This window comes from Akebia trifoliata, chromosome 11 (assembly GCF_017979445.1).
Source record: "Akebia trifoliata isolate Shusen 1 chromosome 11, ASM1797944v1, whole genome shotgun sequence".
NCBI lineage: Eukaryota > Viridiplantae > Streptophyta > Magnoliopsida > Ranunculales > Lardizabalaceae > Akebia > Akebia trifoliata.
The window spans coordinates 14,219,115-14,291,203 of NC_141385.1; the positions used below are offsets into that span (position 1 = coordinate 14,219,115).

At 32.8% G+C, this 72,089-nt stretch overlaps 4 protein-coding genes across 9 annotated transcripts; 3 read left to right on the forward strand and 1 right to left on the reverse strand.

Annotated features, from left to right (window-relative positions):
• The first annotated feature begins 4,178 nt into the window (after positions 1-4,178).
• Positions 4,179-13,896, forward strand: LOC147391013 (protein SPA1-RELATED 2-like). Of its 5 annotated transcripts, none has more exons than XM_086417254.1 (8): positions 4,179-4,359; positions 5,503-7,002; positions 8,224-8,381; positions 9,028-9,865; positions 11,288-11,434; positions 11,670-11,984; positions 12,073-12,132; positions 12,577-13,896. In XM_086417254.1, exons 2-8 carry the CDS (start codon positions 5,572-5,574, stop codon positions 12,766-12,768), a joined length of 3,141 nt encoding a protein of 1,046 aa, XP_086273380.1. In that variant the 5' UTR covers positions 4,179-4,359; positions 5,503-5,571; the 3' UTR covers positions 12,769-13,896. The 5 variants fall into 5 exon arrangements, with proteins under 5 accessions (XP_086273380.1, XP_086273382.1, XP_086273383.1 ...); XM_086417256.1 differs by having other exon boundaries at positions 5,531-7,002; XM_086417257.1 differs by lacking the exon at positions 4,179-4,359 and adding an exon at positions 4,400-4,534 and having other exon boundaries at positions 5,531-7,002.
• A 1,162-nt stretch (positions 13,897-15,058) lies between these two features.
• On the reverse strand, positions 15,059-21,891 carry LOC147391014 (CMP-sialic acid transporter 1-like). 2 transcript variants are annotated; one of them, XM_086417258.1, is made up of 8 exons: positions 21,797-21,891; positions 19,002-19,085; positions 18,576-18,790; positions 18,314-18,392; positions 17,367-17,536; positions 16,679-16,865; positions 15,938-16,015; positions 15,059-15,687 (listed from the first exon to the last, which is right to left on the reverse strand). In XM_086417258.1, exons 1-8 carry the CDS (start codon positions 21,845-21,847, stop codon positions 15,544-15,546), a joined length of 1,008 nt encoding a protein of 335 aa, XP_086273384.1. In that variant the 5' UTR covers positions 21,848-21,891; the 3' UTR covers positions 15,059-15,543. The 2 variants fall into 2 exon arrangements, with proteins under 2 accessions (XP_086273384.1, XP_086273385.1); XM_086417259.1 differs by lacking the exon at positions 15,938-16,015.
• A 4,019-nt stretch (positions 21,892-25,910) lies between these two features.
• LOC147391015 (tubulin gamma-2 chain) lies at positions 25,911-43,195 on the forward strand. Its single transcript, XM_086458456.1, has 13 exons — positions 25,911-26,287; positions 28,428-28,757; positions 30,212-30,412; positions 33,646-33,757; positions 35,664-36,064; positions 39,382-39,435; positions 39,523-39,627; positions 41,188-41,262; positions 41,372-41,416; positions 41,638-41,766; positions 42,088-42,192; positions 42,272-42,349; positions 43,013-43,195. Exons 2-12 carry the CDS (start codon positions 28,629-28,631, stop codon positions 42,338-42,340), a joined length of 1,425 nt encoding a protein of 474 aa, XP_086314582.1. The 5' UTR covers positions 25,911-26,287; positions 28,428-28,628; the 3' UTR covers positions 42,341-42,349; positions 43,013-43,195.
• A 26,009-nt stretch (positions 43,196-69,204) lies between these two features.
• Positions 69,205-71,132, forward strand: LOC147391016 (arabinogalactan protein 16-like). Its single transcript, XM_086457334.1, has 2 exons — positions 69,205-69,470; positions 70,828-71,132. Exons 1-2 carry the CDS (start codon positions 69,359-69,361, stop codon positions 70,926-70,928), a joined length of 213 nt encoding a protein of 70 aa, XP_086313460.1. The 5' UTR covers positions 69,205-69,358; the 3' UTR covers positions 70,929-71,132.
• Positions 71,133-72,089: the final 957 nt, after the last annotated feature.

A 72,089-nucleotide genomic window follows, 5' to 3' on the forward strand; every position in this document is an offset into this window, starting at 1 on the left:
AATCCGACTAACTGACATGGTAAATTTAATCGATTATCTTGACGTAACAAGTTTGGGAGTCGTAGATCTGCACTCCTGGGATACATAACTGCATTTTCCTATATAAAAAAAAAAATGTATTTCAAGAGAACCATGTATCTCAAGGAGCGCAATCTACGTTCCCAAACTTGTCACGTCAGGTAATCGATTGAGTATGTCACATGGGGTAATCAAATTATCACGATTCATTGAAATATTGTATAATGTATTTTGTTCGAGTTGCTACACACGAGACATATTGAATTTTGAATGAGTCAATGTGATGGGTCACTCACATTGATTATCTCGTGTGATTGCCTCTGATACGAGAACGACTCACATGAGTCATCTCTGTCTATGAAACCCTGATTCATTTGCTGCCATTAAAGGGATTGAAAAGCAATAAAGTTGAAAGGATATTCTTGAAAATGAAAAAATAAAAATGCATATTTGAAATTTGTCCTCAAGATGCAAGTGAAATTTAATCTAAACCCCTCTTTGAGACGGTTGTTTTAAAGATTGGGGGTCAGGAGAGGGACAAGTATCCTACTTTATCATATAAATTTAGAGAGCCATCATGCCAACTTATGGTATGAATATTTTGGGATCCAGTAAGGCCCCATCCAACAAACAATGGTCTGATCCAATAAGGATCATACTTCGAGAATATGAGAAAAAAAATACATAATAATATATCATGTGTGGGTGTCGTAAAATTTTGTGTAATTATTAATTAGATGTGTAGAATTGCGATATATAAGATAAACATATATCAAAATGATTCAAACCAATTCAATTATCCTTGAGATTCATATACAAGATGGCAAAGAAAAATTCTAAAATTAATTACGTAGTTTTAATACATTGTCGAATGATTACTTCGATCATAAATTCAAAGATTCTTCATCATGTGGTATCAGATATACATGATATCATGACGTTTTTTTAATACAAAATAGATAAATATTATGATTTTTTAAAAAGATATGATGTGACCAGACAAAACAAGACTAATAGAATAATACGGCCATAGAACAAAATAATACAATGAAAAGGAATAAAGTATATAAATAAAGGAATTCCCTCCAATATAAATGAGAAGAATTTATAATCCGAAGAGAGTATTATAGTGAATCAGATCAATCATTCTAGTAATATAGTCAAAGTTTTGAACGACAAATCTTATTAAAATTTGGTGTGTTCTTTTTGTCTTGTTCTTCGTATTCATTTAATTGTGTGTGATTAAATTACGATTATTATAATAGGGCTTCCAAATTTTTATACATTATAAGTACTTTATGCATATCTATAATATTAGATTTGGAACCTTTTTCCATCAAATGTGTATAGATTTTGAAAATTATTTTCATAAAGGTTTCATGGATGTGGAGTATTAATATCCGATCCATTCAATAGTATTGGATCGGTTCTGGATCCACTAATCCGAACCCTATCCATTAATATTATTAAGAAAAAAGTGAATGATTCTAACCGTTGGATCAATTACTCTTTGAAGATTTATGGAACTCTCTTAATAAAAATTTTAAAAAATAAAAAATTGTGCTCCACAATTTTGTCATCTCGAAAATGGTAGAGCAGAGAATCAGTAAATTTCACACTTCATCACCGACTCAATGTTATATAAAATGATGATAGGTCCCACTCCACTGATCCTCTCTTCTAACCCATAAAAAAATAAATGCAACCAATGGGATGACCTTAGCTTCATCTAAAGGTTGCGACAGGGTTTCGACTTTCGAGTAATTCAAATTCAAGTTAATTCATTTCCCTTTTAACTAACCCCAAATAAATAAAGAGTTGTGCTGGGATGATGCAGGATTTACTGGGATTCTCACAATTCTGACGTGGACATGCATACATAACCATAGATGATTTTTACTTGTCTCACGAGGCAACACATCTATGGTTATGTGCACATCCCACGTCAGATTTGTGAGAATCGCAATAAATTCTCTTTGTCATTTCAGCATTTTTCATAAATAAATGGATTAATGTCTATTTTTTTTTTTGAACTTCTATTGACGCCCAACTTTTTTTTTTAACACCCCAACTAAACTTAAAATGTCAAAAATTAATAAGTGAGAATATCATTTCTCACTTAAGGAAAACTTGTTTCTCTTTGATTAAGAGATATTGTAGAGTGAAGAGCATGGGTTCAACATCTAGACATTGGTAATTACGACCATTATTAATGTCAATTTGTTCTTATTAGGTTATTGTCGATAGTGACAATTCATGGACCTTTTTTTTTTTTTTTTTTTAAATCTTGTGCAAAGATTATGAAGAAAATTTTGATATGAAAATGTTAATTCCTATTTAAAATGGTGTATGTTAATTTTAGTTGGGAAGTGATAAATAATTTAAACAGTTGGGATGTAATAAGTAAAAGTTGGGGTGCTAATATAATTTCACTTAAAAAAAGAAAAAAAAATTGGTAAATTTATTTTTAATGAGACCAATAATTCTATGCTAACAACACTTGAATCGAGCACTATGGTATCATTACCTGTAGACTTTACCTACTAAATTTTATAAGTATTGTTCAAACTTTTAAATTTAATTTCTTCGACAAATCTCCCTTGAGCACACACTTAGAAGAGATGAATAGTAATAAAATTACCGAGTTTCTTTTGCTATCATCCAATGGTTATTTTGTTAAAATAGGTATATCAATAAATAAATCATTAAGATTTATCAATAAATTAATTAAGGTCTTGTTTGGAAACATAATATGTCTTTAATCAATTTTTTCATAATTGTGCTTGATGAATTTGTTGTTTGTTAATAATGTTCAGGAGATATTTTGATAATTATTTGGGGAAATGATCATAAAAGCTAATTTTGAAAATATGGATCAAGATATTTCCTAAGAGGAAAATATTAATTGTTTGAGATCATTTTTAGAATAATTTCTTTATAGGAATAAATATCATTTCTTGAAATATCTAAACCATCATTCATTTTTTTACAAGAAAGTGTTTATATCACCATCTTTCCTTAGTCACCATTCACACTCATAGGAGTTTTGACCATGGTAAGGAGGTTGGATTCAATGATCATTCGTCGAGGCTTCAATTTGGGTAAATTTGATGGAGAAACTTTTTTAGAATATACAAACAATGTTAATGGGTTTCTTACCAAAACCCATCAGTTTCAAGTTCCTTCAAAATCTTATCATGTTCTAGAGATTTTGAATGTTAAAGAAAATAAAATATTGATGATAAAAGGTAAAAGTATTTGTTATAGTTTGTGGAGCCTAGGAGCAGAGCTAGTAAGGAGTTGGTGGGGGCAATTGCCCCCACAAAACTTTGAGACACCCTTATATTTTCAAATAATTACATGTCCCATTTGTCCCCACTCCCTCACCTCTTTCCCCATTTGGCCCCACACTCTCACCTCCCTCCAATATTTGTCCTTTTCCCCCTTTCAATTTTTTGTTAATTACATTGATTCTTTGTTGGGCCTTATCATATACTAATTGAAATGACTTAAATATCTTTTTCTTCAACTTCTAACCAAAAACCTCTGAATTTCTCCCTAAAATCATTCCTCTTTAAGTTCTTCAACTATACAACGAACTATAATTTGCCCCCACTTTAAAAAATCCTAGCTCTGCCCCTGATGGAGCCTAATGATACTGGTGAGTAACAAGTACTATCAACCATTCCATAATTTTCCACCGATTGAGAGGCTAACTGCCCCTTTGCCATGGAGGCGGGACCTTCAAACTAATTTTTTCGAAGGGTATTTTCATATTTTCACTAGTATTATATAAAATCTTTCTAATCTTTATTCAATGAAATTTTATAATAAAGAGTTTTCTCTTTATAATAGAGTTGTACTTCAATCTTGAAAGAATCACATAAATCATTGTGTGTTTGTATTTTCTTTTATATTGTTGTTGCAACAATATTATCATATTTCAAGATTAATTAGCCATTAGTGGATTAAGATGGAGTTGCAAAATAGGCATGGTGGTATTTTTGAAAATAATAACGATTCAGTGGCATTTTACAGAGTAAAAAAATGATTTTAATTTAGACGCGTTTCTATTATCTATTAAAAGTAATAATAATAATTAATAAAAATATCCAGTTGGTCTTATTTCCACGTTCGGAAATGTGGTGTGGTGTGCAGCTGCCGAGATAGTTTGCCGCAGATTTGAAATACCACCAAACCGACTTTTTCCCAAAAACAACTAATAAAGAAGCAAATTATCTGGAAAAAAAAAAAGAGCAAAAAAATCTTCGCTGGTCTTGCTTTAAGTTCTAATGGAAAATAGATTTTGAGAGAGATGGGGAGAGGTTTTTTCCATTTCAGGCAAGTTTTTTGAGTCTTGTTATAACGCTTTGATACTTTTTTTTTTCCCCAGATTCTATTTTTTGGTTTATTTCTCTGTATTTTGGACTACTTTTAAGCTTGATTTCGGTTTCCAATTTGGTGGGATTACTGGATTTTTTAATTGTTTTTGCTGCATTTGTTTTGGTGTCAAAAGGTTAGTCGTCTGATAAGGATTTTTTTTTTTTTTTCTCTTTTGAAATTTGGTTTATTTTGCTATTTGTTTTGGTTTTTTTTTTGTTTTCTATTAGGTTTGCTAAGATTGAGCTGTTTTATTTTTCATTTGATTTCGGTTTTGCATTTGTTAGATTGTTTTTTCTATGTTTGTTTTTGGTTTCAAAGGTTGAGTTTAGTGATTATTATTTGTTTTTCTTTTGAATTTGGTGTTTCTTTTGATACTCCTTTAGAATTTTTCTTGTTTACTTTTAGGCTTTCTAAGATTAATGAAATGTGTTTTCTTTCATTTGATTGTTTTCTTTCGAATTTGGTGAAATTAGTAGATATCTGATTGTTTGAGTTTTGGATTGTGATTTATTTTTTTCTTTTAAATTTTGGGTTTATTTTGCTGGTTCTGTAGGTTTTTTAATTACTTTTTAAAAATTTTAATTTTAATTTTGGGTTTATTTTGCTGGTTCTATAGATTTTTAAAGGCTTATTAAGATTGAAATGCATTATTTTTCATTTGATTTCGGTTTCAAATTTTTGCAATATTATTGGTTTTTTATTTTATATTGTTTTATTGCATTTTTTTTGGTGTCAAACTTTGAGTTTAGGATTGGTTTTGTTTTTTCTTTTGAAATTTGGGTTTATTTTAAATTTTCTTGTTTTTTTTTTTTTTCTTTTAGATTTTTAAGATTGAATGTTCTATTTTTCAATTTGATTTCGGTTTCGATGTTTGATTGTTTTTCTGCATTTCTTTTAGCATAAAAGGTTGAGTTTGCTGATTAGGATTACTATTCCTTTTGAAATTTGGATTTATTTTGATATTTCTATTGTCTTCTTTTATGTTTTTGGCTTGGATCAAAATTGAACTACTACTGATTTCAAAGATTAATTTCTTTAACCATAAAATGGCATTCGGATGATAAGCGTTCCCTCTCTTACTGTAATTTATACTTATTGCAGTTATTTAACTGAAATAATCGGTTTGCAGAGGACGTCGGCCATCTGATTGAATGAGCCTACTTGGATAGTATGGAAGGAATGGGAGACGAACCGACAGGTACTGCTGAGGGTGCACACCTCAAAAGAAAAGACTGTGATCCTTCCACGAATCCCGACTGCTTTAAACTAATCGAGTCACAGCCGATGGTTTTGCCAATGAGCAGATGGCCAGATACTTCTTTAGTTGGATCTGAAATACCATTTACTAGACCGTTCTCTACAAATGATGCCAATGTCATGGTAGAAGAGTTGATGCTGAAAACGGGCAAGAATTCTAACTTAGCAACAAAAGTTGATAATTCAAATAGAATGGAAAGGCCGCCGATTAGGGCAGGTAGGTGGCAACATCTTTATCAGCTGTCAGGTGAGTCCGTTAATGGGAGTTCTCATGGAGATTCTATTTCCAAAGACAAGGAACCCGTTGCCTCATATGGTGTTGAACATAAAAGTAATATATTTCTCCCCGAATTTCGGGTTGAAAACCCTCTACCTGTACCCGGTAAGCAATCCAGTCAAGATCATGTCGGGATCTCCGAACATTCAATCAAAAGTGACATGAATATGATGTTATCTTCAAGAAGGACCCCAGCTAACATTCCCAGCAAATCTGGGTTTTCTCAGTTTTTTGGAAAGAATAAGTTGAAAGCGAGAAGGTTTGAGCAAAGGCATCCAAAAACTAATGATGGGTTTGGTGCCGCAAGCATGGGCCAGGTTCATGAAACTAGGGGAGCTTTCAATGTATCACCGAATTCAAGTGCAAAACCCGTAGATGAATCTTTACTTAGTGTTGCCGGGACTGGTCCCGTCTTGTTTCATGATGGGATCAGCTTAAGAGAGTGGCTGAAACCTGGGTGTCGGAAAGTAAACAAAGCCGAAAGCTTGTATATATTTAGGCAAATTGTGGAGTTGGTGGATCTGGCACACTCCCGAAGAGTTGCCCTACAAGATATGATGCCATCTTGTTTCAAGTTGTTTCCATCTAATAGAATTAGATATATTGGTTCGTTGGTCCAGAAAGAGTTGTTAGGGAATGTAGTGGATCAGATTCCCCCCTCGGAGCATCATTTGAGTAGGAAAATGTACTTGGAACAGAGTGCATGTGCCTATGGTAGTTTATGTCCAAAGCGTCAAAAACTCAGCGACAACATGATATTTGTTCAACGTAATCCTGGATTTTCAGCTAACTCTGGCTTCAAGTGTGAATCAGTTAACGAGGTTGATAGTCACAGTATTGGAACACAAGATTCTGGGTATGATACTAGTGAAAAACATGATGTGACTCCAGAACATGGGATTCGAAATAGATCTGGTAGACCAAGTGTATCTAATACAGCACGACAGCAATTTCTCTCTGTAGACCCTCAATTGGAAAAGAAATGGTATACCAGTCCAGAGGAGTTCAATGAATGGGGGTTCACATTTTCATCAAACATCTACAGTCTTGGTATTCTTCTATTTGAGGTGCGAAGGTAGTCTTACTAGGCTGTTAATATATTTAGTAGTTGCATGAGATTTTTATTTTTTGATAAGTATAACTTTAATTTGCTATTTAACGTAATATGAGATTGGTTTATGATCTTGCTTTCTGCCAATTAATTGGTGACACAGTCGTTTTATGCTAGGGTGACCTTATTCCTGATAAACGAACACAATCATATGGGTTTATTCAGAATAATGTATTCTTTGCAAATGTTAAAAAATTAAAGTATATATTAGGAAAAAAAAAATGCAAATTGGTTTATTACAGTGCATGGAAATGCACATGTGGTTCATGCTATGTTTCATGTATGTGAGGATGAGTGGCAAAGTTCGACAAAGGGTACAAGGATTCGGACATGAACCCAGAAAATAGGATTTGTGGACTTGGCATTACATCTTAAATAATTTAAACAAAGTAAGTGGTTTTATATAATGTTAGGGATAACAATGGATAATATGAGAAGATATCAATTATATGTATCATATACCTATATGCAAGAGATTGCAGATGTTCAATGATAAGTTTGCTTCTAAGAAAATTACAACTGGAAAGAGAACTCATAACCTATTATGAATACTAATCGATATCATACCCAAAGAAAAGAAAATGAAGAAAAATCATAAGTGTTGCGCTGGAATCTGTGGAGTGTCTAAATCTGATATGGGTACTTCACCCTTTTAGAAGATTTCATGCAATGTAGAGTTTGTGTTATATATCTCATTAGACGACAAAGATACATTGAAATGCCTTCTTCAATGGCAGCTTTGAGATGTGTGTGACTTGTGTCTTGGACTTCCCATTTCAGGAAATGGAATGTGTTTTTTTTTTTTCAATAAGAAATTGGAATGTATTTTGTTGTTTCATCAGTTAATTAACATCTTATAGTTGTGAAAGCAAAATATTCGACCAAATTTTTTATAATAAACTATCCTTGTCCCAGGAGAGGCAAGGAGGACTGCTTGGCACCTCTTTTTTTTTCTTCCGACTCGAGTGTCCCTCTTAATAGAAAAGTCTCCAAAATGTAACTGAAAAGATTCAACATCATAAACACTACGTAACTGATACTAACTTTTGTATTAGTTCTTTCTTGTTGTTGCTTTACTACGTTAGTTAGCTTTCTTATTTTTTATTTATATTTTATCGTCCAAGCATTGGGGGTTTAAAGAACAATTGTTTGGACTAACCTGACCTGTTTCTATCAGCTTTTTTCCCATTTTGAATCTTGGGAAGTGCATGCTGCAGCAATGTCCGGTCTACATCATCGGATTCTTTCTCCAAAATTTTTATCAGAAAATCCCAAGGAGGCTGGATTCTGTCTCTGGCTTCTTCATCCAGAACCTTCCTCACGTCCGACAACAAGGTATTGCCCATGGTTCTTCATCCAAATACCATCCGGTTCTGATTTAGACATTTAGTGCACCATAAAATGAACCCTTGTGTGCTTTGTTGGTGGGCATTTAGTTTGCTTGTATGGTTCATTGATAAACAAAAAGTATAACCTGATATGCATTCTCAAACACGGGGAATTGTGACGTTAGACACACAATTTGATAAGTCTCTCCTTGAAGATCATTTAGGTAAAAAATTAACCTATTGAATGACCATGACCATCTATCTAGTCTAACATTCTTCCCTATGTCAATAGATTGGATGGTTGTGATCATAGAAAGGAGTTCATCTTTGATATGTTGACTTTCTAGTAGGATTATTTAATGTTGGGTTCTGATTCTTTCCCTGATGTCATTTGTCAATATATTTGAGGAGTCATCTGAATAGAAATATAAAATTATGAAGCTTCAAATATTTTTATTCGGTTTGATCTGTTAAGTAAATTGTATTTTTAATAGGTAGATTATCAAGACTAAATCAAAGTATTAAATAAGTAATCAGCCAAGTTTATCACGAATCTAAAGTGAGACCCACATGTCATAGATCATGAGATGAGATCAACTTCCTATGTTCTATGAGAAATGTACTGAAATTTTATTATATTCTGTGTACAACAGAGAAATCCTTCAATCTGACCTAGTATGCAAATCTCAAGAGTTGTCATCCATGGATCAATTATCATTATCTGTTGATGAAGATGATGAAGCTGAATCAGAGCTACTATTGCATTTTCTCGTATCTTTGAAAGAACAAAAACAAAAGCGTGCATCCAAGTTAATGGAAGAGATTGAATGGTTAAAAGCAGACGGTGAGGAGGTTGAGAAGAGACACTTAGTAAAAGCAGGTGTGATCCTCCCTTCTACACATGGAGACTCCAATGCGAAAGAACTGGGGTATGTTTATAACGATCCTTTAAGCTCCGAGGCACTCTTGTCAAATATGAATGGGGCAAGGTTGACAAACAACATTAATCAGCTTGAAAATGCTTACTTCTCCATGAGATCCGAAATCCAGTTTCCGGAAACCAATTCTGCAGGCCACGTGAATAGAGATTTACTAAATAACCGAGAGAGATGGTCTTTGTTACAAAACGAGGATGAGGAGTTGGTCCTGAACCACAAACCTATTGATCGTCTTGGAGCTTTTTTTGATGGATTATGCAAGTATGCTCGGTATAGTAAGTTTGAAGTACGTTCAACAGTAAGAACTGGTGATCTAATCAACTCTGCAAATGTTATCTGTTCTTTGAATTTCGACCGGGATGAAGACTACTTTGCAGCTGCTGGGGTAGCAAAGAAAATAAAGATCTTTGAGTTTCATGCACTTTTGGATGGTTCTGTTGATATACATTATCCAGTGATTGAGATGTCGAGCAATTCTAAATTCAGCTGTGTTTGCTGGAATAACTACATCAAGAACTATTTAGCTTCAACTGATTATGATGGTCTGGTTCAGGTGTGTGTTTCTTGAGCATTAGAGTGTGCAGTGTGCTTACTGTAGAATTAACTCGGGTCAGGATTCCATCGTGTCCTATTCCACCCATTTTCGTGATAAAGATACACCTTGGAGGTATATCTCCCTGGCTGGCCAAAATTAAGAGAGCTTCTATTGTACTAATGCCACCCTAAGATGTGTGTTAATTCTTTGGTGATTTACATATGAATTGGGGTGGCATTAGCAAAAGTTGGTGTGGCAATAGAATCTCTCAAAATTAATCTTGTCGCTTTTTTTTTTCCTGTTTTTGCTTTTTCATTTTTTCTAAAAATAACAAATAAAGTATGAAGTATATCTCCTAGTAAAATATCTGATCTGATGATCCCCAACCATGGTACAAATCTCTGCTTTAAAACTCACCAAGTCAACTTGCTTGGTTGAATTTTGAGTTGATTCGGTACTAGAACTCATTTGAACCAACTTGCACAGTTGACTTGGTAACTTGGTTGAGTCAACTTGGGAAATGATTCAAAATTTCATGCTGTTTTGGAATGTTTGGGCAGAACATTTCAGCTTCATCTGGAATCGGAATCAAACATTGATGCCGAAATATTGTTTCAGAATATTTCAGTCGATACCATTTCTGTTTTACCCCTAACTGAAACATCAATTCGAACCAAGACCTTGAACCTGGAAACTCGTCCATTCAGCTTTGAAACTTGACCGGTTATATGTTATATTTAGCTGCCCTTTTTTAAAAATAAAAACTAATATAATTATATTTTAAATTTAAAAAAATGTTTTCATGATATTTAATTAATTTAATACACATTTATTTGACTCGACCAGGTCAAATCACGAATTACTGAGTTGACTTCACTCAGTGAACATCTGTGTTAAGTTGAGTTTTAAAACGTAGGTTCAAAGTACCATTCCGTTTTGGAATATATATTTAATTAATCGGTAATTCAAGAGATTGGAAAGAAACAACCAAGTTTACTCCAGTAAGCATGTTTCAATGACCTTGAAACAAATGATACAAATTACCTATTGAACTTCATCACCATTGTCATCATCATTATTATTATTGACAAAACACATTGTTGTAACCAGTAATTACAAATTTGTTAATATAAAAAGAGGTTATTGAGAAAAAAAATATAGAAAGGGCTTTAGTGAAAAAATTTCCTATTATATGATGCTTCATCTTCTCCATTATTCCCAAAGTTATGCATTCTTTGAGAATAACATATGGATTCTTTTCTGTATTTTTCCTTTGTGCCTCAAGTCAACTTGTTTGTTTGGATGAAGGCTAGTTTAGATCCGATGCAGTTACAAACTTGTTCTTGTTTATTGTTATTATTATTATTATTAACATTGTTCTTATTATTTTACTAAATTTCATGCATGATTTGCAATTCGATATGTATGGTTTGATTGCAGTTATGGGATGCAAGCACTGGTCAAGTGTTTTCTCAATACATAGAGCATGAAAAGAGGGCTTGGTCTGTTGACTTTTCTCAACTTGACCCTACAAAATTTGCCAGTGGAAGTGATGATTGTTCTGTGAAACTATGGAGCATTAACGAGGCAAGTTGTCCCTCATCATGTATTTATAGTTTTTAACATGAAAGAAAGTTGTTAGTCCACAAAACTCAAATTACAACACCGGGAAATTTGTTTTCCCAAGGATTTATTTGGAAAATTCAGGAAAACACTAGGATAAAAAAAGAAAGAAAAGGAAACTTTTTTTTTTGGGATATTTAGAAACATTTAGTGTTTTCAGTACTCATCTTTTTTTTGCTTCATTCAAACTTCTGTACAGAAAAAATGTATCAGCACAATCAGGAGTATTGCCAATGTATGTTGTGTTCAGTTCTCTCGCTCTTCACATTTGATGGCCTTTGGGTCTGCCGATTACAAGACCTACTGCTATGATCTTCGGTATACAAGAAACCCTTGGTGTACATTGGCCGGGCATGGAAAAGCTGTTAGTTACTTGAAGTTCTTAGATTCTGAGACCCTTGTTTCTGCATCCACTGACAACACGCTAAAGCTTTGGGATCTGAACAAAACCAGTTCTAGTGGGTTGTCCAATGGTGCATGCAGCTTAACCTTTAGTGGTCATACTAATGAAAAGGTTTACTTCCGTATCCTAAATGTTTATAGCTTTGAGTCTAAGTATAATTTCTGGTCTATCTTTAACTGTTTGCCTTTCGCTTCCTCAGAACTTCGTGGGCTTATCTGTGTCTGATGGATATATAGCATGCGGTTCAGAAACAAATGAGGTACATTAGTTTGTCTCGAAGTTGAATTCGGTATAGTCTAAACTTATATAGTGATGCTCACACGTTTGTGACAATGGTTTTTGTCCTATTACATGGGTTAGAAGTTTCGGAATGGGCTGAATTTTTGTGAGGATGATCTCTATGGTGAGGAGATCATCCTCACAAAAAATCAACCCATTCCAAAACTTCTGACCCTATCAAAAGTGGTTTACAAATAATTGTAAACTGGGGCTAGAAGTTTCAGAATGTGCTGGTTTTTTGTGAGGATGATCTCTATGGCGAGGAGATCATCCACACAAAAAATCAGCCCAGTCACTTCTAACCCATATAGGACAAAAACTGTTGTCACAATGTTTGTCCCTTGAACCGTCCCGTTATATAAATAACAGAGCCAATTGGATGATTCTAACAACCTGCAATTTCCAACTCCTTTTGGTTTCTCAGGTGTATGCTTATTATAGATCTCTTCCTATGCCAATCACTTCACACAAATTCGGTTCCATTGATCCAATTTCTGGGATAGAGACTGAGAACGACAATGGACTGTTTGTCTCAAGTGTCTGTTGGAGAGAGAAGTCAAACATGGTTGTTGCTGCCAACTCCAGTGGGAGTATAAAACTGTTGCAGATGGAATAATAAAAGAGGAAACCTTGTCAATGTTCAATCAAATAGAAACAGAAACCTACTCAAGGGTTCCCAACTCTTCTTGTCACTCTCAAAGATCTCCAGCGTTTGAGCCTTTTGAGACGAGACTGTTAATGCCCACCACAAACTCTTTGAGGTACCAGGGTACCTTCGCTTCAACTGGACGTGTGCCATTAGCATCTCGGCTTCATCCTAGCTTACCCACCCCAAAAGTGAAGTATTGAGCTACAATGGCCATGGCCCAGTAGTTCTCTTACTATGCATTCTGAGGTTTGATTCTAAGCTTGCTCACTCAAGTAGAAAAGGTTAATTCAGCAGAGTACCTCATGTTTTCCATTTCAATCATGGAAAGTCAAATCTTGATGGCATTTGAATGAATGATGTGGTTGTAAAGAAGTCGAGGGAGAGGGAGGGGAGGCTGCAGATTCTATCTGAAAACAGAGACCCAATCATTAATAGTCTGAGAAGTTGAACTTGAAATTGTGGGACCAGGTGCATGGTGAGTCTTTGTGATCGGTTAGAGCCGTACATCCAGATCAATGGGCCATGCATTCGAGCTCATGTAAGGAGGTGCATTTTTGATATTTTTGTTCATGAGACTGGATACTTGCATTGTTGACAGTTTGATCAATACAAATGCCATCAGATCTTTATGGAATGGAACTAATGTGGAGAAGTAACTTCGATTTAGCAAGTTACATGGTGCTCTACCTCGCTCAAATCGAAACTCCAAATTATTAAATGAAAAAAGGTGAAGATGTGAGGTTCATTATGGGTGGCAAACTACAATGCATCACAATTTCTATGAAATAGCAGCAACTGTGTTGGAGTAACTATGTAACCTATACTAACTTGGAATCCGAAGTATGACTGTATGACTGGTGGTTCTTCACCAGTTTGGGCCGCTTGTCACCATGGCTAGTTGGCTCCTTATGTTCATTCTCGCACTTCGTCGGCATGGGGTTTGATCATGCTGTCCTTGTCATCCTTTTGGTGTTCCAGTGGAACCAATCATGTTATTACTTACCAACATAAAAAAGCTTTGTCTGGTTCATATTCAGGAATAACTACTGTTCAAGATATTAATGGTTTTATTGGTCAAATTTATTTTATTTATAATTTTTTAAATGGTTTATCATGTATGAGTGCTTGCTGCCAGAGCTAAGCTGCAGTACAAACCCGTGACCTTAGTCCTTCTATATCTTGGAGGATTCATAGCTCTTGCTGAACTTAGCTACTTGCCTTGTGTTCTGTGTTCAAATGTGCACACGATGTATTATATATTATGGTACATTGTCTAACCAAATCCAATTCTCTATCCCAATACATTCCTAAAAGATCTGATTCTGATTTCGTGCGAATTCTTCCCACAACTAACAAAAGATGTCTTGGCAGATGAAATAAGGTTAGGTGTATCCAGGTTCTTTGGTGGCCTTAGCTTATGTGGATTTATCTTCCGACTTTCCTTTTTGTTAGAACCCAGAACTCACTTGTTACAAACCCCAAAGAGATGAGAGCCTAACTCTCTGCAATATTAGCACTTAGTTTGTTCATCTAGTTTCATAATATGGTATCAGAGTCAGTCCCAAATCTCATATTCAAACCTCGGAAAGAGGAGCAAACCGTGAGATTTGGGATTGATATCATATTATATGAAATACCACATACGTTGTTGGTGACTTAATGTACTTAAAACTTAAAATAATATTATTATGATTATTTTCAGGTAAAACTATAACCATTTCAGGCTATTAAGCTATCTAACCATAGTACCATACACCATAAACATTTATTCCTTCATATATATATATATATATTTTTTTTTTTTAATTTCCAAAATTTATAGATATTTACATCTTTCTTCACTAGAATTTCAAGGAACAGTTGTTTTCTAAGCAGAAGAGCAATTTTCAAGTAATGTCCGAACAATTACATATTAATCAATATTTGATGGATTGGTCTGAAGTTGTCAACAAACTAGATTTTTCCAAATCACTTCATTTCTTTTTATTTAAGTTCATTTTTATTTTGATTTTTTGCTTTGAGTATTGGAAATATCCCTTTTTCATGGGTCTGAGATCCACATCAATGAACTGAAAGGTCGAAATTATCAAGTCAGATTCTTTTTTAGTATGGAAATAGTCATCAACATCAATGAATTCAACTCTGCACTCTTTCTAGTATGTACTGAGTCAATAATCCACTCCGGTGTCTGACTGAACACAAGTGGGTATATTGTTTCCTGACCAAGAATTTAGATATTTTAAAGATATCATGGTCATCCAATAAAAAGGGTTTCAATTTCTTCAAATGAACGATTTGAATTCCTGTTGATTCTAATACCACACACTTGTCTATGATCGATCCGACTGTTGCAAAGGTCTGCCTGTCTCCATTACATAACTATATATTTGCCCCAGTCCAGTACTCAGCCCAAGTGGTGATCTTAACTCTTAAACAAGGTAACACATCTAATTTGCTACCTTCAACAAAAATCCATTGCAACATTGTGCACAGTCTGGTAATTTTTGAGTGTCGAACTTTAATGATCAATTCCGATCTTGGCCAAGTCCATTGAATTTGACAGTTAGCTAGCCAAAATCATTACTAGTGAGGATGATTTGAACCTCAAGAACACTAGTGAGGTTCTCCACCCATCTCGTGTAACACTCCATTCACAACATTTCATTCAGTAAGAGAAATTGCATTTTCACTTGAAGCTGCTTGCTCATAGAATTATTTGATTTGATACTGGGATACTTTGCATCAGGAGTCCATTGACCGATCCTCGGAAACTTTATTGAGATTTTCAGGGAGTGCTTTTACCATCACAGGCAAATCTACTAGCATGCTTGAAGGGGTAAAATACATGTGCAGTGACATCATGCAGATAATAATACCCAAGAAAAGCTGCACAGTAATAAAAATAAAAAAAATCAGATCACCAATTTCAAAATTATAAAGGAAAAGAAAGCATTTTGTACAATATTCCCTTCTATCATCCATGTTGATTGATTTTATATGTCAGGCCTTGAGTTGCATATTTTCACTTAACAATAAGGCGATAGAAGGCAACAATATCCACTTCTGGCTCACCACAAAAAAACTTAAAAGTGTTGGAGCCTTAGAATTATCTAGTTTCAAGGGCATGCAAAACTACCTGCAACGTAGGCTTGAAATTGAATAGGTATACAGATAAAACCATTGTCATTAGCATTGCCATTGATGTAGAATACACCTGGAAGAAGCAAACATAAATTGAGATGGAGACTCAAATAAAATTGTTTTGTTTAACCTCTACGAGCAAATAATAAAAACATTGGGCAGGATCATTGCCCACATTGCCTTGTAAAGGGAAAGCACAAATTGTGTGGTTGAAGAAAATTGTATTGCCTAGACCAGAATATTAAAATTATGCCATGATATAGAGTTGGGGATACCATGATATGATTTTCACAGGAAATATGTAACTATTGTCCTTGACATGGGAAATGGCACTTCCCAAAATGGAAACATTTTAATATAAAAGCACACTGGGAGTACCCAACACAATCCAAATTAGGTTATATCTAATGGACCGTCATTGTTACATAGTAGTGTAGACCATGTAAAAAAAAACTACCTATCACTTGTCTTCTTTGCCTTTTGAACATCTTCACTTTAGGGTTTGCAGTATCCATACACCACACACGACTAATTTTATATAAATTGAGTATAACCATCATCGGACAAGAAGAGATGTTTTAAAGTTTTTTGTAAAAATACCATGTCACAATTAGTCTTTTAATTTGCCCAAAACACATAAAAAGGAAAAATGACATGTTGCATAGGCTTAGAATGCAAGTATTGAAATGATAACATGAGAAACTATAAATTGATAACAGAGAGGAAAATTAATGACCTTCACAATATTATCCGCATACTTCATTAACCATGACACTAGCAAGCCGGTAGATCCCAGATTTAATACAACCATCCATGTTGTAATATTGTATCCATTAAGAAGGCGCTGCCACCATGGTCCATTCTCAAATCCACCCCTGAAATCATCCAGGAGAAGTCTTGCCATGTTGAATATCGCACCAAACCTGAAAAAATTGTTTCTATCTGAATGAATCAAACACAACCTACATGAGCTTGTGATGGTTGAACACATGTTAGTCATGTAAAAAAAAATTTGAAAATCATGCAATATTATTGGAGGTTTTTGTCAATTTCTTACATTATCGAAGATTTCAGAAGTACAACTAAAGATTTAATTTATGGTCCGAAATTAGATATCTTGAACTCAATAACTTCCTTTATTTACTTGCACAATCTCGTGAAATTAATAAGAAAATGTCAGAAAATTTTGGATGTTTATTATTTAACAGGTTAAATATTGAGTTTTTATATCATATAAGATACATTTTCTCTATCTAATTTCCCCACAAAACCCAAGGAAATTAAAAGGTTTAAAACTTTTGAAGATTTCACTAAATTTTTTCCAAAGTCATTTGTGCTATACTAGTCCCAATACATCAAATTGAACAATCCATGACACCCTGGAAAAATGAGTGTTTTTTTTGTGTGCAGAGAAGGATACCTACGTATATAATTGTACGTTTTGCCAATACAAACTGTCATTGTTCTTCTTCATTAAAAATTCTGTATAAACACCTGCTAATGCTGAAAGACAAGCAGATAATATTCCCAGCATGTACCCCTGAATCGGTGCGGAAAAGAAGGAGTTGCAAGAAGCCTCTCCACAGCCTTTAACCTGCATCAATAAAAAAGAATAGAGGCATTACGATTATAAAATGACTGGGAAGTGAGAAAAATTATGTGCTGTGTAAATATAGTGCGCAATTGGTCGATCATATTCCCATTTGTTGCCCTTCGTGTCCCTAGTCAGAGTCCATCGGATTCTTCCTAGGTCCATTTTAAATCTGTTTCAGAGTTGGAATTTATCGGCTTTCCCTCTGTTGTTTGTTGGGGCATCCAGAGAGGAAGTAAAAGTATACTTTTTTTTGTCTTGGGAAGGAGCATTCTCTCCATGAGGTGATCATTATTATTGTTGGGTTAATGTTTAATTGGTGCAAGGTGACCAAAGATTTTAAGGGGCTTTCTTTTTAGGATTTTTTTCCCCGATGGGATCTTGTTTGTAATCAAATTCTAAAATTTATTCCCAAAGCAATGTTATGGTTAGGGGAAAAACCAAGACGGTCTTGACCAAAACATTCCGGGACAATCCAAAGCATTTAATGATTTTGGGTTACTGTTTCATTCCGATCTAGGCCAAAACTAGAATGTTACACCAAAACATTCTGAAATTGAACAAAACTTTGAACCACGTCTGTAATGACCATTTGCAAGTTTTTCTTAAATGGCTGCTTTATTCTGCTTTCCTTTTCCCTTTGGTCCAGGTAGGTCTTCTCAACATGGGATTTTAAACCTTGACTGAAATCCAAAGTAAACTAAAATACTAATCCATGAATAAAGTGTAGTATGAAATCAATTTCCATATTTAAGTAAAGGAAAGATTTATTATTATCACCTGGCTCGTAGTTGTTCCAACAGCTAATAGAACAATTGCTATCCATTGCAAATTAGACAGCTTCCTCCTCAAGAAAAGCCTAAAGAATCAAACAAAAATATAAAATCAGCTAACTAGTATAAAAGCCATAGAACCACATAGAAAATACAAAAATGAATTGAGCAACTTTATGGTAAAAGATATTTTGATCAAGAATTTGAACGATTGAAAAGCACACAAATATCAGATTCAATGTTAATCCATAAAACAATTGAAGACACACCTGAATAATAACCCAGTTGTAACAATCTTCAGATTACCCATTATTTGATATGTGGATGTATCCACATAAGTAAGGGTGGCGAATTGAACATTGTTGTGGATTAGGTAGATAATTGAAGGAATGGGAAATAAACGCACGCTTTTCCATTCTGTCGTCATCCTTGGAGGGGGAGATGACTGGCATTCTCTCCAAAGAAGGATGCTAGATACAAGAAGCTGTAGTTTAACAATAACAGACCACAAGTTGTCAATGAAAAATCAACCCTCACAAATGTGCTACAATGGTTCAAAGAGGAAAATTTTGCTAGAAAGACAGATGAAATTTTAGAATTTATTATTATTACATGAATAGTTTATACAAAAAGTTAAAAAAACTGACACCAAAGTTTTATCTAACTAATTAACAAGGACTCAGGAGTGAGAAGACCTTAAAAACTTCGGCAAGAAAAGGCACGGTTGCATAATCATACTTATATCCCCCATTACTTTGTGAGAGTGTTGTCAAAATTCCCTGACACATAAACAACAGCACATGTATAGATATCAGTTTTTTTCCAACAGAAAAGAAGAATTTCTTTGTAGAATTTTTTTTCTATAACTACTTCCAGCCTTGCTCAAACTAATATCAGAAGATTAAAAACAAATACTAATGCCTATTCCTTTCAAAGGACCCTCAAAGCCAAGAGGAGAATGACAGACTGTTAAAAACACACAATAAGACAAGCCTTGCCAATCAACACAGTGCTGTCTAGATAGAATATAACTGTCATACATTTCTGCTAATGTCTTGCACAAATGGCAAAGAAAGGCAAATAAAGAAATAAATAAATAAGTAAAATCCAGTAGACTAGTACAATTAATATTTCACCATTTGATTGACATACTGCACCTGCAACTGAGAGGTCATGGATTCATTTCAGCTTGCACTGAATCATTTGAATCCGACCCACATAACATGCAAGCCATATTGCCATGCATGCCACATGTTCATGTCTTATAGGCCATTTCTGGCCCATCATGTATTCTCCATCTTACGCCTTATTCCTGATATTTGGGATCAGTAACATAGATCCTCTATAATTTTATTTTTTTTAATTTTTTTTTAAAGTTAAGAAAGCAACACCAATCTTCGTTCACCATCCAATTCCATCTTCATCCACATCTCCAATAGAGGCATGTCTCCTCATATTTTTTCTTAGTACCTCCATCAGCGTCATTTTGGCCTTCCTCGGGCCCTTGGAGGTCTTCGATTTGTGCCAAAAGCACTACTTCTAATTGTTGTTATTTGGTCCTCTTTGTACATGTCCAAACCATCTCAATTTTTTTTCTTTATTTAGATCTCTTATCAGGGTATTCCTAAACTTGATCATATACGCTCATTTCTGATTTTTTCTTTCCTATTTCACCATCCTCATTTTGTTACACTTATTCTATGAACATCTATTTTAAAATTGAGGTTTCACGGAACTTTGGCTTCAAAAGAAACCTCAACGACTAGAAGATTAATCTATTACAAGCTTGATTGCTTAAAAATTCCCCTTGGTTGACGATAAAAGACTATAGTTGAAGAATTGTAATAGGATGTTCATTGAAAGATCTATCTATGCTGGCATTGGACTGATCATCTACCCATGCTTATCTCGGTATGTTAGTTATGGTTTTAAGATCCCTTCCAAAGTGCTTTTTTTTATTTGATCCACTACTTTGGAAAAAAATTATTAACATTGACCATCTAATTTCTCGCTAAAGGATTATTAGCAATTTTTGCTACACTATATTGCCACCCCAAGTCAGAAAAAGGAGGGTTGTGTCAAGCTGGTGGCCGATGTAAGAATCATACACAGGACATTCATCCTAATCAAACATTTCATTCTATTTGCCACTTGGTTGCAGTGGAAAGTAAGCATGGGTTCACTAGGGAATCCTCTAGAAACAACACGTTGAAACGACGTACAATTAAGGTGAGAAATAGGCAAGGGTTATTTCATCATACTACACAAATGCGAGTTCAGAAGTTAGTCAAGGAGTATAGGATTAGTCTCACCACTTCGAATTTGAGGGCGTTGACAGTGAACAGCTAAAAGTTGGCAAACACAATGAAAAGAAGGAAAAGTAAAAAAACTAAGTGAATTGATGGACACAGGCTCTAATACATGGGAAAAGTTAGAAATAGAAATGGCGTACCTAAAATAGTAGATAGATATGTGAAAGATAAAATTATAGGTGTTAAGACAATAGATGATCTCTATTAGTAATAAACTAGAATAGGAAAAGACATAACGTAATTATGCATATACACCCAAGTTGGATTAGGATATGCATATTACACACGTCTCACGACTCTACTAGTGGACTTGATTGAGATGTTTACTTACCAGATAGTGGAAAGAATGTGTTGGTTGCACTCTAAGTCACTACCTAGTCAAATAAAGATACGGCATCTATCAATTGGGATTATGGACCTACTTCACTCAACATTCTTGGTAGTGTCACCTTTTTTGGGTGCCTCAATAATAAATTGTCTTTCCATTGAAGCATAATTGGTGTCCAATCAATCATGTTATTAATAGTTCATGTAGGATATAATACTCTCGTAGAAACAAATTTTTATGTGGAGATGATATCATAACATCAAGACATCCCATAATTCATAGAGATATATCATCTTCGGTCTTCCCGTTGTTTCCAAAATCAGAAAACCTTGCTCTCTTTTTTTCCCCTCTCAATTTACTTAAGAATTTAGCTGCATTTTCATATTATACATCCTAAAAGGCCATTTCCAACCTCAATCATTTGTACTTTTTATGAAGAAAATAACATCTGTTATAATGGTCCTCTTAGTTTTAGGATTCCAAACTATTAAATTCCAAAAAAGAATTGAATTACTCAAATTACGTGATCTTCATCAAACAGAAACACCCAAGTAATAACTACTCAAATTTATTATCCCCCTAACTCTTAGGAATAATTCAATTAATTATTCCCTAATCAGTCGAATATTTGGATTTAGAACCCTAATTCAGTTCACGGAAACCCTAGAACTTTTAGAATCCGAAATCAGCAGAAACAAATAGTACAAATGAGAGCAATCCGCAGAGTTCGTGAGCAGAAAAAAAGGGGATCAAATTGAAGCACAGTTTCAGATTAGATCAATAAATAATCGATCGAAGTTGATCGAAAATTCTTACCATTGAAGGAATTAGGGTTTTGGAATTTTCTAACCTGAGAACTGGTGAGAACTGTGAGAAGCGCGGCAACGAAGTACCACTGCATCCTGCTTCACTTGCACGGAGACATCAAAGCGCGGAACAATTTATTATAAGCTTTAATTACGAAAATACCCTCAACTTGAATCATAAAAAACTCCGTATTCCACCTCGAATAACTCGCACCTCAGAATACCGAGTTTACTCGTCCGAGTCATATCGTTTTGGTTCTCAAATATTTATTAAGGGTAGCATTCTCAAACTAAAGAAAGCCAAACATTTTTCAATATATGGGTTAGAAATTTCAAAGTGGGTAGATTTTTTTGTGAGGATGAACTTTATGATGAGGAGATCATCCTCACAAAAACTCAGTTCATTCTAAAATATTTAATCCCAATTTGCAAGTTGAAGAATCGTGGACCATCAATTATTTGTAAACATTTTTTGATGTGGTCAGAAGTTTCAAAATGGACTGAGTTTTTGTGAGGATGATTTCCTCATCATAGAGACCATCTTCACAAAAAATCAGCCCACACTAAAATTTCTAGCTCATATATTGAAAAATGTTTGGCACATTGTTTGAGTCTCTTTAGGGCTTTTGAACACTTCCCATTCATTAAGAGGGCTACTATTGCCACACCAACTTTTACTAATACCACATCAACTTGACTTTTTATTAATTAAAAACACGACTATCAAAAAATGTGAATTTTATTATGAAAAATTTTTAAAAATAAATAAAAAAATTAATTCAATCTCAAAGATGAGCTATAGATAAATTTGTTACCACAAATAAAATAAAGATTTTAAATAAAGATTTATTAAATGAATAAAATTATGAGAATAAACTATTACAAAATAATGATCAAATGTGCAATATGACAATTCTTAATGAAGAAAATATAATAAAAATTAAAAGAAACAAGAAAAAAATCTAAAAATATTAATGAATCTTACGATTCTATTGCAACAAATATTTATGATCTAAGAAAATGGAAGCATATTAATATAAAATTAAGAGATTTAATAGTAGAAAAAGTTCTAGCTAGAGATAATGATTTTAATTTTTCCAAAGATGAAAATTCTAGACATTTTTCAACTATTCATTACATTCGAAAACTACAAAATTGAGATAAGCATGGTAGGAAATGGTTAGTATGTTCAAAGGACTTTGACAAAGTATTTTATTTTTGTTGTAAATTGTTTGATTATAAATGTAACACTAATCAATTAGTTACCGAAGGAACTATGGATTGAAAAATTCTTAATTGAAACTTAAAGTCATGAAATAACAAGTAAACATATTACTATTATGAATATTTTGATTGATTTAGAAATGAGATTGTTAAAAAATATGACAGTTGATAAAAGTATTCAAGAACAAATTAATAAGGAGAGAGAACATTGAAAAAATGTATTGTTTGAGAATTAATGCAATTATTAAAAATCTTTCAAAAAATAATATAGCATTTCGTGGAAGTAATGAGAAGATCTATTAAGATATTAATGATTTTTTTTTTTTAATTTTATTGAAATGATTACAAAATTTGATCCAATAGTGCAAGAAGATATTCGATGAATTAAAAATGGTGAATTATATAATTATTATCTTGGACATAATATACAAAATGAATTGATAAATATGTTATCATCTGAAATTAAAAATATAATTATTAAAAAAAAATTAAAGAAGTAAAATATTTTTCAATTATACTTAATTGTACTCCAAATATAAGCCATCAAGAACAAATGACTCTTATATTACGATGTGCAGATGTATTATTATGTCTAATAAAATTAAAATAATATTTTATAGAATTTTAAAAAAATAGATAATACTTCTGGAAAAAGACTTTTTGATAAACTTATACATGTAATAGACAATCTTGAACTTGATATTAAAGATGTAAGAGGACAAAGATATGATAATGGATCTAATATGAAAGGAAAATAATAAGAAGTACAAAAAAGACTTTTAGATACAATCTTAAAGCATTTTACACACCATATGATTGTCATAATCTTAACTTAATAATTTGTGATATGACAAAATCTTGTACTAAAGCAATATCTTTTTTCAGGATGGTACAACGTATATATACATTATTTTCTCTTTCTATATACATTTTAATTATTAAGTCATTGTCACAAATTCATTGGGAAAGTCGCATTGAAAGTAGTAAAGCAATAAAATATCAATTTCCACAAATAAGAGATGTTTTAATTTAAATTAGCAAAAACTAGTGAAAATCCTAAAACAATGAGTAAAGCTGAATGTTTTTACAATATATAAACTTGAAATTTTTACATTTTTTTAATAGGTATGAATATTTTGCTATGATATATTATTTGTTGTTAATTGAGTTAGCAAGAATTTACAATCTAAAGACATGGATATTAATGTTTCTATAGACCAATTAAAAAGTTTAATTTTTTTTAAACAGAGAAATGATGGATTTACATTAGCTCAAATTACCACTAAAGCTATCGTAGCTAAAATGAAAATAGAAACTTATATTTTGATAAAGATGTATCATTCATAGGAAAAGATAATTTAATGAGAATGTTGATGACAAGTCAATGCAATTAGTTGAAGGTTTGAATAATTTCAAATATATGAACATATTTTTTTATTTTAAGAAATTAAAGTCATTAAACGATAAAAAATTGAATAAATATTACCTTCATCTTAAACATTTTTTTAAGAATGATATGTTTTCTAACATCAATGATTTAAATTTGTTTTTAGAACTAAAGTTTTAAGGTAAGTTTTACAAATATAAATAAAGACTCTAATTAAGACATTAAATTACATAAAAAGATTAGATTCTTTTCCAAATGCATACATTGCCTATAGATTACTATTAATAATACCTGTAATAGTTGCTTTTGTAGAAAAAAGCTTTTCAAAATTGAAATTGATAAAATCTTTCTTACGATTAACTATGTCACAAGAAAGATTAATGCTCTGTTTGGAAAAATTATATGTAAAGTTGCTGATGCTGAATTAAGTTGCTGAAGTTGAGAGAAAGTTGTTGTTGTTGTTGCTGAAGCAACTTGCTGAATTGAGTATGTTGTTTGGTAACATGTTGTCTAATTGTAATGTTAAGATGTTGATCTGTTTGGTAACCTACTGTCTAAAAATTGCTGGAGGAAATTAAAAATAATATTAAAAAAAAAGATTATTTATCTGATATAAGTAATAATATGTTAACAATAAGTATAAACATATGATTTAATATAAAAAAATAAAAATAAAAATTCAATTTCATTTTTTCTATACTAACATATTTAATGTCTATCAAATAAATAATTAAATAAAATTTTACATCATGTATATATGACATTATAAATTTGTTGAACAATCTCATCTCGTACAATGTAAGGTTTGCCTCTAATTACATCGTCAATATAATAAAATATTATAGTAATCGTTCAAACAGTAGAGTCTCTTTAAAAATAACATTAATATTAGTCTTAAATGTACTTTAATAATGTCCATTAAACAAACGGTTGAGATGGGTAAATAGTCTCAAGGAGTTTTAGAAAATTATAAATCTAAAATAATTCCTAAAAAATAAGAATTCATCTTTGGAAAATTTTAACCTCTTCATTTATATTAACCACCCTTTAATAGAGATCATGGGCCTGCCAATGAATTGAATATTTTTTCGATACCCAATCCAATCTGATAAATATTCGAACCGTCATATAAGATCATTCTCAATCCAACGGTTGTGATAACACCTTCATGCCATCCCCAATTGAAAGCTAAAAATATACTCAAAGTAGTGTATAATGTTTTTTTTCCCATCAAAATCTTGGTTGAAGGTAGCATGAATAATAAGAATAGTTAATGATTATTTCAAATAATAAAAATAAAAATAATTAGAAAACAAAATGTGCAAATGGTAATGATCATTCTCATTGTTAAGGTGGCATGAATAATAAGAATAGTTAATGATTTTTTTTTCCAAAGAGTTGCTACAGTTGGTTCAGCATTAACAAAATTTGGTGTGGCAATATTATCTCTATTTTTACTCTATTTCTGACCATAGAAACATTATGTGGTTGTGGCATAGAATGGAACTCTCCATTGTTGTTTCTTTTTTCATCTCGAGCTCGATTCAAATTCGGAGAAGAATGTGAACCAATAGAAGAGATCAGATCTAATTCACACCTCTCTCTCATGTTTTGGGGTGAGTTGTGAGTGAGAGAGGGTGTTGAGAGAGTAAGCCATTAATAGAGGGCTGCTGTGCAGCTGAGATACTATTGTGTTAAAGGAGACTTGACGATGAAGGTTTGTGAGTATCACAAAGACAAGAGGTTGGTGCGTTAATGGTGAATATGAGTGAGTGAAGGAGATGAATACAATGCTCTTGGAGGTGTTGGGACGAAGAGAATGAGGGTGAGTTTGGGTTCGATTGAGCTGTTGGAGAAGATGACAATGGTGTTGCGACTGAAGATTTGTGGGTGAATGAGGATTGAAATCGATGGGTGAACGGAGGTACTCTTCTTTCTCTTTTTTTTTTTTCATTTTATCTCATGAATTTTTCGATGATTAACATTGAAAAAAAAAAAAAGAGAAACATTTGCTTACCTGATAGAGTTGCAGAGGATGGAAATAAATGTTGATTGTAAGATCAGAGAGAGAGAGAGAGAGATGGCGCTAATTTTTTTCACTCTGTTTTTGCGGAACCTTATGATTTTGCGGAGGCTCGTTTAAGTATTAATGGTCGAGAGAATCGGTTGATTTTTGCTGAACGAATTGGTAATTAAAAAGAATTCTTATCCGTCCCAAACACTGAAGTTCCAAAATTGGAACGTGTTCGACATAAATTTAGCCGTGCGAAGGCTTTTCCAAACGGAGCATAAGTGGACTAGCAATTTTATCTATTGAAAAACGATATATTATAAAAAAAAAAGCAATTAATATAAAAACTTAATAACATTTTTATTTTTCAAAAAGCAAGAAAAGTAAATTTTAAATATTTTTTTTATTTAAATATATAATTATTAATATTTGTAGTAAAATAATAAATATAAAAAAGGCATCACATTGAGGTTTTGCCTAAGGGTGTCAAATTGTATCGAGCCGGTCCTAAGTCCAACCTACTTGAAAAGGGAGTGGATCCTCTGTAGTTATTTTTTCTTGTCGTTCTCTGTAGTACTCTTTCAATGGTGAAAAGACCTTACTGAAAAATAAAATCTAACACATTAACTAAGTAATAATCATGACTTGAATCATATTTGGTTTTTTTTAAGACGTCTTTTTACGTCTGATCAAATGGATTGAAAATGAATAGTCGATGAACTCCAAAATTTCAACTAAGGAATTTTGATCTCTATACACTCGCTCAACTATCTAATAGAATTACAAGGAACTATAGAGGATCCACTCCCATGTGAAAAATAGTGGGCAAAACATTGTGCTTTTATAGTTTTGCTTAGAACTAGAGAGGAGTTGTGTGGTATTTTTACAAATCATTATAAATATGCATGAACCAAAGTTTTACAATCATCGAATATTCGCTAAGGTGTCATTAGAGTGCTTGATTACCAATTGTTGACCACAAATCAATGCAATTTCTTGTACACCTCCTCAAATTCCTTAAAGAAACCACACACAAATTTGCCATCCAAAACAAAATATTAGCAAGGATAAATTTTTTTTACAATGCAAATCTTAACCAAGGGCGACCTCCATAACCAAAGGATTTACTGGGAAATAATACCCTTTTCACATAAATAAATATGCAGTTAAAGTTGAGTTAGGCATTAGAGTCGACTTGATTTCCTTCGTGATATGATGATACAAATTGGGTCTAGATTGAAGTACTTAGCCTCATGGATTAGACTTGAATCTGAGAGTTATGATCATAAATGCAATTGGATCAATTACGATTTGTTAATTGGCTTGCCTTGATTCAATCCAATATTCACTAGGTTAGGCCTAAAATTCAATTCTATAAAGTCATACCTAGCCAAGACTAACAAGCTGGTATTGGATCAATATTCACCCGATCCACCTTGATCTAATAACGGGCATACTTCAAGAACATTGTACACCAACCCAAAATGTAAGTTAAGATGACTAGCTTACTGTAAGGTTCATGGTTTTAAATCTCGGACGTGATCGAGATAACTCACATTTAATTAGTGAGACTTTCACTATGCGTTACTCATCTCAGTGACTCGTTCAAGATTTTGAAAATTCAAACCAATTTTTGAAAACCCGACCTAATTGATTAGGTACATTGTTCATTTTAATTCCCAAAACATGCATTCATCATTTTTATAACCTACATACTTGTGAGTTTATCACTTTTAATATTTACGAATTAGCAGATATATCAGTGAATTCATTGATTATAAAAGTGGCAAATTCACTTGAAAATGCATGTTTTGGGAATTAAAATGAACAAACTATCAAAACTAGAATTTGGACATAAGTTGTGCATGTTTTGAGAAAATATTAATATATTTTTTAAAATAGAGATTCTATTACCACACCATTTTTTGTTAATGCCACCCCAATTTATTTGCAATTAGCACATATCTTGGGGTGGCATTAGCAAAAGTTGATGTGGTAATAGAAACTCTTTTTTGAAGTAATTTTGATTTGGAAAGGTTTAACTCGTATTAAGTGAGACAACTCGTCCGAGTCATCGCCGAGACGAGACGAAACGGTTAGCCGGCAAGCAAAATGGTCCCAAGTATATAAAACTAGGCGCCACCAGACTCCAAAGAGAGTTCAATCATTTCAGTTCTGCCTTTTTCCCTCTCTTTTCAAATCTCTTCTGTGAGAGACCAAATCTCCATTTCTCGAAACCCTAATTTTCTCTAAAATGCCGCGAGAGATCATCACTCTGCAAGTCGGGCAATGTGGGAATCAAATCGGGATGGAGTTCTGGAAGCAGCTCTGCCTCGAGCACGGGATCAGCAAAGAAGGGATTCTCGAAGATTTTGCTTCTCAGGTTGAGTTCTTCTTCTTCGATCTCCACTAATTCTCCATCTCTCCGATTGTTTTGTTTTTTCTTGATTGTTTTTTTTTGTTTGTTTGTGTGTGTGTGCTTGTTTTCGTTGTTAGATCGTTTTGTTTCAGTGTTGAAAGATACCAAAGATTCCACTTAGATTGTGTATGTTGGGTCTGTGGATTAAAAATGGGGTTTTCTACAAGTATAATTGGTTGGCTAAATTGTTGAATGAGGCTTTTATAATTTCGCAGAAATGTGATGTTATCGAAGTTGTTTACATGGAAATTTCTCAATCGAATTTGCTCTTTTAATTGGTGCTTTGATGTTTTTATATAATTTCTAGGTTAAACTGTCAATCAGCCTTTGAAAGCTTAATTTGTTAGAAATGTGGTCAATTAAATTTGTTGTTACCAAATTTCTTGCTTGACTTTAATTTTTTTTCTCTATTATATTTGTTTCAATGGTGAAAGTCATGAAAGCATTTATTATTGTTTTGAGGATAATTTGGTAAAATTAGAAGGTAAGATTGACTGAAACACAGTTCAATAAGTAGGAAAGTTGGAATACTGTTTCAAAGCTCTGACTGGATTCTGTTTAGTAATGGTCATATCATATACTGTTCTCTGAGGTGTTGAGGTCTCAAAATGTTCACTTTATGATATTGCAATACCCAACGAGTATTCATCAACAATCTTTGTGATTCCAACGAATTTTATAGCTTTACCCAATGTGTTTATCTAGTTTGGATTTTTGGAAGCCTTTAGTTGCATTTGGAGGGACTACTCACATTAATTATTTTTGACTTAGACACCAAACACTGTGACTTATTGGAAAAAAAACTCACGATCAAATCACAATGGTTTCCTTCACCTATTTAGTCGTGACTTTCATGAACTTTGCTATTAAATCACAAACTTCGTGATTAAAGTAGAAAAATGGAAATGATTTTATACTCTAGTAAAGGAGATGACCTTGATTAAGATGATGGTTACCATTTTACCGATGAAGTGTCAAATAATGGGAATGACATTGAATTTGATGATTTTGACTGGTTGATAAATCGTAACTTGCACTCGTGATAGTTATCTTTTTATATTTTGAACAATCTTGAATTTGATGAAGATCCGTGGTTACCTTTTGTGGATTTATAGATGATATGGTGATTTACTACTATAATTTAATATGGGATCTTTTAGTTTAATATGAGAACACCACTTAGTAGGAACAATTGCACAACCAAAATCCTAGCTCGATTTTTTCTGATTATTTACCGATTTTACCAAAATTTTCCCTCGTTGACTTATTCTTGAACCTCAACTTGGTGATTGTGATTGCTGAAACAATTTTACATTTTCCCCCATCTTCTTTGATTTCATTGCCACCTTCATTGTTAGATAAATATTGTTAGCCATGAAAGCGAGCTTGATCGGTTTGCCCAATCTAAAATTTTGCAGGGAGGTGACAGGAAAGATGTATTTTTTTATCAAGCTGATGATCAACACTACATACCACGAGCCCTCCTAATGGATTTGGAGCCCAGGGTTATCAATGGTATTCAAAATAGTGAATACCGAAATCTTTACAATCATGAAAATATATTTGTTTCAGATCATGGAGGTGGTGCTGGAAATAATTGGGCTAGTGGGTATCACCAGGTTTGTTATTTGTTACACATTAAGCCTTTTTTGCCTTGTCTTTTCAACTTAAATCCATGTGTCTATATCATGATAGACTTCTTATACATTGAGAACTCTATGATGAGGTGGCTCACTTGCTTTGTGTCCACTGGTGTTTGGAACAAAAATGATTTATAAAGTTGCTCTCTTTCCTTTGTTGTATGAAATTTGTGTTTCGTAAATTCATAGCTACATGTTATTTTGTTAAATCTTTATTTTTAATTGAAGTCTTTCTTGTCCCTTTTTCGTTGTTGGAAACTAAAGACTTCTTGTTAGAAAGAGAGGATTTTATGGTCGATTATTCCTTTTGTTGTTTGTTGGGGGATCTGGAAGAAAAGAAATTACACATTATTTGAAGGGAATGAGTATTCCTTGCAAGAGGTCCTAATCAATATTGTGGGACATATTTTCTTTTGAATTAAGGCCTTTTTTTGAACTTAAGGGGGTCTATAAATTTAATTTTCATTTGCTTGCAATATTTGTTACCATTTTAAAGAAATCAACAACAAAATAATCACCCTTGCAGCTAGGGTAACCTTATATTGGGCTTTCTTGAATTGATCTTCCTCCTTCACAAGTTATCCTCTTTAGAATCGTCTTCTTTTCTCCATGCTCGACCCCATCGGTTAAAAAATAAAAATTAAACATGAAAGAAATAATTACATCGAAAGTTAATATTACATTCCAGAAACCAATCAAAGTTACTATTGATTGCCTGAGGGGAGTTCTCAATGGAAATTGGAAGAGACATTTCAAAAAATTTAAAAATAGATTTAATACTGTCACATGGCAGAAAGTAAAATTTATTTACTATGACTTGGAATCCATTATCAAGGGACCATCGCTATGACATCAACGAATAGACCAAGGATGTGTTGGACATATGGAGTGTCTAACACATTCTTAGATCTTAACTGAAAATAGAGTCAAATCCTAATTGATTAGGAGGCTCTAACACCATTGTTGGCTTGATTTTGAATTTTTTTTTTAAGTCAAACAAATATGGAAAAATGCATTTCTAATATTTCATAATCTCTATATATTGATCTAAGATTGATCAAGAACTAAAATAAAAACATGGTTACATTATTTGTACAGTTTGAGCTGAGCACAAGATCATGTATGGTCAATCTCCAAAGAAATACACATCATATTCTAAGACCCTTCCTCATACCAAAGTCTAGAGAGACTAACTGATCCTCTTGCTGGAATTATATTTTCATAAAAAAGTGGGAATAAATTGAGTCTTTGCAAGTAGGTGTGGGATCATTTAGGTTCCAACCTCTTGGGCTATTAGCTTCTAACTTGGTTCCCCCTTTATATTTTGAAATAGATACACACTACTTCATCTAATCCAAGATTAATCTCATTAATTTGACCAAAGTTTTGTTTATTGTGGATAGGCCCAATAAATAATTAGCTATTGAACTCTCACAGGTTAGAATATTGCCAAAAGCCCCATTCTATGTGATCCTTTCAATTTAGTCCCTCTACATACAATATTCTCCAAAGGCCCTTAGGAATAAAATATTCTTATGTCTAATCCCTTTGGCTTCTGAAAAACTCTTTCAAATAATTTCTTGTTGGTTTTATTGGACAAAAAAACACTTTCTATGGAAAATTATTTTGAAAATAAATTATTATAACGTATATGTGTATATTTTACAAATTTGGTAGAACTCTTTTATCAAATACCACCAGTTAGATTTTTGTGTCCAATTGAAACATTAAGATACTGAATTGAATATAATCTCCTTTATAGGGTAGGGGAACTATCGTTGGATATTTGTTCCTACTCAAATACAATGTCAATTACCCAAAATACCCGTGATATATCCACACAGTTGGTGTATCAAAGTGATTGATGTGTTATAATGAGAGTCAAAACTCCTAAGGGCTTGGAACAATTGATACATGAGAGAATGCATCTTCCATTGACAATAATCTTTTTACCAACTTTATTCTTTGTAACCAATGTATAATAGTACATCCATATGCAAGTTCGAAGTCAACTAATTCAATGACCAAGGTAAAGCAATCCTATCCGATAAAAACTTTATCTATGCCAATTATGTAAATTATATGCCTAGTTCATCCTCAGCTGTGTCAGTTTTATGTTTACAAGGAATTGGACACGTCTCTTATACACTTACCTAAAAGTTTTCCTACAATTTTTTATTTTGATAAGTATAAGTTTTATTCAAAGAAAAAGGGGAGAATATACAAAGTCGGTTGAGATGACCAACCAAAAGAAACAACAAACCTACAAACGACAGACTACCCTTCACACATAGTATCCCATTGAAACACAAAGAGTAAATGCTTTGCATTGGTATGAATTTCCAACAGTTTCAACCGAGACAATCCCAAAACATTGAATTTTTTTGGTCTCAAATTTTTTTCTCTTTTGTACTGGTCTCAACCATGACCTGAGACAGTAGTAATAATTAAACAATGCATGTAAGTGAAATTCTGGGTTTCTCCAAGTTGTGTAACCATACTTATTTGTTATTCCCTGCCTTTTCCTTGGTAATGTAATTGAGCATGTCTCAATGATGTTTTCAAGGAAAAGCTTTGTGAATCCATTTCAGATAACTTATGTTCCATGTATTGAAGTACTTTTCATATGTGAATTGAGTATCTTGAATTCTTTGTGAATTGGTATCTTGGATTGCTGTGATATCTCAATGAAAAGTTTTTGTGTGTGTGGGGAGGGGGGTGGTGAAACTCCTTACACAATATTTTATGTCATCTTTGTGTGGGAAACTATTTGTAGACTCCTATTTTGGGGTTTTTTCCATTAATTTGGGACTAGGGTCTGGGGCTTATGTAAGCCATCATTGTGGGCTTTGTTTTGTACATCTTCTAATTCACATTTAGTGGATACTCTCTATCATTGTTGCCCATGGTCATAGTGAACCTCAGAAATCTGTGACTCATGCTTGTATGTGGTTGTCTTCTCCTTGATCATAAGCTTGTGATTTTACATTGGCATCCATTGTGCTCGATCCTCCGTTTCTGCAACGGGATTGATTTTTCTATTCCATCTTATATAAAATACCCAAGATATTTACAGGTCCCTTGTTTTTGTGCTTTGGCTTCAACTGTCTGTTGTCGAGTTTATGCTATATATCTTTCAATTACGGAAGGATATAATGAATTTCTCTTTAATTTTTTTCCTTGTGTTGATATAATTATTGATCCTAAACTAGGGAGAGCAAGTTCAAGAGGATATTATGGACATGGTTGATAGGGAAGCAGATGGAAGTGACAGTCTTGAGGGTTTTGTTTTATGCCATTCAATAGCTGGAGGAACGGGTTCAGGTTTCTCACTTTCCCCTTTTCATTTATTAATCTTCTTGCCTTCCTTTCTCTGCTTATTCTATTTCCATTGATGGAAATTCTGGTTCCCAGAGTTCAATGCTGTTGCTTTTTAAAATTAGCTGTATATAGATTGTGCTGTATTTCTCTTGCTGTCTAGAGATGGGCTTTTTTTTGTTGTTATTACATTTTCATCATTGAAAGTAGCTTCTAAACTTCCAGTTGTGCTAACTGCTAAGTAACATCATATAAGTTGGACCTTATGGTCTCTTTGTACACATTTATGGTACTTAAGGTTATAAAACTAGTAATTCTCTATAATGAAGTTGGATGATCATTTTTAAATATATGTGGAATTATGAAGATCTGTTATCCATTTTCAAACCTAACATTCATTTCTTCATTCATTAAGCCTTGCTTGTCAATCAGATGTATGATGGAGTTCCCTTGAGTCTAATAGATTCAGGAGTGTTTTCGGACCTATAAGTCTCTAGCAATATTGATAAAGCAGCTTAGCTGTAATAATGCTTGCACTGTAGGCAAACATCAGCAATGACGTACTTCAGTTTATTATGTGTAAGCTAAATGCTTATGTACCTTAAATTGGTATGTTTTCTTTTCCTGGATATTTGCACCCTACCACATCGTTGTTTCTAAATATTCTTAAATCAATAATATTTCTTGCTGGCTTGTTTATAATAGCTATGTTAAACTTATACTTCGTTAGGGACATGTAGCTGTGCTTGTTATTATTGTAGCTATCCTATGTACCATGACGTGCGGATGCTATGACTTGTAGTTGGCAAGATAATTGTTGTCGGCATATCTCTTTTAGAGATATGAGATTCCATTTCTGCATAATCTTCAAGTCTGTTCAATATGTTAACAGAACTATTTTTTTTGGGTCAAGCAATTCATTCGGGTTAGGACACTTTTTTTGTTGTTGTTTTTTTCATAAAAAAACCCAAAAAGATTTGTGCCAAAATAGCAGATGCAAAGAAGAGAAAAAAAGAGGCCTCAGTCACTTATTAAGTATCTTTAAGTCCTCTGTTGTCAAAAGCCCCGTCTAGATCCCGCATAGTCCTGCTTTTCCCGCCTAAACCATCCGAGTGCCTAGGCCTTACCTGCTTTAAGCGGGGTTTCATAAAATGATACTTTTATGAAATAATTTTGTATAATTTGTGTTTTAAAAGGTATTTAATCAATTTTAAAGCATAAGGGATTTCTCAAATATTTAGCTAAACTTGTGAGGTGTTTCTAAGAATTAAAAAAAAAAAACTAGTAAGTAGCATATGGAACAATTTAGGATTTATGCATGATTAAAGTTACTTCAAAAAAATAATTTTAATTTTTTTAAAATAAGTAATCTCATATTTTCATATTTTGTCACTTAATAAATTGTAAAGGTAATTGAAATAATTAACTAAGGCTATTTTGAAGATAACATAATAAAATGATATTTATGTTATTTTATGAAACTAAAAACTAACGTGGTTATAGGGTTGTGGGATTATTATTTTATTCATTTTGACGAGGATGACCTTGATCAACAAACACTTATTCAGCTTTTTTTTTTTGCTAATCAAACATATGGCAGAAAAAAGAAACGTTTATTCAGCTTTATCTTATTATAATAGCAAAGATTTGTGAGGGGCATCAAATTACTTCACTATTTACGGTTAAATTGTTTTCATATTTTTTTACATGTTAGTTATGTTGACTTACAGGTTTGCTTAGTAGTTGGTAACTTATTATTTTCTTGGTAGTGACATTTACATTAAAATTTTGCTCTTTTTTGTATGACCTTTACTATGGGTAAAAAATTGAAACTTTAAAAGTTTTTTGTCGCATAGGCCAGCCTAGCGCTTTTGACAACCTTTAACCATGGGGTTATCTTAACATGATGCAGGAATGGGTTCATATCTATTGGAGACTCTGAATGATCGCTACAGCAAAAAACTTGTTCAAACATATAGTGTATTCCCTAATCAAATGGAGACAAGTGATGTGGTGGTCCAGCCATACAACTCACTGTTGACTCTCAAGCGTCTGACTTTGAACGCTGATTGTGTTGTTGTTCTTGACAATACTGCACTCAATAGGATTGCTGTTGAGCGCCTTCATCTATCAAATCCAACCTTTGCACAAACAAATTCCTTGGTTTCTACTGTAATGTCTGCAAGTACAACCACCCTGCGGTATCCGGGATATATGAACAATGACTTAGTTGGCCTTCTTGCCTCTTTAATTCCGACTCCAAGATGCCATTTTCTAATGACGGGTTATACACCACTTACCGTGGAGCGTCAGGTTAGATTTCAATAATGCAAATATTTAATTCCTAATTTTTCTTCCATAAGATATTTTGGAATAAGACTATTATCTTGCTGATGAATCTTTTGCTTTCTTTACAAAGGGTTATTTTACATAACTTGCATTTATTAAGCAGTAAGACCCAAGACACCATGATTGCTATAAGGGCTAATTCGATTAAGACACATGGCAAGCTACAACAATGCCATGTATAATGATCTAATGACACTTGCATGCCTAGTTTCATCTCCACGTCCCCATGCATGCGAATGAGGTCATTATTATCGCCAAGGTGTCAACAAGTTTTGACGTGTCAATGACTACGAGTCTACCCTCATCGGCTGGGGATATTATCATTTCCTGTCCCACACCAGTAAATATGACCCTATGGTCAAAGAGAATTGAGACATCTCCTTGGGATCACAGCCCTCTACTTGAGATTTCCTCCAAGCTAGCTTCGACTACTCTCTTCCTTTCCTCTCTCGTTTCCATGTCACCATGGAGCCGTGACTGAACAAGCATTGACTTGGTTCAGATGGAAACCGGACCCACCTCACCTGGTTCATACTCGATGTGTATGCTCACATGCGCCTGATACCCCCACTTATTAACTGATATACGGTGAGAGTTTATAAACTTTATATCCATATTTATAAAATATTTTAATAATTTAAGATTTTCTTAAAGAAATGTATCAATAAATATGCAACATGTGTGGTATGACATGATGTTTTACACATCAAATCCTATGAAAATGGAGTCTTAGATTTTTTTTTTCTTTTGGGATGTGTGATACCACCGACGCATTAGGACTATGAGTCTATCTCTGTCTTCTTCTTTTTTTTTTTTTTTGTCTTCAATTTAAAAAAAAAAGAAACCCTTTACCTGTTCTGTAAAAGTATATATACATCAAAGTTCAAACCATAATTATTTGATATTATTTATTATTAACTAAAAAATTCCTCGCACATGAGGCTTATGCTTTAGGCGTTGAGGCATATGCCTCGAGATGCTAGCCAGTCAAGTGCCTCGCCTCATCCTCAGCGTATAAAAACGTCGATGTAAGGTATACTGAAGAAAGGGACAAGTCCCACAAAAAAATCCAACCTAGATGGACAAGAAGTCCCTAGAAAGGTTATATACAATTAGAAAGAGTTTTGAATAAAAATAAATTCACTAAAAATAATTCTTTGCAATCTATACAAAAGAACCATCTGAAAAGTAGGGATTTAATCTAGAGTATCAACAACTCCATCTGTATCTCTTTCCCTTCAAATGTCCTTTTTGTCCATACTCCTTCGCACAGTCCAACAGATGTTGAAAAACTTAAAAGGGAAACCTACACATAGCTAACAACGGGATAGTGAAGTAGGAGATGATCCACAGTTTCTCCACTCCTCTTGCTTATGACACAAAAGTCAATAATGATTTGCTTGCTGGAAACAGTGTCAAAATCTTACCTAAGCAAGCAGACTAGGCAAAGAACACCAGCTTGGATGGAATAACAGATCTCCAATGGTAGATGCAAGAAAATGTTGATGAGGAACCCCGATGAATGTCTCAATAGAAGGTGTCAGAGAAAGGTCCCTTTTTCTCTATGTTCCAAACCCCCTGGGGTGGCAATGGGTCGGTCGTGTCGTAGTGAGGTATTTTAAAAATTTACCATACCCAAAACCGACCAGTTTAATAAGCGTGCCAAGAACTTAAACCTGAATCCGACACATTTAAGGTAACTTGACCTGTGTAACCCCTTCACTAAAATTCTAATGTGAAGTGGGAAAAATGGATTCCATTTCCACCACCAAATTAGTGTTATGGATTTAAGTCCAGATGTATATTTGTGATAAAACTAGGACCAACACTAGGGAGAAGTAGGCATGTGTATCCCAAAAAGAGGCTGCCCAAAAAACCTGATGTGCATACACTTGATGTTGTGCATCGAATAGCTCTACTAAGTAAAAATTTATATTTATATATATATATATATATATGGGAGCGGTTTGGCAGCCCTAAAGTTTGCCAAGTTTGGTGCCAAACATTTTTTGTAAATCACTTTTGATGGGGTTAGAAGTTTTGGAATAGGCTGATTTTTTGTGAGGATGATCTCTACGGTGAAGAGATCATCCTCACAAAAAATCAGCTCATTTTGAAACTTCTAACCCTAGTTTACATGTTGAAGAATCGTGGACCGTCCAATTTTTGTAAATCACTTTTGATGGGGTTAGAAGTTTTGGAATAGGCTGATTTTTGGTGAGGATGATCTCCTCATCATAGAGATCATCCTCACAAAAAATCAGCTTATTCCAAAGCTTCTAACCCATATTTTGAAAAATGTTTGGCACCAAACTTGGCAAACTTTAGGGCTGCTGAACCATCCCCTATATATATACATACATACAGAGAGAGAGAGAGTACTTATCATGTGTGTTGTTCTTCTTAAGAGAGAGAGAGAGGGTTTTTGGCTATTGTATTAATCTTTTTGAGAGGGTTTCCTAAACTAAATATTTGGTAAATATCTCAAACATCCTCTATATTTTAAAAAATCTAAAATAATATGTATTATTAAAATATATGCAAAAAAATTCCTTTGAAATTCTAGCAAAAAGCAGGTAATTTCAAAATTCCTTGAATAATTATTGATATTTGAGATACCTCATGTTTCATAATTTAAATGAGCTAGTGATTGTATGTGGGCCAACATGGCACGTTAATGATACATAACTAAACGGGTTAAGTGGATTGGCGTTTCTAACCTAGACACGACCCATTTAATAAACTTGTTAAACGTGTTGACACAATTAGGACCCAAACACATTTAGACTCAATCCAAACCAATTAACTTTGTGTCATTTTCGAGTCGTGTTAAGATTGCCACTCCTCCCGTCCTCCACAGAAGAGTTAACAACTACCCACCTGATTTGGATGAGAAGACAAGCAAGTATCTCTGGCTCCTAATTGTTCAATGTCCTATCTTTAACCTTTGACCTTAACTAGAACCTGCTACAGAAGTTCTTAACAATAGTATTGGGTTCAATGGGGCTCTGAAATCACCTTTTGTGAAAATCACTTGATCTTATTTCACTCTGTTATACCTATGTAATGCAATATTAATCATGACCTTTGTTATGGATTATGCATACCAGTTATGATGGAACAAATTCATTATGAATTGAATACATACCGGACCCAAATAACAATTATGTACATTATTCTCCGGGTGATCTTTTTTCCTTGAAAAATTTGTGTAAGGTGTTTCATGCTTTTATTATAAGATTGCTACAGCGATTTAATCCACATATATCTGTCATTTGTAGGCTAATGTGATTCGTAAAACTACAGTACTAGATGTTATGAGACGACTTCTGCAGGCAAGATCACCCAGCTCATTGAAATGTTTCCATGAAGTTCAGGTTTTGTAGGGGTACACATGTTTCTGATTATGGTATATTTTGCAGACAAAGAATATCATGGTTTCTTCTTATGCTCGAACAAAAGAAGCGAGTCAAGCGAAGTACATATCAATATTAAATATTATTCAAGGAGAAGTGGACCCAACTCAGGTGATTTTTTCGTGTATGATTCTTGGACTTTTACATATCAAAAGCAACCCTTTTTGATATGTGAATTTTCAAAAATAAGGATTCATTTTGTAAGATCAAACAAGTGCTATGTTTATTGGATGATAAATTCTCAGAAGTTTCCTATCACACTACAAGAATTCACTAGATGCATGTGACAAAGTCCGCCAACTTTTCTTGTACTTTGAGGACCTCCATGTTGTACAGAGATTTAAAACTCATGTAAAAATTGCCACTGCAGGTTGAGCAATGAAGTTGTTTTGGTGTAATCAAGTTACTGTTTGATACAAGCATTTGATCCAAATTTTATGTGTTTGGTTTAATTTTGGCAGAAAAGTGCAGCTGTAAAAGTTGTTTCCTACTGAATGTATATGTGTTCATCTGCAAAAAGTTCCAGATTTTCTTTCATCAGTGGTTGTTACATTGTGCTTTTTAACTCCAATGGTCCTACACTGATTATTATTATTTTTCTTTTCATAATATTATTGATGGGTAGTGGTTTCTTTTGTCTTAGTGGGCTTCATCTTATGGGTATCTTTGGTCTTATCTCACCCCTGTAACTTTTAATATATCCATGTTATCTAGTCAGAAAGATTGCGTATTATTTTTGGAAATATCATTCTGGACGTCATTGTAGGAGTTGGGGGTTTCAGAGGGGCTTTATTTCAAGTGCCTCTTGGTCTGGCTACCGCATGCAATACTGTCAAAGCATTTGATTCCAAATTCTTATAGGTTTTACTCTAGTAGTGAAAAAATGGACTAAGAAATTCTCTAGTAACCCAAGAAATTGACAAATTCTTTCCCTGAAATAGTTATACTCAAGGTTTAAAATCTCGTTTTGAGGCAATATTTCGATCAAGAGAAAAACTGAGATGGTCTCGACTGAAACATACTGAGACAACCCAAAAAATTCAATGTTTCATTCTGGTCTCAGCAGAAACCGGAATTTCCACTAAAACCTTTTGAGACGGAATGAAACTTTGAACTATGACATATTCTTGATTATTTCTTAGCTTGCTAATTGGGTGCCTTTGAGTTGATATTGTAGAAAAATTGAATTTATTGAGAATTCTTGGATGATCATTACAAATGCCCCAATAGTGGTATTTATAGACCAACTATCCTATTACAAGAATAATCTAGAACTTCAAGAATATTCTAGAATAATAAACCAACTATCCTATTGTAGAACATTACAAGAATATTCTAGAAAGTTAAGAGTAATCAAGAATAATCAAGAAGAATATCCTATTTTCTTGATTCTATGAGATCAGATTTCCGGATTCTTCTACAGATATCAATGGCTATTTTTTTTTCTTTATTTGGTAATTATAGTCATTGCTCACTTTTATCTTCTCGCATTATCTTTTATTAGTACTTTTTTCCCCGATTGATCTTATAGTGTGTGTGTGTGTTTACATTACCTTCTGTACTGTATTATATTACTTGTCAATATATCATGATATTTCTATCACGACCTAATCTTGCCATACTTTCCATGAATTTGCGTGTTTAATCTTTGTGTGAAATCTTTCAAACTAGGTTCACGAAAGTTTGCAGAGAATACGTGAGAGAAAGCTTGTCAATTTTATTGAGTGGGGTCCTGCAAGCATTCAGGTCTGTTTCATAGGAAGAAAGCATCTATATATTTTATCCAATCGGTTCTTTTTCCCTTGTTTATTTGGATCTTTTTTTCATCTTTTATCTTTTTTCTTTCCTTTTTCAGGTTGCATTATCTAGGAAGTCTCCATATGTTCAAACTGCCCATAGGGTAAGATTTACCTTCTGATCTAATTTAAGCTTGATTTCCATATGAGTTTTATTCTTTTTCTTGTAATTTTGCAACTAATGTGCAACTGCTACTCCATTCTCGATTTCTATTTTGGACCAACTGATCAATTTTCGATAGTTTGGCTTTATTTTGATTCTGAAGAATGTTTGAGTGGTTTACAAGATTTAAAGTTCCATATTTGTACATATTCTTCTTATTAGGTTAGCGGTCTCATGCTTGCAAGCCATACTAGCATTAGGCACCTATTCAGCAAGTGTTTGAGCCAGTATGAGAAGTTGAGAAAGAAGCAAGCCTTCCTTGACAACTATCGGAAGTTTCCCATGTTTGCAGTAAGTTGAATCTATCAAATACATCTATCTATTTGTAGCTTTAAATATCCCAGAACATGATTTGGCACATTCAGAGATAGGGCCAGCTGTGTTTTATTCTGTTTTGAGAAATCTGATGGATCTCAACTTCAGAAAGAAAAATCTCTTACCTTCACTTATATAAGATGATATTATGTTTGAAAATCATAGAACATTTCACTTGCATGGTACAATGGGTCTTTTGACTATCAAAGTGAATTATGGTGCCAGCATCGCACAATTGAAGAAGAAACTCCGGTAAATTTTCTCAATTCAGTCTAAACTAATACAACTGTTTGACAGGATAATGATCTTTCTGAATTTGATGAATCTCGAGAAATAATAGAGAGCTTGGTTGATGAATACAAGGCATGTGAGTCACCGGACTATATCAAATGGGGAATGGAGGTACGCCCATGTCAGCTCCTCAATTTTTTCATCTTTATATAGTTTTGTTTCAGTCTTCACTGAGAAACATTCTATGCAGGATCCGGACCGTGCTCTCACGGGAGATGGCAATGCCACGGGAACTGCGGATCCAAATTTAGCAGTGTAAAAGATTCACGTAAGCTAGAACTTTTCTCTTTTTCTACTTGCTTATTTAACGAAATACTTGTAAAACTAACTGCGTAGTCCTTTATAATAAAAAGCCGATCAAAACCACCCCTCTAAACTTTCACATTATCAGTCAGAAACACATTTGATTCCACAATATAATTATATATATATGGGTAGCATTCGGCACCCAAACCTTAGGTAAAATGGAGCCAAAGTTTTGTCCTACATGGCTAAAAGTTTCAGAATGGGCTGATTTTTTTGTGAGGAGGATCTCTATGGTGAGGAGATCATCCTCACAAAAAATCATCCCATTCCCAAAACTTCTAGCTCCATCAGAAGTGGTTTACAAATTAACCCTAGAAATTGGCATTCTACGATTCTTCCACTTGTAAACTGAAGTTGTCTACCCCTCTAGCTTTACTATGTTTTTCACTTAACTCATTTTATTATTTTTCATCTTTTAGCCGGTAATCTCAAATGATTTCAATTGCACCCCCTTTTTTTCCGTTTTTACCACATGAACCCCAAAGAAGATGTCCTTGCTTAAGCACGGGCAAACTCCAGTGTATGTGTTGCGAATTTTATTTATTTTGGGAAAGGAGTTCTGTTAACTTCCACCCATCTGATAATGGTGGCTTAACGTTCAGTTTTGTGAAAATTGTATTTACAGATGTTGGAATGTTCAATGAAGTGCATTGGGAATGAAGGTGTGTTGAAAAAACAGATGTAATTGGTTGCATGGGTTGTGTAATCATTGTGAAATGGTTTTTGTGTAAATCTACTTTGTCACCGTGTTCTTGTATTTCAAACAAGGTATTAAGTAATTTTTTTTTGGATGGTAAGGCATTAAATTTGATATCGATGTCTATATTAGTTACTGTGAAATGGAATATGTCGATCTATGTGGAAGTTAATACAGTTTGTATAGAAATGAGAAAATATGACTGGATAATTTCATAAAATTTAAGGGTTAAAATAAGAGAGTTACTATTGCCTCACCAACTTTTACTAATGCCACACCAATTTCTATTTAAATCACCAAAGAATTGCACACAGTTGGTGTGGCAATAGCAACACTCTAAAATACACTTGAAAACACATTTATAGGTTATCAAACTATGATAAATAATCAGAGAGTGGATATGTAGATCATTAATATTCCAATCTTTTTGGCGCATGTACTGATAGTTATCCACACAAAAAAAGAAAAAAAAGAAAAAGAAAAAGAAAAAGAAAAAAGGATTGTATTATATATTTAAGATAATGGTGTTATGTTAATTATACATTCGTGTATGCATAGAACCTTAGCTTAAACAGAACAAACTATTAAATACTAATATATATTTTATATTTTTAAATGTATTTTAAACAATTGTTAATGTATCTAATTAATTAGAATGTGAAATATTGTATGTGAGATGGGTTTGTTAAAGTAATTAGACAAAAATATAATGGTATATAGATGATACCTAAATATCTAACCAATCATGTGTTTACAAGTACTTTCTAAAAGTAATTTATAATATTTCAGTAAATTTTATCAATCTTTTAGAATATTTAGATTGAATCTCACTGTTTTATTGAAGAAATTTTCATAAAAAGGTCTTGCATTTTCTTATCTCAAATTTGATCATTCTGTTCAAAGTAGTGTTCATCAAAATATTTCACTAAATGATTAATGTTTTCCATTTGAGGTATTTACAATAGAAATTGTAGCTTAATTTTTTTTTTTGTTGAGTCTTGTACAGATGAAAAAATGTCTGATAGAAATAGTTTAAAATTTAATACTATAATTTCAAATAAAATGATTTCAAGATTTAATTGCTTCTTGGCGAAGGAGTAGAAAAGATAACACTTAAATAAAAGCTAGGGACGTTGTTTTTTAGCTGTTGTGCTAGGGATCTTTTAGCTGTATACCATCTTGTATTGGATGAGTCAAAGAGCATCGAAGTTCAAAAATATATAATCAGGGTGTAGAGCGCCTCTTGTGCATTACATGAGTAACATACTCCAATAACAATTTTATTTTTGTATTAGAGTTTACCCTTGTCGCATCCTCTTTAGGGTTAAAAGGGGTATAAATGAAAAAATAAAATAAAATTTGGAGGGTATTATTAAGAAAATTTAGGTTAAAAAGGGGTAAAAGATGAAAAATAATAAAATGAATTAAATAGATAAAAGAAGAAATATAGTAGAGTTAGAGGGGTGAAAAGTAAAAATAATAAAGTGAGTCTTAAAAAAATTGTAATTTAATGAAATGTTTATCTCCACAAATATGTAGTTGGATAAAAAATTTATCCCTCATAAAATTATAACAACTATGAGTCCTATAATTGTGTTTTATTATATATAGATACTACATTTGCTTACTTATTTCATTATTACTTGCTCTCTATCATAAAAAATACATATTTTTAAATTTAAAATTGACAAACTTTAAGAAAATAAACAATAAACATAATTTATTCAATAAATTTCGTACTAAAATTATAATCATGGGTTCACAATTACATTATCAACTCACCCTATGTCCATGAGTGGATGTATTATTTTGTACTATTTATATAACTTGACTAGTGTCACTATTGTGTGTAGAAAAAAAAAAAAAAAAACAAAAGAAAAAGAAAACACCACCAGTATCACCCGTGTTAATATGTTATTCCCACCCTGATTAGTTACAACAACACAATATCCTTTGATATTATTATTTACTGGTAATTCAATAATCACTATAAATTTTAATGATTGAAGTTTCTTCTAATTGGATGGTTTTAGATTCACTCTTTATTTACAGTAATATTTTAAACTTTTCCATTACTCTATTGTAGTCTTCTAATTGAAATCTTCACCAATATTTCATTGCAATGTTTGTTTATGAGGACATACATGATTAATCACTATATATATATATATGGGTAGTGTTCAAGGGCAAACTTTTTAGCAAACTTTTTGGCAAAACATTTTTCAAAACATGGGTTAGAGGTTTTGGAATGGGCTGATTTTTGGTGAGGATTATCTCTACGGTGAGTAGATCATCCTCACTAAAAATCAGCCCATTCAAAAACTTCTAACCCTTGTTTACCAGTTGAAAAATCGTGGACCGTCCATTTTTTGTAAACTGTTTTTGATGGGGTTAGAAGTTTTGGAATGGGCTGATTTTTGGTGATGATGATCTCCTCACCCTAGAGATCATCCTCACCAAAAATCAGCCCATTCCAAGACCTCTAACTCATGTTTTGAAAAATGTTTTGCCAAAAAGTTTGTTAAAAAGTTGGCCATTGAACGCCCCCCTATATATATATATATATATGGGTCCCGTTCGCCACCCTAAGCTTTACCCTACACTTTAACAAACGTGTTTTGTCCTACATGGGTTAGAAGTTTTAGAATAGACTGATTTTTGGTGAGAATGATCTATATGGTGAGGAGATCATCCTCACCAAAAATCAGCCCATTCCAAAACTTCTAACCCCATAAAAAATGATTTACAAAAAATGGACGGTCCACAATTTTTCAACTTGTAAACATGGGGCTAAAAATTTCGGAATGGGCTGATTTTTGGTGAGGATGATCTTCTAATCATAGAGATCATCCTCACCAAAAATCAACCCATTCCAAAACTTCTAACCCATGTAGGACAAAACACGTTTGTTAAAGTGTAAGGTAAAGCTTAAGGTGTTGAACATTTCCATATATATATATATATATATATGGGTCCCGTTCGCCACCCTTAGTTTTACCACACACTTTAACAAATGCGTTTTGTCTTACATGGGTTAGAAGTTTCGGAATGAGCTGATTTTTGGTGAGGATGATCTCTATGGTGAGGAGATCATCCTCACCAAAAATCAGCTCATTCCAAAACTTCTAACCCCATCAAAATTAATTTACAAAAAATGGACGGTCCACGATTTTTCAACGTGTAAACATGGGGCTAAACATTTCGGAATGGGCTGATTTTTGGGGAGGATGATCTTCTAATCATAGAGATCATCCTCACCAAAAATCAGCTCATTCCGAAACTTCTAACCCATGTAAGACAAAACGCGTTTGTTAAAGTGTGTGGTAAAACTAAGGGTGGCGAACGGGACCCATATATATATATATATATATATATTATGATGGATAAAATGGGCATCTTCATGAAGAGCAGGATTTGAACATCTTGGGAGTGGGATATCATATTTTGAGAATGGGGATTGGAGAAGGATTCACAAACAAAGTGCTAGATCGAGCAGAGATTGGGAGTGAGAGTGACACCCCTAACAAAATGATTGAGTTACTATCAAATCATTAATTTAAGAATGCTAGTCCAATTGGTAGTTTGATGAATGCAATGCATTGTACAAGGCCAAATATTTCATGTGCAGTTTGTAAACTTTTTAAATATAAAAATTGTAGACACTTCAATTTGAACGGGCCACTACTTGAAAGGGCCCAAAAATATCGATTTTCCAAATAAATGGGCCAACGGGCCTTAAGGGCCAAAGTCATTGAAAAATGACATTTTGACCAAACCGAGGCCCCTAAGACCTCTCAATGGTCTAGGAGGCCCACCAAAATGACTCGGCCTATCCTACGCTTTCCCAATATTCAGCGCACCATTCCCAAAATCGAAAATAATGAATTCTCAATAAAATTTACCGACGAGCCTTAAAAAAACCCGATTTGCCAACACGTGGCATCTTTGATCAAACCAATGATTTCAAAAATCACAAAAAAATAAATAAAATTAAAAAACGAGACTTGGGACGCCTACCACACTTATCCGTTCACCGCTCCATCTCCAAATTCGAAAAAAAACCTAAGCCCACCTAAGGCCCATAAACCCTCAATTCTTCAAAATCTATCTTTCTCATCTTAACCCTAACCTAAACCTAATCCCACACCACCTAAAATCTAAAACCAACCTACACCCTCAAAATCCATTCCAAAATAACCCTCAACCAATCATTAAAACCCAAAACCATTTCTAAAACCCAAGCCCAACACTACAAAGTCCACAAATTATTAATCATATCTAATTCATTATACAACCCACAACCTTAACCCATAAACCACAACCCACATCAACTAATCACTCTTTTATCATCAAAAGATGACACATGTCATCACCCCATCTCACCTTCCTCACCAAACTATCTACCCTATTAATTTTCTTTAAACCTCATCTACCCACACATCAACTCATCACCTTTTCTCTCAAATCAAACACATCTACCTACACCCCTAACCTATACCTCCCCTAATCTACCCACATCAACCCATCACCTTTTCTCTATAAAAAAATTTAATCTACCCACACCCCTAACCTATACCTCCCCCTAATCTACTCTCATCATTCCCTACAAAACCCACATTTACAACTTAAACCTACACCCATCCTCTCAAGTCAAACACTCAACCTCTCCCATCAACCCATCTCAACCCTTCATCTCCACCCATTTTGACACATGGTATCATCTCCCACACCTTCCCAAAATATCATCAACCACCTTCTTACACAACCCTTCTTTTAATTAAAATCCCATCTCCTCAACTCACTTCACCAATTAATTACTCTTTTACACAATCCCATCCTCTCAACCACTCTCATTTATTTTATTCCATCTAATACTCAACCCAAATGGGTTGAAAGATCCAACCCATTTCGGTTGTAAAATAACCCATTTGGGTTGTAAAATAACCCATTTACCCTTCTTACACAAATGCCCTTCAATCATCTCTAATTTACCCCAATTTTTCTCTTAAACCTCACACCATTCTACCACTTCTCTTCATTTTACCCCATTATATCCTTAAAATAACTCCTCAACATCTATAAATACCATCATCCACTTCCCAAAAATTTTCCGAACTTTTCACTACAAAAATTCTCCCCTCCCACTCTTACTAAAAAAATACTACCAATTCTCTCCCCCAAGTCTCACAAAAAAATTATCATACTTCACTCATCTCTCTCATCATCTCTTCTCTACTCCTTCAATCATACAAAAAGTTACATTTTCCTAAATCACTAAGAACTCAAGAAGATTCAAAGAAGAAGAAGGAAAAAAAGAAAAGAAAATATCGAAGCATCAAGGTGGGTTCAAAGTATACCACCCCCCTCTCTTATTCTCTACCCTCTCCTCCTCCCTCTTCTATTATCCCCCTCCTTCTCTTTAATTTTATTTTTGGGATGAATGGTCCTCAAGACATAGGTTTATAAGGATCATCCCCTTTAATGGGATGATCCTATAATCAAGCCGAAAGTAAATCCCTATTTAGGGTACAAATGCACACACGTGACACTTTATTTTTCGCATTTTCTTAAATCAAATGACCGAGTTGAGTTGAGGTTACCACTATTTAGTGGGGAGAAAATGGTGCCTAACACCTTCCCTTTTCTCCAACCGAGCCGCTTACCCCGAATCTCAAGGTTCGATTAGTTCTTATCTACCGAGAATCACTAAACACCAAAAATGTCACTTTTTCAAAAAATGCACATCAGGTGACCATTCACACCCACTTACAATATGAATGGTGGCGACTCCTAACCTTAGTAGATGTGATCATCGTAATGACGAAATCACGTGTCTGCAAAAATAATCATAGTATAGAACATTGAAAAATAGTTGGTAGAGTCCTTGGGTATCTTAAAAGAACTATTGGACTAGGACTATAGTATAGTGCATTTCGAGTAGTTCTAAAGGGATACACTGATGCTAGTTGGATAACTAGTGCTAGTGATAATAAGTCAATGTCTGGTTGGGTTTTTAGTTTTTGGTGGTGGATCTATTTCTTGGGCTTTTAAGAAACAAACGTGCATTTCACATTCTACAATAGAATATGAATTTATTGTTTTAGTGGCAACAAGCAAAGGGGTAGAATGGCTGAGAAATATTCTATTAGAAATAGAGTTGTGGTCACAACCGATGTCAATCATTCCTTTGTTCTACGACGGTGAACTACTATGTCTGTAGACATGAGAATATTCATCCTTGAACCTCAATGCTAGGTTGTTTGGAGTCGCCACCATTTTTTTTTTGGAAATGGGTGTGAATGGGCACCCGAATCGATTCTTTTGAAAATAATATTTTCATGGTATTGTAGTGACTCTCAATCATGAAAAATGTATGATCTATCTAAGATCTAGGTAAGGGGATTCGGTTAGCGAATGGGGAAGGTGTTAAGCATCCCATTCTCTCCACCTAAGGTGGTTTACCTTTAAATTTGGCCATTTAAAAAAAAAGATTAGCATAACAATTAAAATGCATGGGATGCATGAAATGGGTGGGTGCACATGGTGTGTATGTACCTCTTTGAAAGAAGATTTGATGTTGGTGTTGACATAAAAAATATCTTATGGGAGAAGATATTTTATATAGTCAATACACATTTGCATAAGTTGGGATATTGGTTTAGGATTTTAGAGAAGTTCCATGAATGGAGTTCTCTTAGATCTATAACCTTTATGCATGCATGCTTAGCTAGAAATTTAGTGTTTTAACCCCATCAAGAGAGTTACACATTTCTTCATTATAGCCAAACATGTGTGATGTGTATGCATAGTATACATTATGATGCATGATATGAAAATGGGTTAAAAGGCTTCAACCTCCATCATTTTGACCAAACCGCCTAAAGCATTCCATGCCCAAGGTTGAGGTTCAATCTACTTGAAATGAATGAGGGTTTTCCATCACATCCTAAAGGTTTCTAAAAAAAAGAGGGATAGAAGAAGAAGATGCAAGTTAAAAAAATAAATAAACCACTATTATCCCACCTTGTCCCCTTTGGAAGTCTTGAATGAACTTGAGCTTGAGAAATGAACTTGAGAATTGAAGGATATAGTTGAGGGTTGAGAGAGTTGAAGGTTAAGAGATGAGTGATGAGTAGAAATTTTGGTAGAATTTTAGGTTGAAAGATGGGGGTTTGAGAGCATGAATTGTTCATAGAAAATGAGGATATTTATGGAATTTTTGAAGAATTTTTGGGGATAAAGTGGTCCAACCCTAAAAATAATGAAAATAGACATGAGATTTATGTTATTTCTTTTTGGATTTTTTATTTGTATGGGGGTAAAGATGACATTTGTGAATAAACCCTAAAAGTATTCTTTGGTCTTTGGTTTTTTGGTAAATAGAGGTGAGAGAACAAAAATACTTTTGGGATGGTGAATAAGGGAGTGACATGTGTAAAGGTGGAGTGGTAGGTGAAAAATAGACCTTGGTTCATTTGTAAATAACTCATAAAGCAAGGGTGGAAGTGTATTTTTGAAATGGACCAATGGGAGAACAAAAGTAGTTTTAGGAGGGTGAATAAGGGAGTGACATGTGTAAAGGTGGAGTGGTAGGTGAAAAATAACCCTAGGTTCATTTGTAAATAACTCATAAAGCAATGGTGGAAGTATAGTTTTGAAATGGACTAATGGGAGAACTCCATGTATGTACTTGAAGATTCCCACCTTTTGAGGGTATGATTGGAAGTTCTCTCAACTTTATGAATTATTACCAAAGACCCAAGAATCTTTTTGGTTTAACTAACCTTTTTGGGAAGGGCATTCTTGAATTTTTACAAGGAAGAGTTGACTCTCCAATTAGATGATACATTGGGTATTAAGGGTTTATGGGAGATCAACATGTGTCATCTTTTGAGGGGGTGTGAAAGAATGGGCTTGGAATGGACTTGGTATTGGACTTAGGTAATGGACTTGGGTTATGGACTATGGACTTTAAAGGTGGGCTAAAAGAATGGTCTTGAATTTGAGTTAGAAGGTAGGCTTTGTCTTGGGCTTAGATTGGATTAGGAAATAGACCTTGGTTGTGGTATAGGTGATGGGGCGGTGAATGGTTACGGATCCGGATTGGATCATAGAGGTGGAGTGGGTTTAGATCGGGTTAGGGACAAGGTTGAGTATGCAAAATTATGTGGTATGATGCATGTATGCATGAAAATGATGACACGTGACAATGCGAGTCCGTCGAAAATCTTGAGTTCTAAATCGAAATCAATTCGAGAGAATTTGAATTTTCCTACGGGTTCGTGCAAATTGAACTGTCTACAATGTTTAGAACATATAGTAAGATTTATAATGGTAAATCTAGACATATTAGCTTAAGATATGAATATGTTAGATAGTTAATTCTTGATAAAGTTATAACTATAGTATATGTTAGGTCAAGAAACAACTTTGCGGATCCATTTACTAAGGGACTATCGAAAGACTTGATAAAAAATACATCTAATGGAATGGTTTTGAAATCCTTTCTATAAAGTCACCTGCAATAGAAACCCAACCTTATAATGACTACAACTTTTCTAAGGTTTAATGAGTAATAACAAGTTGTAGTTAAGTGATCATGTAGACACCCTATTTTCGCACTCACCTGATTAATCAACTCGTCAACCCGATTATGACGGTTCCCAATGATGGATGAATATTCCATTATTTTTTGTTTGTTACTAGATATGTTTTAGAAATTCAGATGAGGTATATCAAGCAAATAAAACTTTAAAAATCACACTACACTAGGAATATATGACTTCAAAACATAGAAATCATCATTTTTCAGACAAAAAGAAGTTTTATTGGAAAAATCTTTAAAAAATGACCAAATGACCAAAATACCCCTAACATCAAAACATCCTTAGAGCCTACGTTACGATTAGGAAAATTCTTTCGAACATATAAAACAACAAATTAAAACCAAATACCCGTTTCGTTAATTTTCACCAAATTTAACAAAATTACGAAAATACCCTTCATAAGGTCCACGATCATTTCACACAAAAAATTTATAAATAACACAAACCGATACTCCCATTGAATTTCTTACGAAAAATTGATTCCAAAACATAAAAAAACATCGAAAAACGACATCGAAACGCAAAAGTCCTTGTTGGGGGCAAAACGATAATTTTCCAATCCTAAAAATTCAAAAATTTGAAATTAATAATTAAAACATTAATTAACGTAAAGTGAAACCTTAATAGATTGAATTAAAAATTTTAAACAATTAAAACCAATTAATTAAGCCCATGAGCCAAATTTTAAGTGGTAGCCCACTTGTTCAAATAGAGCTCACCTGACATTTATTAAAAGATCCCTCCATCTGAGGGTCCAAAGAATTAAAGATATAATTAATGGGGTCATCTAAAAAAGCTTAAAAATATTCTTTCATTGTATGTAAGAATTAAAATCCTAAAACCCTAATTCAAAATCCTAATTTAAGAAATCCTAATTAAACTCTAATTCACCTTATCTAGAAGAGACATAGTCAAATTTAAAAACTCCCAAAAAACTCTATAAATAGGAGCCTTTACAATCCAATCTCGCGGGTCTAAAAAAATCTAGGAAAACAGGTCAAAAACACCCCCTAGCCTTCCCAAAACCCTAAATTCGAAGTCTGAATTCCCTACCTAATATCCAAACCCCAGTTTTTACTCAAAAAACACCCAGAAACCTTTCAAAAAATATCTAAAAAATCAACAAAATACTCAGATCTAAGAGAAGGATACCTCGTCTTGGAGATCAGAAGTAGATCTAGTGATAGAAAAAAAATAGGAAAACTCACACGAGGACGCTCTCCACCAACTCTGAGGGAACCGATTGTGGCAATCACCCAAGGTAACAAAGGTAATATTTTATTTTGATTTTTAGGTCATTTTTAGCAATGTAATAATTTTTGGGACAAGTAGAGACCGACGTTTGCCGGGTGGGATCGGTGTCTAACACCTTCCGATCTCATAATGTGATCCCCGGACCCTTTCTTTTTCGTAGATTAGTATCTTTTTTCAGTTTTGAGTCATGTTTCGGTTCCTAAACCGCAAAATTAGGCAACGACTCCTAAACACCCAAAAGAAGCAGATCTGCAACCCGCGGATCGAGGGCGCTTTCATACCAATTGAGCATTAAGATTTTATTTATTATTTTATTGATAGATCCATTCCAGGATATTTAGTGTTGACTATCATGCCTATTTGACGATGAGTTTCATAATCTTAATGAAGTTCAAGAATGTTGTCAAGTGTCTATAATAACAGGGACATTAAAAGGAATTTCACTTATGTAAACATAAGAAGTGGTTTGACTTCTAGCAAAAGTTTGAGATTTACTTTTGTAAATATTTATGAAACTAAGGATGAAGTACATGATTTTTTTTGGTGAGCTTTTTACGAGAGTTTATAAAATCATGTGTGTGGTTTTTCCGTACTTAATATAGAGGAGTCTTAGTTTAAGCTTAGGCCACCAATGACTTCATTAGGTATTTGAAATACTTATATTAATTGAAGGTTTAAGTCGAAAGACACTTTCTTATATGCATGAAGATATCGGTATTTAACTAAGACTTAACTAACATTATATTCTAAATGGGGAAATGTTGTATGTAAAATATATTGTTAAGTGGGAAAGTAGAAACGTGAGTGAGATGCACTAGATCAAATCCCATGGAAGTTATTTTCAAAGGATTATTTTAAACTCTTGAATTAAGCACCATTTTAAGAAAAGCGTGTCTTTTGTTTCAAAATGTGTCTTTCTTTAAAAGGTGCATTCTTTTAAAATGTGTCTTCTTTTAAGCATCATTTAAACAAAAAGACATGTGTGCTAATAAGAAAACGTGTCTTCTTCTAAGAGTTGTGACTCTTGATTGTCTTTAAAATTAGGAGTCTATATTGCAAAAATTTACTACTTATTTTGATCTTTTTTTTAGTCTTATATTTTTGTGTAAAGTTCTAAAGAAATTCTATAGAATTTAGTGATTTTATTGTATCCTGGAGGTGAATTGCTTGGAAAAAAATAAGAAAAAAATAGAAAGAAGAGTCGTGCTCGATACAAAGTGCTCGAGATTCTTAGATATAATTTTATAGGTTTAAAATTATCCAAACAACCCATTACAATTGGTACATGTGATTTCTAATACTTGTTTGCAAGTTAATATTCAAATACTTGACCCAATTAAGGTTGTATTTCATCAGATGGCTTGGTCTTGGATCATTTAATTGATCAGTTAATAGGTGATTATGTGCAATTGCATTATTTGTAATACTTACATACCATTTATGCTATCAAATTCCCTTTCCTTTTGGCCAGCTCTCTCATTCATCAGAAACTAACGGAACATGAAAGACAGAAGGGACCGTTAAGATCCGACGGTTTTGGTTTGTTTTCAAGTAACGGCTGAGATGGGAGAGGTTCGAATGGAATCTTACTCTACGAAATGTGTATTTTGTCAAAATTACTGAATCAGTCCCGTTTCCTTTCTTATTTACCAAAACAGTCTTAGACTCAATTTTAGAATTATAATTTTACAAAAAAAAAACGTAGGAAATACATATACATTTGATGAATTTCTATGGGCATTTTTGTAAATATCTAAAAAAAATTACAGGACTGATTCAAACTAAGACATGCCTTTCACTTCATTACTTCAATCTTCTATGATGGGCTAATGTTACTCTTAATTTTTGTAAAAATTCTTTTATTTTTTTTCCAAATACCCGTCTATTTCCAAGAAAAAAAAAATCTATTTTAAGTCTGAGTCGTCATAATCTGATGCTCGTTTTTTTTCAGACACGTACACTCCCATTATAGAACCATTAGATCTTTGCTTCAGGATGAGAAAGATTTATGGTTCTGTATTAGCCATGTCAAGGAGCATAAGGGGGCGTCAGAAAAAAAGAGCGAATATCATTAGTCTTTTAAGTCTGAAGGTTAAAGACCATAGAAACTTGAGTTTTAGAAAAAGAAAAGTTTTTACCATAAACATTGAAAGAAAAATAATGAAGAATTTTCATGATGGTAACTCGGTCATTTCATATTAGACTTCTACAAATTACATCAATATTACTCGTACTCATTGAAAAGCAGTATGGACTATCGATCCACATAAGTAGGATTTTGTTTTTGAGATCTCCATCACGGCTTTTCAAAGCTCTTGCAAAGATTTTTGGTTGCAAATTTCTCACTTATTTTTATAGAGAGAACGTCGTAGAGAGAGGAGATTGATTTGTTTTTGTATTTTAATTATATGTAAAAAAATGAAGATTTCTAGGGATTTTTTTCGGAGTAATTGCAATTGTGACTGTTATGTTCAGCATTGTCTCTCCTAGTGTTCAAGCTTCGCTTTGATCTGATATGTCCCTATTCCATGCCTGTACATAATCAAGAATTATTCCATGCCTGTACATAATCAAGAATTACCAGAAGTACTTTCTCTTTCGAGAAAATATGAAGCTTGACCACCAAATCTTCATTTTTCATCTTTTTCAATGATTTGGCTCCAAACATCACTTTTATCACATTAAGATATAACTTTTATTAAATAGAATGTTATTACCTATTCCTCCCATTCCAAAAATAGAAATTGCACTTGTTTCCACAACATAAAAAACAACAAGATCTACCATTATAGATAGTGTATTTCTCTCACAAGGAGCGATTGATCTCTTTTTTTTTTTTTCACCCAAGCAGAGACTTGAATTTTCATTAAAATAGTCTTAATCATGTTATACAAGTAATCCCTCGCGTATATGCAATGAGGGCTCATGGGATTGACATGACCTAGTGTTCATGTTTTCTTTCATGTGAATTTGGGTGGTCCTAATAAAAGTTGGTGTGGCAAATAGAATCTCTCATAGTGATGGTTTGATGGATAGTGGTTTCTTTTTATCTCTTATGGTGTTATGTTTGGTTTTTTCTCATTATCCTACAAGCTTTGATGTATCCATGATGCTATATAACGTCAAAGGATCTGATTCCAAGTTATTATAGTTTCCATTTCAGTTAAGTGAAAAGTGGGGTTAAGCAATTCTATCGTAACCTAAAATATTGTCAAATTCTTTCCCTGAGGTGGTAATACTCAAGGTTTAAAATCTCGTCTCGAGGTAATATTTTGATCTAAGAGAAAAATTGAGACAGTCTCGCCTGAAACTTTCCAAGATAAATAAAAAATCCAATGTCTCATGACACACTCTTGATCATTTCTTAGCTTGCCAATTGGGTGTCTATTAGTTATCATTAACGGCGTATTTTTCTTTATTTGCTAATTTATAGTCATTGCTCACTTTAATCTTCTAGTGGGCTTGTTTCATTAGTAATTTTTTTCAGATTTATTTCTTTTTTGTTTGAAATTTATATCATCTCTTATCTTTTTCTTTCCAAAGAAATTGTAGGTGAGGGGTATTATCCAAAAACATGAGTTAAATAATCCTGTTTTGAGTATTAAAAAAAGAATAATAATAAATGCATGTGGTTTTGGGTATATGCAGCTGACATGGCAAGGGCGCGGAACCACAGATGTTTTTCCCATGTATCCCAAAGAAAAAGATCTATGGTTTTGTGCCCTTGCCACATCAGCTGCCTACCAAACATGTGCCTAAAATCGTGTGTAAAGAGATTTACTAGGCAGACATGTCTGTTGCAATTTTATTACAAAAACTCCCTTTATCAAATTCGTTTACATGAACAAACCTTACTTTATGAATCAGACTAGCATGTCAAATCTTACTAATTAAGGGTTGTTGGGCTTATAAAGATTATCAAATTGGCAATCCAACACTAAAGTCTTTTAGGTTTCGTGGAAAAAACCCATATCCAAAAGTTCAAAATTCAAAAAAGAATTTTTTTTGAGGTTGATCGAAGATGTTGAAAATGGATGGCTACCAAACTCCCAAATTTAAAAATAAAATTAAACGATGAAAACTAACTTTATTTTTTAGAATTTTTTTTCCAGAGTTCTTAAAATTGTGTCTTTTATAACCCTATGACATCAAATCATGTTTTTGGATGCCACAAATTGATGTGATTAGGATCCACTCCAAAGTATGTTTAAGTAACAAATTAATCCCATCAACTTGAATTTTATGACATGGATCACTGTTACAAGATATGCTGGGTAAAGAAAGGTTTGGTGGATAACAAACATGATAAAGTCATAGTTACCTTACCTTTCAAAAAAATAAAATCACAGTTACTTTTGGAGTTGTTAGAGCTCCATTCGAAGTTTTTGTAATAAAAATGCAACATTTAGGTCTGTTGGGTAAAAAAAAAAGGCCCTTTTTTTGTCATTGTATATGAAATTTTATCACTGTTGGGTAAAATTCCTAGTGTTTTTCCAAATGTTATTGTGGCATAAATTTTAAAAATAAATATATTTAAAAAAAAGCTTATATAGCATAAATTCTCTGTAGTTTGGATTTGAACCTTAAGCAGGGGTGTTTGGGAAATAGGTGTACCATTGGTATTTGGCAATAAAAAATGCAAATTCCTTCTATATATTCTAGATTATGTTTTTTGTGTCCTGGAAAATATAATGTTCAAACGTTATTAGATTCTCTTCTCATTGCTTCAACATGGCATGTGATATGGTTCCATTTTTGTGATATTTAGGTCATTTAATTAAAGAAAAAAATCCTGTCGCAGGCAAATGCCGAACAGAAATTGCATCTGATTAGATTGTTATGGATCTCTTTTTATTGGAACACGTTGAATCGGATCTCTTGGAACCAAACCAATTGAGATTCAAAATCAATAGGAATCAATAAAAATTGAGTACCAAAAATATTTAAAGAGAATTATTTTTGGGATTCCGGTTCTAGTTCCATTGATACGAGAATTAGAGCAAGACCCAATAGGAATCGGAATAGAGAAAAATTATTAAAACAATTTTGACTCTGATTCCAATCAGAATTGAATTGAAACTGAACCATTGACACCCCTAATTTGATCCCTAGGAAATATATATTTCACTTCACTTGTCGTCCTCGTCCCTAAGACATTTTAGTGTCCAACGTGGTTGTATAGTTTGGAAAGACCTTTCTCAAATTTTACTTAAAACGGTATATACTTTGAAGAAATTACTTTTAATCTAATGATCAGATTTCCAATTTTAACAAAAACGACGATGCATTATATTTTGCAAAAATGTTTTTTGTGCGTGATAATTTTATATACATGATGAATTTATGTTTATGCCCTAAATATAAATTCACAAGAAAGGTGAATAAAATAAGCAAAAATGATCTAATTATACTTAATTTATATATTCTACAAAAACTATTACGATGGAGTGATTTTCTGCTCACAGCCTAGTAGCCATTTGACATGTGGTGCAAATGACTTAAGCAATAAGAGAGAAAATTTCTCTCTCCTGTTCATTAATAGAAAAAGGAAATTTGCTGATCGGATCACCTTATGGTATTCAAAAACATGATCCGATGCCATGGTGTTGTAGAGTTATGAACTTTCTAAATTAAAAAAATTTAAAAGGTTATTTTTTTCAGTGTTGAATTTTAAATTTAAATTTGGGTGCTTTGTAGCCATCCATTTTCAACACCTTAAATAATTATGAAATAAAGTACATGACGATATTTTAAAAATTGGATCGATCTAATAAATTTTGCAAAATGCTTTATCTTATTCAAAATTAGAAATACCTTGCTTGTGTTTTAAAATTGATGACATGCTGACTTTAGTCTTTGAATAAGGAAATTACCATAATACTATCCTCCTCGACTACGTGACAAAAGCTCTTGATTTTTCTCTAAGAACCCATTGTCCAATCTCCTTAATTGGGTAGGGTAATCTTTTTTTTTTTAACTTCTTCAATCTTCTTCAAATTAATATTTTTAATTTTTTGTTAAAATCCTTGATTTTTGAATGTCTGTAAAATTCACCTTGAAAAGAAGAAAAAAGGCCTAATTTTTTTTCTAAGGTTAAATTGAGATAGAACCCATAGATTTAATAGCATGGTGAAATTTTTTACCTTTTAACAGTTAAAGGTAGAGGTTTTTTTATGAAAAAAAATAAAAGCCTGGCTTTACTAACTTCATATGATTTCAAATCTTACTAAGGGCGTTGAGTTCAGCTTCTTGCATCCAAAAACAAGATTTGTTGCGATAGGGATGTAGATGACGAAATTATATGAATTTTTTTTTAGGAAAAACCTTAAAAAGATTATTTCAATCTCGTTAAATTTGGGAGCTCCACGGGAGTTTAATTGCCATCCATTTTCAAAGCCTCGGAATCAAACCACCCAAATTTATTTATTTGAATTCAATGATCTAAGATTTGAAATCTTATTAAAGTGTCTCATACGAGTAATTTTTCAAACAGTATGATAGTTTTTAATTACAATTTATTAAACACAATTTTAATCCTAACACTTTTTTTAAATAACAATTCTAAAAATTAACAACTACAACATAGTTGTCAGCAGTCGTAGAAGATGATATTGTTACCAAAGAAAGTCGAAGATTATGATGTGGAAGTAGGGATGTACATTTTACTCGAAACCTGGACAAAAAATTGGATCGAATCCGGACAACCAAACCCAATAAAAATCAATTTGAGTTCGATTTTACCCCCAGACCGGACCGACCCGATTATGGGACTATTACCCTAGACTGAACTCATACCAAAAAAATTGAAAATTAAAAAAAATAATAAAAAAAATTGTATTTTTGAGATTTCCCCCCTCTCAACGGCTAACACAAATATTTGGAAAAAATAGTAAAAGAGATTCAAAATTTTTTTGGCTCCTCCGTCAGTGCTTGACGAACTACTATAAGCATAAGTAGCACCATTGAAGAGGCCACTGAGTCCTATCTCGAAGGGAGCAGAGCTGAAATTTTTTTACCCACCCCCTAACGGATTTATGACCATTTTAAATCCGTTGGGAAGGGGTGAGAGGAAATATTGAATATTTTTTACTTCTCCAAATTCTCTCAATCTCTGTAATTTATTTTTACAATTTTATATTAAATTTTCTAATGTTTCTATTAAATTGAGATTTGTTCTCAATTAATTCAATCATCAAGTGATCAAGATTCTTCTACATGGCAAGATAAAGATCAAGTCATCATCAAAGTGATTAAGACCAAGTCATCATCAAAGTGATCAAGATCAAAGTCACCATCAAGTGATCAAGAATTTCTTCTACATGATCAGATTAATCGATCAAATCAACACGTGACACGATTAACTAATCAAAATCAAAATTTTCGACATTAAGATGTAGTAATTCTAAAAAAAAATCGTCATATTATTAGTAATAGCTTCCCCCCCCCCCTTTTTGTTTTTTTTGTTTTGTTTTGTTTTTTGTTTTTTCTCTACTTCCAAGTAAAGTTTAATCAACATCTATCAAATTTTATTTTAGTGTTAGTTTAATGTTAATTTTTATATAATGGATTCTCAAAATATTAATATTGATGATTTTCAAAATTGTGACGACCATCAAAATTTTAATATTAATTTTAATCCATTTACTTATGGGGCTACTAATAAGTCGAAACTCTCTAATCCTAATCTCTAAAAATAATTGAAACGGTTTTGATATGAGCCATGGAAACATTTTACATTAATAGATATTGCAAATTCGAACGAAAGTATAATGTAATTATATGGTAAAATTTTAACTTATTCTAATACATTTATTGAACGAGTACAATGGATAAACGCCTAAAAAATACATATTCAAGAAGAGAACAACTCAATATTACTCAAAATTTACTTAGTTGATCAATCATCGGGGAAATAAGTATATGGTCATATGATGTCGAAAGAGCGCGATAAGAAACCATTAGATTTTTTATTATGGAAGAAATGTCATTTCTAGTAAATGAAAAAAATACATAATAAAGAATTTATTAAAAAAATGTATTTTTCTAATTTTGAAAGTATTTCTAGAAATACATTGAAAAGAGATATAATAAAAATGTTTAAAAAAAAAATAGAAATTAAGAATTTATTACAAAATACACCTAGCAAACTATGTCTAACTTTTGATTTATAGACTTAAATTCAAGTATACCATATATGTGTGTTGCGATATATTTTGTAGATGAAAATTGAAATTGACATAAAAAATTATATATTTTTCTTTATTAAATGCAAAACATACCAACTTAGTAATTTTTTAAGCTTTATAAAATATTTTATTAGATTATGGAATTACTAATAAAATATTTACAATTACATTAGATAATGCTAGTAATAATGATAGTGTCTTAACTTATTTTAAATATGTTTTGTCTGATAAATCAATTTTAAAAGAATTATTACATGTTTGTTGTGCGATGCATATTTTAAATTTAATAGTAAAAGATGGTATTCAATGTATAAATAATGTTTTTGACAATATTAGAGAAATTATTAGTATTATAAGAGTACCACATACTAAACAAAAATGATTTGATGAATATTATGTATTATTTGGCTTACACCCAGTAGATTATCATTAAATACGTCACATTGATGAAATTCTACTTATTATATATTATAACATGCTGTGTAAAACCCCGAATTTCTGATTCGTATCTCGAAAAAAAATAAATAGTAGAATTTTGAGAAAATCTTGAAAGTGAAACTTAGGATAAAATTGCAGGACCTTGTTCTGATCATTTTTAATGAAATCTGATCTTACCATTGGATTCAAAATGATCGAAAAACATACTTTAGCTTGTAAGCATGTCAAGTGCGAGTCCGAATAGAAAAGTTACAAAATCCTCGATTATCGAGTCGGACCAGGCTAAAATAATAATTTTTGCTAGAGTAAGAATTATTAAAATTTGATTATATCATTGGGTACGTAACGAAAAATTATTGAACATGGACTATTTATTTGTCATTTTTGGAGATCAGGAAGTTGAATTATCGTCAAAAACGAAAACGACGTCAATTTTATAGGTCACTTCAGGCCAAAAATGTAAATTTTTCTTAGTGATAGAATTTGTAGAAATTTACCACACCATTAGATCTGGAACAAAAAATAGATTATTCATTTTTCAGTTTTGGAGTCCGGATGGTCAAGTTATCGTTGATCAAAATAATAGGCAAAATACCGATTTCGTCCCAAATTTTATATAAATAAAATTTTTAATTTTTTTTATTTTTCATCTTCTCCAACCCGTCAAAACCAGCCAACCCATTTTTTTTATTTAAAAAAATCATTTTTTTTCTTCGATTTTCAACTTCAGATTCATTGCAAATGGCTCGCCGTTGACTTCCGTCGCAGAAGGGAAAAAGGTATGCAGCCTCGACATCTACAAAACCTACTCAAGATCCCTTCATTTTATTTTCTCTTTCGCCTCGTATTGTCAAAAATTATCCGTATTTATATACAGAAATTTCAAAATTTTGACATTGAATTTCGTCCGTTTCGGGATCAAACCATCCTCCGTCGCAGAAGGGAGAAAGGACGACGGTGTCGAGATCTTCGAAACCACCAGGCCAGATCCAAAAATCAGTCATCTAGAAGTTTGATCTATCTCGATTTTCATGTCATTCACCTCGATTTTCGCGCACGCGCTTCGATCATTTCGCACAGAGATAGTAAGGAATTCTCAATTTCTATTAGTAATCGTAGATTGTGAAATTACATTTAGAATTTTATTAAAAATTTGTGGTGAGTTTCCAAAAATATAGAATTCAATTGGTTATTTCAAATTCACGCCAGAACTTGCATATTTGATATGTTTAATTGTATTTTATAATAAATTATACGTGGGTGGAATATTTCAATGGGTTATTTCCATCAGTTGGGTCATGTGCATTGCTCGGATCCCGTTTTGATATAAATTTTGTTCTTTTGCAATATTATTTATAAAAATAAATTCTATAGTTGGAAAATATGATTTAATATTCAATGAACTCATATTGAGTTGAAGAATATCAGAAAATTGATATTTTATTTGAGAGATTAAAAATTGTAAAAATTGAAAAAAGGGAAAAATGGTATGAAACGGTAAAATGTCAGAATCACACCCGAGGGGTGATGTCTGCATTTTACATTGTTGTGTTGTGTGTAGGTTGGTAAACGGATATCCAAGGATAATGTTACTGGTTGCATGTTTATTTATTTTCTATTAGCGCGAGACGCTACTATTTACTTTTCCGTTCAATTATTTATGTTAAGTCGGGTGACCACACTTGCATGGTAGGAAACTGAATATCTATTCTCAACCTTGTATTGTTAATTTCTCTTTTGTTTTTAAATGAATATATATATATATATATATATATATATATATATATATATATATATATAGGGCGGTTCGAGGGACGTATTGAAAACCGGCTGGGAAATCGATGCAAGCGAACCGTTGGATTTTTGGCTTTTGACGGTTAGATCTCGCTTGAAAATAGAACATGCGAGCCAGCTGGAAACATCATTTGTTTAAAAACTTTTTAGATATTTTTAAAGACCTCCCTCCATCATTTATACTATTAAAAGTAAAACCCACTGTCTTCTCTCTCAAAAGTAACACGTAGACTCCGTCTCCTCTCTCAAGAGTCTCCTCTCCACAAAAATTACAGATACAAACCCTTATCTCTCACGACATCATCCAAATTTTCAATAAAATTTGATAATAAAAAATTGCTCCAACAATTTCTAACAGTGGTGATGTTTGAGAAAGTCGCCAATGGGGTTTCTTGTGTGGAACAGGACTTGGGGTCTGCCGTTCAAGGAAGAGCATTGGTTCAAGCTCTAAAAACATTCTCCAAAGAAACAAGTCAGTGCTGGGAAAGAGTTGCAGCTGCAGTCCCTGGGAAACTGTTAACCAATGTAAGAAGAAATTTACGTTATTGAAGGAGAACTTCAGGAGCAAAAAAAATGTGGATTAGATCATTGTTTTTGACATGATGGTGTAGCCAGGCAAGGCAGACAAGTGATCTTGAGAGATGAGTCATTGTTGAATGTTTGTTCTAATGATTCATTTCTTTTTTTGAAGGTAGAATTAGCCCAACCTACATCACAATTCACACCCTGTGAGAGAGAGAGAGAGAGAGAGAGAGAACATTTTCATTTTTCTTGAATGATTTTTGTTGTCATAATTTACTACAGATTGTAATATCTTATATTATTCTTGAGGGGGAAAGGATATCAATGTTGATAGCTTTCCTGAAGAATCTACTATATGTCACGAAGCTTTGAGCCAAGAAATTTTCCACTTAATCCAATGATGCAAAGGTCTATATTTTTGGTATAAATGTCTTTCATATTCTTTTTCAGATCTTACATTGTTATCCATACTATAACATTGGAAATAGTTGGAGCAATTTTTTATTATCAAATTTTATTGAAAATTTGGATGATGTCGTGAGAGAGAAGGGTTTGTATCTGTAATTTTTGTGGAGAGGAGACTCTTGAGAGAGAAGACAGAGTCTACGTGTTAATTTTGAGAGAGAAGACAGTGGGTTTTACTTTTAATAGTATAAATGATGGAGGGAGGTCTTTAAAAATATCTGAAAAGTTTTTAAACAAATGATGTTTCCAGCTGGCCCGCATGTTCTGTTTTCAAGCGAGATCTAACCGTCAAAAGCCAAAAATCCAACGGTTCGCTTGCATCGGTTTCCCAGCCGGTTTTCAATACGTCCCTCGAACCGCCCCCATATATATATATATAGTTACTTTGTGAGTTGTTAAAGAGCCTGTGAATGCCTAAAGGGATAGTGCGTCATATCATCCGGAGTGGTGTACTATCTTGGGATGTACGGTAGGGACCACCAAGCTCATACGTGGTATGGGACGCGTATGAGAGTGGAGTCACAACTGGAATCTGAGTTATTCCTCTCTATCTTTACTAGTGAACTTGTAATGTAAAGGTGGTCGTATACGAATGATTTGTATATTTGAGAATCACATGCACGCCTGATAGGCATAGACGAATATGATTAGTCAGTGATCACTAACAATCTGTAGTAGTCGAACGTTCTGATACATCAAAAAGAGACCCATTGCTTATGGTCAAGTCAAACGGTCAGCCTGAGCCGGATAAATGGTCAACCAAGTGTGGTAAGTGCAGCAACCGGCCATAAAATCAGGAACTAAAAGTTAAAGAAGAATTGTAACATCATGTCCCGATTGGGAGCGATCCAATCGTGAATCCCAACTCTCTAATTCCAATACTCCATCATTGTGTATTATGTATTTGTTGTCTTATTTTAATATATAAAATGAAATGCATGTTTAATGTTTCCATTTGATCAATTAGATTTGTATAAAAGAGAATGTTATAGTGAGTAATGATGATCGATGTAATGTGAGTTTTAAAATATTTAGTTGCTCATCCCTGGCTATATGTACCAATTAATCGTAGTTTCTTCTATAAAATTTTACTTATTTTAAAATGATTCAATACGTTTATTTGTTCATATTAAGAGAGGTTATTGGTAGAAATTATTTTCTTCCTTACTGGGTAACTATTGCTACTCACCCTTTCTTTATCTATTTTTTTAGTTTTAAATCTGAAGTTTGGCAAAGCAGGTATAGAGCACAAGTGAGAATCATCTGGTGAGTCAGATAGACAACCAGAGTTCGTCACCTGGTGAGTATTGGGGCTACACCCCTTAATGGTGTCAGTTTAGTCTAGAAGTATTATGGGTTTTTATCGAGCGTTAGGATTTTTGTTAGAGTGAGGAAATAGTTGTATAATTCTGTATTTTGTTATCCTTCCGCACTATGATTTATTGTACGTTATTAGAAGTATGTAGGCTTCTGCCATTATTATATTTTGTATATATATATGGGAAATGTTCAGCAACAAACATTTTGACAAACATTTTGGCAAAACATTTTTCAAAACATGGGTTAGAGGTTTTGGAATGGGCTGATTTTTGGTGAGGATGATCTCTACGGTGAGGAGATCATCATCACCAAAAATCAGCCCATTCCAAAACTTCTAACCCTATCAAAAATGGTTTACAAAAAATGAACGGTCCATGATTTTTCAACTTGTAAACTGGGGCTAGAAGTTTTGGAATGGGCAGATTTTTGGTGAGGATGATCTCCTCACCGTAGAGATCATTCTTACCAAAAATCAGCCCATTCCAAAACCTCTAACTTATGTTTTGAAAAATGTTTTGCCAAAATGTTTGTTGCTGAACGGGACCCTATATATATATATATATACGCAGGATTGTATGTTGTTTATCAGGTGCAGGTTGAACGTCTTGGAATGCTAACATAAACAGAGGAGCTCATGCCGAAATTTCGAGGTACTACCTAGTAGTTCGAGATCTGACATGGGGATTTGTGTTAGCATTTGGCGGGGCGCCACATGCTGTTCGTTATAAACATCCAATAAAAAGATTTTTAAAAGACACACTTAGTGAGATACAACTAAATGAAAATGATCGGAATAATAAATCTAATATTTGTGATTATTTTCAAATTTTTGTCAGAATTACAAAAAAAAAAAAATCAGGGACAAATATATGTTACATTCGTCGAATTTGATGTGCAATTAGCTCAAATTAAAGAATTTTTAAATTTAAATTTGAATAATAACAATATTACATAAATAAATTATAAATTTAATAAATATTGAAAAACTATTCCACATAACTAAGCATTTTCTTCAATTATGAACTCTAAATTTAAAATTAAGGTGTTAGAACTCATTTTTAGTTTAAGTAGTGATCTTGATGTTGATGTTAAAAAGCAAAAAATTAAAAAAAAATTATTTAAATTATTTAATACTTATGAAATTAAGTATGACTTAAATAATACTACTATTAGTAAGTCTCATAATGTAGCATCATCATCTTTTGATTCTAAAATTACTGTTCTTGGACTTTTATTAAGAGTACATATAACTTTTAACAATAATAATTCAATGTCTGAATTATAATGTTATTTGAATTCTTATATCATAGAAATTGGGGATGAGAGTCATTTTAATATTTTAGAATGGTAGAAAAGTTATGGTATAAACTATCATGTGCTATCTATAATGACACGTAATTTACTAATGATTTATATGTTTACTGTGGCTTCAGAATAAACATGTAATACGGGTGAAAGAATCTTATCTCAATATAGAAGTCATTTAGTTACATTAAAAATTTTAATTTGTTTGAAGGATTGGCGGTTAGACGAAAGAAGTGAACAAAAACAAGAAAAAATATGATTAGAACAATCATTAGAGGAATTGCAAATTTGATTTTATTTTTCATTATTTATTTAAGTTGAGTTATGCATATGATAGATAGAATGAATGGGTGCCAACCTTGTAGGAAGTATTCAAATTATTGTGATATAGTACCTCCCTATTTTTGGAATCGTAAGTACTTTAATTTTTACAATTTATTTGTATACTAAATGTAATGCACTTAATATAATTTACAATTTCGTCAATAAAAGAGTTATGATTCATTTTTTTATTTTGTGATATATTTATAAGTGTAATTTATATAATTATTTATAAGTAATATAATTAAAGTGTATATATATAGTTATTTGCAGCTTTATAAATTATGTAGGTGTATATTTATAAGTTATATTTATATAATTACAAAAATAAATTTTTTATATAAATATATCTAGGGGACAGCTCATAGGATAATAATTGTGCTACAATCTATAACAATGGTTTTTGTTTTATATGGGTCATAAGTTTCAGAATGGGCTGATTTTTGGTGAGGATGATCTTCTCACTATAGAGATTATCCTCACAAAAAATTAGCTCATTCCGAAACTTCTAACCCTATCAAAAGTGGTTTATAAAAAAATTGATGGTCCATAATTCTTCAAATTGTAAATTGTGGATAAAAGTTTCGGAATAGATTGATTTTTGATGAGGGTGATCGTCTCACCATAGAGATTATCCTCACAAAAAATCAACACATTCCAAAATTTCTAACTCCATAAAAAGTGGATTACAAAAAATCATTGTCATAGATTTTGTCATAATTATTGTCACTTGAATTGCCCTCATATATCTAAGTTATATAAATATGGGAAATGCTAACGTCCAAGACTTCATGGGGATGTTAGCATTCTTCAATACTTTTTTTTTTCTTCAATAATAGTCTTATTCATTTATTTAACTTGTATTTACACTTGTTAGTAGTGCTTCCAAGGTGGGGTCCCTTTAACTCTAGCTTATCAATAAATAAATAAAAAATACTTGTTTGCATTGATTACCAAATCATTTATTGTAAACAAAACATTTAATTCTAAAGATTAAATGTCCTTAGCATTTGTTATGTGAGACAAGTATTTCTTACGCAAATGAGTATTTATTATGTAAAATGACTAATATACCTTTATATTTTTTACTAAAAAATAAAATGAATAAGGACATTATTAAAAAAATTGTCTTAGAGAATGCTAAGATCTCCATGAGGTCTTGGACATTAGCATTCCCCTATAAATATGTATAAGTTATATAGTTATTTGTAGCTTATAAGTTATGTGGGTGTATATTTATAAGTTATATAGTTTATATTTTATATAATTATAGAAATAAAATATTTATATAAATAGATCTAAGTTATATAAATATAAATATATATTATATATTTATTTGTAGCTTATAAATATTTATAAGTTATATAATTTTTTTTATATATAATTATAAGTATTTATAATTATAAACTATATTTGAGAGTTTCTATTGCCACACCAATTTTTACTAACACCTCACCATCTATATGCAATTCTTTCAATTATTATAATATATAATTGTTATAAATTTTAACACAATAACTCATTTGATTTATTGATTAAGAAATTGTGATTTTAGTTGTAAAATATCCTTACTTCAAGTCTTCTAAACCCAATTTTTGTAATTATATAAATCAATTTTAAAATTCGTATTTAACGGAACTGAATCCAAACCCGAAATTTACCCAAAAGACTAAGTTCGGTCTTGATTCAATTTCAACCGTTGGACTAAGAACCCAGACCGAGAAATAACGGGTTGATCTTGATTTTAACTAAATCCGGATCGAACCTGAAAATTCGATTTTGTCCGGTTCGGGTTTACCCAAATATACATCGCGGCTTTGTCTGTCGCATGAAAAGTGGAACCCGAGGCATGAGGGCAGGCCCACATAAATGAAAATTTCCTCTTAATGGGACCGGATTTCTATATGGGCCATGTTAAAGCCCCAAATATAAATTTAGGTCTCAGCGTTCTGGGGGCTCACCTCTGCTGATCTTAGGGTTTCGTTTTCGAAATCTCTACGGCTACCCGGAGACTGCCTTGAGATTTTTGGTTGCAAATTCTGTATTGTTTTCTATAGAGAGAAATGGCGGTTTTTAAGGTTTCTTTGGGAGTAATTGCTGTTATTTTGAGCATTGTTTTTGCTGCTGCTGTGGAAGCACAGACTTTGGCTCCTGCTCCTGCGCCTACTAGTGATGGTACCTTGTTTTCTTTCTGGTTTATTTTTGTGTTCTGTTTCAGTTTTAATTTTTTTTTATTTTTTTAACTCGATTTGATTTTAGAGCTAAAAACTTCAAGTTTAGGGATCCAGTTTTGGTTTCAATTTCTGATTTAAAAAAAAAAAAAAAAAAAAAAAAGGTCTTTTGGAAGTGTATTCAGTCTTACAATTGTGAGTAAAAGTCCTTTCCTACCTAGTTAACACGTCTTGTCTTCGAATGAGGCAAACCATTTAACTCAGCTTATATATATTTGTTTTCAAATAATTATAATTTTTTATACATATGGTGGATCTTCTAATCTGGTCATATAATCACATTTTCATTTGGATTACAAAATTTCTAATTGTCAAAATTTAAGTATTAAAAAAAAAAAAAAAAAAAAATACAAATTGGCTCCTCTTGAGTTTTATTGTCTCGTGAGATGGCTAAGACCATGCCTCATGAAGCTGAGGTCTTGAGTTTAAATCCCCTCTTAGTGGCCACCGTTGGTAATTTATCCTAGAAATTAGCTAGTGTGTGTGTGGGGGGAGGGATGGAACTACACATGCCTCGAGGATTGGTCTAGTGCTTTAAGAGGTCTGGATACCTTGGTTTCATTTCATATCAGATCTTGGAAGAGTTGATGTGATTCACATTGAATACCCCTCTAGTTCAAGAACATACACTTTTCATGGTTTCCTCCAAAAGTGGACTTGATTTGTACATACATTTCTGAGTTTTGTTGTGGTGGATTTCCAACATCTCCTTGCCTATGGAATTTGTTTTTTGTTCAATCAATCAGATCGAGGAATGGAACAACCACGTCAAACCAAATAGGCATCTTAACTATCCAATTTCGTGTAGAACTTTGCAGGATAATACAAGAGAATGTAATTAAGTGTTGGTATCGATATATGGTTGTCATTCTTAGGACAAGGTATAAACAATGACGATGATGTTGATGACAATGTTCCATTGATTTCATAATTATTCAATGAGTGCCATTCTTGGATGTGGCCTACCCTAATATTCCATCAATTTGATTCTCTTGCTTTGAGAAAAATCTAAGGGTGTTGAGAGATGTTGATCACCCCCTTGTTTGTCTGATTATTTGTCTTTTTTGGTTCTTTTATTTTGCTTGCCTTCTGTGCTAAAAAAATTCTTACTTTTAAGTCCGAATCCATTTCCATTCATCCAATATTGTCGCCTATCCGATGTATAATGTTGGTTGAAGATAACTACAAACTCATCAAGTAGTTTTTTTTTATTATTATTAAAGCTTTCTATGGTTTTATTTGAGTTATGGTTTGTTAAGGTGAGTGATTTATGTAGAGCTCTTGCTTTGTTTGTGTTTCAGGAACGTCAATTGACCAAGGAATAGCATACATGCTGATGGTGGTGGCGCTAGTGCTTACATACCTAATCCATCCCCTTGATGCCTCTTACAATTTCTTCTAATTTGACCTAAAGATGGGTTGTGGAGAGTGGATTTTCGTAGGTATTAGTATTATTTATTAGATGATGTTGATGTATAGTTCATGATATGGTTTGTTTCGGTTTATAATTTTGACTTGGTGGAAGTGGTGAGGGAACAAGAGGTTTCTCTTCGTCTTTTTTACTTACCACCTTTGTTTCTTCTTTCATCAATAACCTTCTTTTCCATCTCTTTGGGGTTGATTCTCTCTGTTTTCCCCATCTTTCTTCAATTCCAGATTCCATTCTTTTCATTTGATTATTTTTTTGATTTGACATTTTACTGGTTTGGTTATTTTTTTTACCCAAATTGGAAAGATTTATAAAATTCTCTAAATAAGGCGACATTGGTAATTTATCGACTAATAGTTGAATATGGTGACATTTTTACAAATATATACAAATTTCAAACATCATTTCTTGGTAAGTAACCAGGAAACATCATTTGTATAGTCTTGAAATTTTTTTCTGATCTCTTGACAATAGACATTCACGAATTTATCTGAATTAGCTGAAATGATTTTCCTTCGAGTCAAGTGTTTTTTCTCTGATTATATTTATTAATTTACTGGTAAGCCTGTTTTCACCCGAGTGTTAGCTCATTTTTTTTTACTGGACAAGTGAGATTAGTGGTTAATAATTAGTATGAAAAGTTGGTTATTGAACCCAAAAATATGAGCTCTTGTTATTATCATGCTTCTTATGTATTTTTAGGGTTTTCCATGTCATAGTGTAGGGGAGGACTTCACATTATATGAAAATGGATTTAAATGAACAGTGGGAAGCTTTTAATTATATAGGCTTGTTGTTTGAAAAAGGTATTAAATTTTATGGTTTCCATTTCAATCAGTCTGAAAATAAAATACTTTATAGAAATGTTTCATCGAGGATAGAAATTGAAAAAAAAAAAATGTAGAAATTAAAATAATTTTCATCTGAAAATAAAATACTTTATAGAAATGATTGTGTTTTTCTGTTCTTGAAATTATAAGAAATCACAAAATGAATATGAAAACTGTTATTAAAGTATAACAAGTGTCTTGATGAATGCACGGGTCTTAGTATGCGGCTGACATGGCAAGGGCACAGAGTCATAGATCATTTTCATCGGGATACATAAGAAATAGATGTGTGATTTTGTGCCCT

Excerpts from the sequence above, each read along its gene's own strand:
- LOC147391013 (XM_086417254.1), top strand. The coding sequence starts at position 5,572 with ATGGAAGGAATGGGAGACGAACCGACAGGTACTGCTGAGGGTGCACAC. Across the intron at positions 11,985-12,072 it reads GTGGTCATACTAATGAAAAG|AACTTCGTGGGCTTATCTGT; the intron begins GTTTACTTCCGT and ends TCGCTTCCTCAG. Across the intron at positions 12,133-12,576 it reads GCGGTTCAGAAACAAATGAG|GTGTATGCTTATTATAGATC; the intron begins GTACATTAGTTT and ends TTGGTTTCTCAG.
- LOC147391014 (XM_086417258.1), bottom strand. The coding sequence starts at position 21,847 with ATGCAGTGGTACTTCGTTGCCGCGCTTCTCACAGTTCTCACCAGTTCT. Across the intron at positions 18,791-19,001 it reads TTCTTGCCGAAGTTTTTAAG|CTTCTTGTATCTAGCATCCT; the intron begins GTCTTCTCACTC and ends GTTAAACTACAG. Across the intron at positions 16,016-16,678 it reads ATGCGGATAATATTGTGAAG|GTGTATTCTACATCAATGGC; the intron begins GTCATTAATTTT and ends TGCTTCTTCCAG.
- LOC147391015 (XM_086458456.1), top strand. The coding sequence starts at position 28,629 with ATGCCGCGAGAGATCATCACTCTGCAAGTCGGGCAATGTGGGAATCAA. Across the intron at positions 28,758-30,211 it reads TCGAAGATTTTGCTTCTCAG|GGAGGTGACAGGAAAGATGT; the intron begins GTTGAGTTCTTC and ends AAAATTTTGCAG. Across the intron at positions 41,767-42,087 it reads GGAAGTTTCCCATGTTTGCA|GATAATGATCTTTCTGAATT; the intron begins GTAAGTTGAATC and ends ACTGTTTGACAG.
- LOC147391016 (XM_086457334.1), top strand. The coding sequence starts at position 69,359 with ATGGCGGTTTTTAAGGTTTCTTTGGGAGTAATTGCTGTTATTTTGAGC. Across the intron at positions 69,471-70,827 it reads TCCTGCGCCTACTAGTGATG|GAACGTCAATTGACCAAGGA; the intron begins GTACCTTGTTTT and ends TTTGTGTTTCAG.